This window comes from Ictidomys tridecemlineatus, chromosome 5 (genome assembly GCF_052094955.1).
Source record: "Ictidomys tridecemlineatus isolate mIctTri1 chromosome 5, mIctTri1.hap1, whole genome shotgun sequence".
Classification (NCBI taxonomy): domain Eukaryota; kingdom Metazoa; phylum Chordata; class Mammalia; order Rodentia; family Sciuridae; genus Ictidomys; species Ictidomys tridecemlineatus.
This window is the reverse complement of record NC_135481.1, coordinates 28,342,466-28,414,554: the sequence shown is the minus strand read 5'-3', so window position 1 is coordinate 28,414,554 and position 72,089 is coordinate 28,342,466. Positions and strand designations below refer to the sequence as shown.

The 72,089-nt window shown below is 38.4% G+C and overlaps 1 long non-coding RNA gene across 2 annotated transcripts; it reads right to left on the bottom strand.

The window, feature by feature from the left end:
• Positions 1-31,025: 31,025 nt before the first annotated feature.
• LOC120886235 (uncharacterized) lies at positions 31,026-61,623 on the bottom strand. 2 transcript variants are annotated; one of them, XR_013438772.1, is made up of 6 exons: positions 61,440-61,623; positions 56,995-57,184; positions 53,860-53,972; positions 42,280-43,495; positions 36,282-36,432; positions 31,026-33,109 (listed from the first exon to the last, which is right to left on the bottom strand). It is a non-coding gene; the product is annotated as an uncharacterized LOC120886235 (long non-coding RNA). The 2 variants fall into 2 exon arrangements; XR_005729048.2 differs by lacking the exon at positions 56,995-57,184 and having other exon boundaries at positions 61,440-61,621.
• Positions 61,624-72,089: the final 10,466 nt, after the last annotated feature.

Sequence of the window (72,089 nt, the reverse complement as noted above, 5' to 3'; positions counted from 1 at the left end):
CTTCCTCCTTTTCACAAAGGGGTTAGAGAAATGGAGTCCCTCGTTTTGCCTTAAATCAGCAGTCTCACCCATGACTAAAAAGTAGATCCCTGTCCCTCTTGTTGCCTTCATTCTTTCCTCTTATCAAGCCTCTCTTGAAAGTGAAGTTGCTTAAATGAAGAAAGGGGGAAATCCAGAGGTGAGTAGCGGAGAATGAATCAATGAAGATGGTAACGCAGAGATTAATTGAGAGGAATACCATCTCAGGAGGAGAAGGGAAATGTATATGGAAGTTGTAAAGAAGCAGGAATGTTGAATGAGTGGGAAAGTTCATCCAGTGGTTTATGATAAGGCCTCCTAATATCCTGAGACTTTAACTTGTTTTTCTGTAAAATGGGAGTGCTGATCCTTCTCAGCAAAATACCCTTTGAAATCTGTGTATTATAGTCTTTACCAGCGAACAATTAAGCTTCCTTGAAAACAGAAACAGACAGATTTCTAGTGAATGCCAATATCAGTTACTTACTCTCTATTAGCTGAAGTGTATATTGGAAAATATTGATTATTCAAAAACCACCTTGGGCCTTTCTGGGCAATTCTAGATAATACACCCCCCACACACAAACACACACACCTTAACATCTAAGGTTATAAGTTGAGAAGTAGACAGATATTAACAATGTGCCTCTTTCCCCTTTGCCATCAAACTTTAGGGTGTATGGTAAAGCATTTTAGGATCATTTGATTTTTAGAAAATCATTAAAATATTGTTAAAAGTCAGTCATTTTATTTTCCTTTATAAGTTAACTTGAAAGTAGAGGTTTGGATCATCTACCTGGAGGTCAGTTTTATGAACTTATAAACCAATTTTTTAAATTTTGTCTTTCCAGTGTGGTCCAATCCTGTCTCACTAATTTGCTAAGAAGATAATTTGTAAAAGCTCTATAAAGGACCCAATTTGTAGTCCAGCTCTAGAGTACTGCTTCTCCTTCTTATTGTCTTATATTATGTGAAGAAAGATTCTAGAAAGGGGATGAGTTATTCATGTACAGCTGCTTTTCTCTTAATATATTCCATATTCAACCTCTTGGCCTATACATTACTGCATTTTATATTACTTCATTACTGTACATTTTGTTATTGATTTTGATTAAATCCACTTGGAAGTCAATATTCACAACAGTAAAAACAGAGGCTATGTTAGACTATTATATACAGTACATTTATCCTCCTTATCATACCCCTGAATGTGCATTAAAGATCTGGGAGTCTCGGAGCCTCTTCAGTAAATCTCACTGTGGGGTGCTTCTGAAGCCAGAAATCACATCCAGAGTGTTAATTATTGGTACATTCCATGTATATAAAGCTGGAAGGCCTTCAGTGCTTATAAAGTATTCAAACAGCCTCAGCCCCAAACTGTTCTCCCCACCCCCACACCTCAATCATGTCACCAGCTGGGTGAGGGTTTGAGTTTATTATTGACCCTGTGTTGGAAGTGCTCTGCTTATGAGAAACCTCCTTTGCTGGCCCTGCTGTTCCTTAGGCAGAGGGAGGCTTCGGGAGTCATGGGGAAAGTGTCACCTTTGCTGTGAGCTTGGGAGAGGTAGAGGGCCAGAGAATACAGCCTTTCTCCAGCTGGCTGAGATCAGTCAGCTGTGATGAAGACAGAGTAGCTCACCAATAGTGAAAATAGCCAATCAGCTGGAAACAGGCTTCGGAAGGCTTTCAAAACACGGTCACCTGCCAGCTGAGCAGCAGCGCTCCCCAGCTCCCCATCTATTGTTGTGGGAGAGAACAAAGATCAAGTGTTAGTGTGTGCTCTTAAAAAGCTGCCAATAATGACTCCTCCCCACCCCCACATTTGGGGTTCCAACTTGGATTATTCTATTATTCATTGGTGAGTAGAATCCCTTTAAAAATAAAATCCTGTTTTTGATGTTTGGGTCATCATGAAATGTTTGTGCCAACTTTGATTTTTAAAAACATTATATAACATATGACAGTAGGATCTTGATTACTGAGTGTTTTGACACCTCAGATTTTGTGCGTGAGGTGAGCGCTTCTGTCCCTCAGCCTAGCATACTGAAGGCCACATCTGCACACTGCATCATCTTGAGACAAACATTGTAGCCATTTTATAGATGATAACTGAGGCTGATGAAAGCTAAATGTCATGTCTGAGGATACTCAGAAAGACGGAAGAAAGGAATCTAGAACTCTGGTTTTCTGAATCCTATTCTGGTATTCATTTAATTTTGGAAATCCCATGTCATTCCACTTGGCACAAAAAAGTAAACGAATCATCAATCACAAAAACAACCATGTGTCATTTTACTATAAAGCTCATTCTTGCACTGACTCCTTAAGACAAGATAATATACAGATAGCAGAGCATTCCCTCATATAAAATAAGAATTCAAGGGCTATGGAAATTAAATAACTTGACCAGAGCCACACAGAAAAGAAATGACAGAATATGAACATAAACCCAGGTTTTCTGAATCTGAATTTTATACCATTTTAGATCTCAGGCAGGGAAAGAGTTTGTTTAACAAAACAGGAAAGGTGTTGACTATAATATAAATTTGCTCATATTAACATTAACATCTTAGTGAACTTTAAAAGTCAAGTTACAAATAAGGGAGAAATTCCAATATATATAAATTACAAGAGACTAGTAGAAAGAATATGTAAGGAAATTTATAAGTGAATAAATAAAATGAATAGAAAAATAGACAAAGTTCTGGATACAAATGAAAGGACTTTCAACACTGTAAGTTATTGGGGAAATGGAAATTAAATCCATAATGAGAAACTATTTTATATTGGCTTAGTCAACAAAGTGTTAACCCGTCTTGCCCTCTGTACATTGTTGGGGAGGAAATGGATCAATTAGAATTCTTATACCATGCTGGTGGGTACATTTGCTTTGGAAAACAGTCTGCAATTATCTTCTGAAGCTGATCTGTACACACCCTATGAACTCAGAAATTTCGCTTTTAGATATAGTCTCAAAATAAACTCCTGTACTTCCATAACAGGAGTCACATATACACACTATACACACACATAACTACATGTACTCATTTGTACATATGTAGGAGCATAGCTTTGGAGAATCATTCACTGTTTTATTCAAAAGTTTTAATTGAGCATCTATTATATAAAAAATCATGTCTGTTAACCCTTTTTAAATTATAAAAATGAACAAAATGCAGAATTTGCCTTGAGGAATATTCAATATGGTCAGAAAGATACATATAAATAATACCTGCAGTCTAATGTGGTATTTTTACAGAATTATAAGTAAAGTGCTTTGAAAGCCCAGAAGAGGAAGGAAGGAATTCTGGAGACAAAACTGTTGGACAGGAAATTCGAAATAAGGAAAGAAATAGCTGAGGCAATGAGGTTGCCTAAAGCTCCATACCAAAGCTAAAATGTGAACTTGGCCTAGAAGCCTGGCTAGGACTGGAGTGGTGAGCAGGATGGGCAACTGGGAGGGAAGCAGGAGGCATAGAAAAGAGTGAGGTCATGGAGCACATGCCTGGATGGAGAAGAATGAGAAATAGGTGAGTCATGATTGGGTGGGTTATCTTTAAAGAGACCACAGACCTCTAATGAGGACTCCCGACTTAATGGGACCCAGAGGGGGCAGCATTTTGGATATTGAAGGGCGTAACATAAAGGTTTGTTTTTAGGTCCTTGCCAGTGAGTGGCTTCCTGTCTATGAGGGTAGCCAAGCTGTGTCCATGGGAGTCAACCAGCCAGGGTTATTTTTCAGGGAGGAAGGATGATGATCACATCTCCGATTACAGCCAAGTCTAGTTCTTTCCCCACAATGCACATTGGATGTGGAGGAGGGTTAGCACAAGGAAGATCTGAGTAGATCAAAGAACACGAGAGGCTCCAAACTCTCATAAATGGCAGACCCCAGACTAGAGCAGGTGAAGGAGAAATAGATGAGAATGGAGGCCATTCCTGTGGGCAGTAGCGGGATAATAATAATTCCGATGCTCAGTTAATACCTTGGACTTGCTGGGCACTTTTGGCACTGTATCATTAAAAATGATTCCACTGGAGGGTCAGTTTCACAGATCTTGAACCTGATCTTGATCTGAGATCTCAACTGAAAAGAGGAAAAAGAAGTTCAACAGACAATTGATGGAGGGCTTCCTTTAAGAAGACAAAAGAAACTTGATGATTAATTGTGAAAGCAAACAGATGAGTTGCCCCAAATTATTAAGAATTAAACTGGGGTCATGTACTTTGATGGTATGCTCTTTTATTACACTAAGAAATTATCTGGGGGAGTTTGGGGGCCCAAATCCTAGCACCAAGGAGTTTCAGAATCTAAAAGAACTTTTGATATTCTCTTCTAAGCCTCCTATGGGCCTGTAGTACATTAAATCTTCTACACTTATATTTCAGTGCCTATTCACAGCAAATATAAAGCAACACATTTGCCTTTTAATCCTTGGAGTATTTTATAAACCTGGGTAATGCAGTCCTGCTTAAAATCGACAGTTATAGATGGTTTCATCTGTAGCCCACGTCTTCATGACCTCAATTACCACATTAAAATATTGTTAGCAAATTAAGATTCAAATAGCATTTATTATACAAGATCAAGTTCAATTTACAAGTAATTTACATATTGTCACTGACTCTGTGCCAATTGCTTACAATTTTGACATTGTTTGTGGGAGAGCAGCCAGCACTAATGCACAGGATTGAGACATAATTCATTATGAGGCTCTTTCTCCCTATTGTAGAATATTTAGGGAAATAGTGTAGCATAGTGTAAGTCAATGCAGAGAGTCAGCATGGCTCTTTAGATTATCCTAATTTTTGAAATGGTAATGCAGTACTGGCTCTATATGCTCAGCTTCTGGAGCAGAGTCCAGTACCAACATGAGCTCAGGGATATAGGAAGGAAGGTGGTTTTATAGTTGATAATTTGAACCATTCACGTACTCACCTTTGACCTCCATCTGTGTTTCTCAATCTTATCCCTCTGTGCTCCAGACAGCATGATGGTTAAAAACAAAGGCGTTGAACAAGTCTGGGTTCAAATTCTGGCTCTGCTCCATTTTAGCTGTGTGACTTTGGGTTCATTTAACCTTTCTGTGCCTCAGTTTTCTTTTCTTTTGGTACTGGGGATTGAACTCAGGAGCACTTAACCATTGAGCCACATTCCCAGCACTCTCCTTAGTACATTCCATAGTACATCTCCTTAAAAATGGTGTCTTTTTTTTTTTTTTGTATTTTAGAGACAGGGTCTCTCTGAGTTGCTTAGGGCCTCACCAAGTTGCTGGCTTTGAATTCTCCATCCTCCTGCCTCAGCCTCTTGAGTTGCTGGGATTACAGGCATGTGCCACTGGGCCCAGGTCTTCAATTTTCTTCTATAAAATGAAAAGAGTCATAATGTTTATCTCATATGTTGTTTTTGAGGATTAAATGAGCAGGGCCACACTTACAGTAAGTACCACCAAAGCTTTAGTTAGCAGGGAATGGTGGTGGACCCCTATAATCCAAGCAGTTTGGGAGGCTGAGGCAGGAGGTTGCAAATTCCAAGCCAGCCTCAACAAAAGCAAGGCACTAAGCAACTCATTGGGACCCTGTCTCTAAATAGAATACAAAATAGGGCTGGGGATATGACTCAGTGATTAGGTACCCCTGAGTTCACGCCACAGTAACCCCTCCACTCTTGCCAAAATAAAAAATAAAAAAAAAAGCTTTGGCTATTATTCTTAGTCTTTCTGGCATATGTTTTTGTATTCCCTTCATATTTTTCTTTCTAGTATAGCATTAATGTTAGGTCTTTTCTTTCTAAACATGCTAGTCATTTTTAAGAATGAGTATGTAATTTCCAAAGTGGTTCTTTTTTTAATATAGCATCTGCAAAAGAAAATTTTTGAATTCTGGCAGAATTCAGGTGGTTGGAGACCTTGAGAATTCCTGTCTTCTGCGCTCTGTCCCATCATTGCCTTTCAGCTCAGCTCATGGTTGCTCTGGGTTTCTCCAGTGAGAATGAGGATTTCAGAAGACATAACTTCAGTCTTCCCCTGTGTAGGGACAGCAGGTGAGAGTAGTTCATTTCTGTACATCCAGTCCCCAAGAAGTCCTCAGAGATAGCCACGCTCAAGAACACATAGACGACTTTTTTCCTGCTGTAATTCTGATTATTGCAAGGATAATTACTCAAAAGTAGCGTAGTTTCAGACCTGAAGTAGTATTTACAGAAATGCAAATTCTTGGCCTCCCCCAGACCTAATGAATCAGAAGCTCTGGTGGTGGAGTGCAGCGACCTCTTGTTTTTACAGGACTTCCCAGGGATTGTGCTGCTTGTCGAAGTTTGAGAAACACAGCTGAGCTCAAAGGGTCGTAGTTCTCTAGCTGCAGATCATTAATAGCATTGACTACTCCAGATGTGGAACAGAGGTGTAGCTGCCATTGCGGCCAATTGAGAGCTATGACACAAACTATTGTGGAGTGAGGGGTCTGAGCAAGCACGATGGTAGATGATTTGGCTTTTATTTGATTTTAACCAACGTCTCCTTAAAAATGGTGTCTTTCTTCTATGTGCTTTTCTTAAATAATACTTATTTCAGATAAATACTTTTTGTTGTTTTTCAGAACGCTGTGTAGTTCTGTGTATCTGTTTGTGAGTATTGTAGCTAAATTCTGCATTTCAGTAATGTGAGTTAGCTCTTTCACAATTTCATTTCAGCCCCAATATTTGTTGAGAACCTTTTGTGTGCCTAGTATTGTAAAGACATATACAAAAGTGCTCACACTGGCATTGTTAACCTCAAGGTGACTGTCACATAGCTGCCTGGGATCCTAAACTCTATAGAGAAAACCCAAATATTTTAAAAAAAATACACACACACATATAAAATATATAGATAATAATTTATATTTATTTATATTTCCATGAATAATTTATATATATATATTTATGTGTGTGTATATATATATATATACACACATATACACACATAATACATTACATTAGGGTTAGATACTGAGATAATGAGATGCTTCTTCATAGGTAATCATAGCAGTTAATGTTGAGATTAACATTGCTGACTAATGTTTATATTAACTAGCTCAAAGCATGGCTGAGACAGGGGGAAGTGAGCTGTAAGTTTAGAATATAGAGTTCCACACACATGTTTATAAAAATGTTCATTTCTCCACAAACATTTGTTGAAGGTTTCTGTGTGTCCTGCACTTTTCAAGGTGCCATATGTGATAAGAAAGAACCAGAAAAGAAAGTCCTTGCTCTCAAGAAGTCAGCAAAGGGACTTTGTCCTTTGGCTTGCCCTTCTGTTATCAAGATCAATCACTTGTTTTAAAATGAAATGTTCTATGCCACTCAAGGCTATTAGTGATCATCCTCATATAAAAATAATTTGGTTTCAAACCAACATCTTTGAATTTTATTTAATATCTCGGAGTCTCAGCTCAGCCAACTTCCCTTTATTTTTTTTTTTGAACATCAAATCTGCAATAAAAGCACACAGACTTATCTGAGGTAACAAATGCTTGACTTTTAATTCATTGTATAAATTGATGAGGACTATGAAATGCAAAAATGAAAGAGAGTTCTTTTTCTAAGTGAAGTCACAGATAGGCTTGCAAACAAATTATTATCATGAAAAAGATACATAGTACTATGAGTATGTTCAACTAATGGTCATCAAGAAAAAAAAACAATAGATCTGCATGAAAAATTGCTTCATGTATTAGATAATCAAGAAGAGTTTTAAAGAGTGATTTCCTTACATCTGTGTCAATGTAAGGAAAGGAATTTTAAGCATAGGAAACACAAAGGCATAGGTTCATGAACTGCATGATATTAAGAAAACTATGGTTAGAGTTTAGGTAATTTAAAAAGAAATTAAGAGAAGAGAAAAATTTTGAATATCATCTTCAAGAATTTAAAGCTCATTTGGTGGGCAATGACAACTCCTGCAAGATGTAAAACAAGGTCAGACAATCTTTAAGTAAGAAAACAAAAATTCCTATCTGCATCGAGAAGTTCTGCAGCTCTGCACTGTGAAGAGTGACTTGAATTAGTTTAGAGCAGATAATAAGGAATGAAGAAAGGGTGAATTCTTGACAGTACTTAATAATTCAATGTGTGAGTTAAAGAGTATTTGGCCACCAAATATAAAAAGTACGCTTCATTTGTGTGTGTGTGTGTGTGTGTGTGTGTGCTGATCTGTATTTAGTCTTTATTAGAAATGAATACTATTTGTACTAATTGTGAGCGCGACTGTGATTGCAAAGACCAATGTGTGGCCTATTAGCCTTTTCAAAGGAAGAAATGGCAAAGGCTATCCCTTGCTTTGGAGGGCCACTTTTCACAGGAGTTTTCAAGAGCCTGTTTCGAGGCTGAGCCTGTGTTGCCTGAAGCCACCACTTGCATACTGATCATGAAGCCATTAACCCAAACAGCAAATGATTCATCTAACTCTTCATGCTTGTTGCCCATGCATCCTGACTGTTCAGCTACTCTGGGTGGAGGCAGAAACAACTCATGTACATTCTAATCAGGTTAGTTTCGGATGGCATCTAGATGTGGCCTTGGACTCCTAGCCATCCTCACTCTGTTGTAAATCTTGTCCTCTTTCCCCTTTAGATTCTTTGCTACTCATTCTCCTGTCACTTCTACCACATTTATACATGTGCCTGATTATAAATTCTAGGACAGCCAGATTTTTGTCATGCTCATTTTTCTGTTAACTTCACAATGAAGCCAGATTAATGTAATCAATAGAAATAAGAAAAAAAAAGGGGGGGGGACAACTTTTCTTGAAATGGAAAAACCACACCAGAGGTAGATCTTACACCTCTAAGTCATGTGTTTAGCAAATATGCATAATTCTTTTTCAAAATATTAGTAATGGCTCCATGAGACACAAAGTAAGACATTTTCAATACAGTAAAGATATGGTTTATATCTTCAGGAAGAGCATTAATTGACATGTCATCAGAGATAAATTGGGTGGGGGTTGCTATAAATTCCCTACAGTGGATCTCTAGCTTCACATGACTGAACTATCAAGTCTGCCTGGAACACATTAGGCTTTACATAAAGAGTTTTCTATATCAGAGATATAGGTTACATTTAAAATACTTCTATGTTATCAATGAAAAAGACACAATGGAACAGGAGTTTGGAAATCTTTGTCATCCCAGCCTCACACTAGCTGGCTGGGTGTCCTTGTGCAAATCATTTCCTTTTGTTAGACCTTGGTTTCTTTCTTGAGTTGGACCAGGTGATCCTGACGTTTTTCAGCTCTAACTTTGTAACTCTATGATGCTGTGAGGGGCTCCAGATCCCCTAATGGAACTCTTAGCTGGATAATTTACAGAGTCTTGAAATAACACACTGCAATGATTTCTTTAAATTTATTTTATTTTTTAAAATTTAAATGAGTGATAAGTCTATAAATTTAACTAACAAAATCAACTAACCAAAGTGAACATAAAATTAGATGACTTTACAAGACCTTACTAATGTTCTGAGATAATCTTTGCATTTGATCTAGTCTTACCACACTAGGGCTGTTTGTAATTAAAAATAAATAAATAAATAAATAGTATGATACCTAGCGGCTCCAGAGTCTGAGGCAGGAAGATGGTGAGCTCAAAGCCAGCCTCAGCCTCAGCAACTTAGTGAGGCCCTGTCTCAAAATAAAAAACTATAAAAGTCTGGGGATGTGGCTCAGTTATTAAGAGCCCCAGGGTATCTGAGTGAAACCCCACTGGAAGTTGAATGTTGGAAAATAACATGATAAAACAAAAACAAACCATGGCCCAGGCAATCAGATCACTCATTATCTAGACAAGTGAAAATACTCTGGGAAGAAATTAAAATTAGTAAACATAAAAAAATTGCAAATTATTCCAGGTTTAGATTTTAAATCATCATCATAAAATAATAGCATACTGTAAAGCCAGGAAAAGAGCAACCGCTAACAACAAACTGTCTCTCTTTCCTTACTCAAATGATTGTTTCATTGGGGATTTTGAATTTCACCTTCTGAATGGAAGATTAAAAAGTGCACATGATCAATTAATGAAGTAAAGTGAGAGAAGCCCAGGTTCAGAAAATAAGAGACTAGGATGCTCATTCTGGCCGTAGCACTAATTGAGTGGCCCAGAGAGAGTCTGGTACTTTTCTTTAGACCTCAGTTTCCTTATCTGTAAAGTGAGGAAATTGGATTTGGCCAGTGTTTCTTCATTTTAAGATTTTATGACTTCTGTGAACATTTCCACAGAGCTCAGGGGTCCATGGATCCTCATGTGGGAAATATTGCTTCAAATGATTAATTACTTGGCATGCCATGTTTAGCCAAATACGTGCAAAATCAGGCCAAATACTGCTGTGAAATCCTGAGATTGCTCTGTTATGCAGTGGTCATCTAACTGACTTAAAATTTGCTCAGCTTAATGAGTGCATTCAATAAAGAAGGGTGCTCTTGTGAGCATGTAAGATACAACCAAGAGCTTAATAGACAAGATCATTGCTCTCATAGAGCTGGGAGAAACAGACCATAGACAATAGACATAAGAAATAAATTAGTTTTGGACCAAAATATCAAAACATTTTCCCAGGGATTTAAAAGTCCCCTATAAATGCATCTGTGGGTCACAGTTTGAGAAACATCGGACTAGAAGATTCCTCGAGTTTAGTTCAGTGCCTCCCAAGCACCCTGTTCAGGGTGAGCAGAGAAGTGAGCCGAGAGCTTCCCCATCCTGCAGCCTAACTGAACAGAGACCACCTAAATAGAAAATTCACCAGATTCCAGAAGTGATGAGGGATTTTACTTGCTATCAGTTTGGCTTGTGCCTCACGGGGTTTTGAAACATCATGGAGGCATTTCTAGGCACAGTGCCAAAACTTCATTGAGGGTTCCAAGAGAGCACAACTCTGGAGAAAAATCATTAAATTAGGCAAAGATCCAATAGACTTAAATTTTCTGTTTTTGATTGCTTGCTGTGAGGAACACTATGACATGATTTAAAACGATGATTTAATGTAGCAAGAGGAGAGGGACTCTAAAAACCAAATAGTGCAGTCACATAGTTCTAATAAAATTAGTCTATTATGTGCAAATTGATTGCTGGTGCCTAGATTTACATGATGTTTATGATATCAGAGTATCTGACAAAAATTGATGTCAATATTTATGCCTCTATAAATTACTCACACAGCACTATTATGATAGCTTCTAATTAAAGTGCTACCAAACTAATTGACCTTTAAATTCAAAGGACTTTGTAACCCAAACACTCCTCCACACTGGGATGGCAGGCTGCTCTCCTGTGGGAAGAAAGAGGACTTTGGGGCATTGTGATGCTCTGCTATGAAAAAATAATTACACATTCTGCAAAAGCTGGTTCCATTAAAGAAAGAATTTTAGAGTTTATTCAACCTCTGTGGAGTTTCATGGCAACCATGGCTGTGGCCACTCCTAGTGCATTTGAGTCATTCCTTCCTTCCTTCCTTCCTTCCTTCCTTCCTTCCTTCCTTCCTTCCTTCCTTCCTTCCTTCCTTCCTTCCTTCCTTCCTCCTTCCTTCCTCTCTTCCCTCCCTCCCCTTTCCTCCCTCCTCTACCCACGCCTTCCCCTCCCTCCCTCCCTTCTTTCCTTCCTTCCTTCCTTTCATTCTTTCTTTTTGCCAGCCAATAATACCTGCTCTTTTGCTTTTAGCAGATCAAATTAGATAACTGATCAAACTTAAGGACCTCCTTTTTATTAAGATTTTTTATTTTGAAATAATTTTATATTTATCAAAAAATATAGACTAGATTTTGTGCTCCTTGAGGGTAAGAATTACTTGTAATTAATTTTTCAAATAATCTCACTTAATACCTAGCACAGGGCCTGATATAAAGCAGCAGTACATAGGATTAGATTTTTTTTTTCCCCTAGGAACAAGATCAAAGAGTAGAAGTGAACAGAGGCCCTGGTGTTTCATGACCTGTCATGTTTCATTGTTATTCCTGATGAAGCTCGACCTTGGCTTTCTCTGTCCTTCTGTTGCTAACAACCCAATTATGTTTTGACTAATTTATTTAAAGTCTAGTAAATTCATATGTTATACTTTGAATACATATTATTAGAAACACTAATAAAAGTGATTAATCTGGGAAATTTGAGTAACCTTAGGGGAAGAATACTGGTGATTTGTTGGGGTCAGAATATCATGATTCTTGTCTTGTTTCTGGCTCAAACTTGCCATGTACTTGAGCAAACTAGCTCTGGCTGAAGCTCTTGCTTCCTCAACTGTAAAATAAGGAAGGTGAACTCTCTAAGGTCCTTCCAGCTTGAAAACGCTATTGCTTCCTGTACACATCTGGAGGTGCATATGATCCCACTGAGTTGTGCCTTCCTTTTCTCTCTGCTCTCATTGTTTAACTCTGGAATTATAAAAAGGGAAGGAGATGAGATGCAGTTATTACACACATTACTGTATATTGTGATTAATGCATTTAACTAAGGATTGCTTGATATTCAAAGTTCATCAATCCTGGTTTTCATATCCATGCACATTTTCACCATTCAATTCCAAATTCTTCTTGTCTTTGTACTGAAAAGATTTCTATCTGCATTTCAGAGATGACTGCTCAGTTTTGTTATAAAACCTCATTACTTTTTTATTACAGACTTAGTGGAGCCTTCTCTGTTGAATTGAATCATAGGATTCACTATTAGCTGGACATTTAATACTATACCATCTTTATATTGTTCGGTATTCTTCTCGCTTCTTTTATTTGCACTCTGGAAATGTCTCAGGAGAAGATATTGAAAGATGATATTTCTTTCAAATAATTCTCCTCTGTCTCAGGAATGCAGCATTTTAAAGATAATTATTTAAGCAAAATATACTACCTTTTTCTAATTCTTATAAAGCTCCCTACAATAGTCAATAGGGAAGACAAATAAATAAACCAGAAAAAAATGATTTTTAAAAACTGAACACAAATTTTTTTAAAAAATCCTTCAAGATCATCTTCACATATTTGCAAAGTTTCCCCAAATTGCCCAATAACCTCTCTTATTCAACTTACTTAAGTCTTTTGTACTGCTCCTTATGAATACAAAATTCTGTCAGCTGATAGACGATAATGTTTGTTGAATGAAATAAAAGACCCTCGAGACATTTATACAATTATCTAACCAAAACTGCCTATGACATGGTTAAATATTACCTTTGTGTGAAATTTGCTTTTAGAAATGTATGCCTTATCTACATGAAAGTTTCTGTGACCTTAGTAGCTAATTCAAAATTAGATGTTATGGTACCCTACTTCTGGGTAACAAACTATCCCTAAGTTTAGTGACTGAGAACAACGATCAACAATCACTTTGTTTTACTCACAATTTTCTGGGTGAAGAACTTGGAAAGGCTCACCTGGGTGGTTCATCTCTGACCCACTAGCACTAGCCACAACCACAGAGGGAAGATTCACTTTTAATATGGCTTCATATTTCACATATGTCTTCTCCCTGGCCTCTCTCTCTTCCAACTCTGAGGTCTGTTCCTTCAAGGTCTTTCCATGTGGCTTGGGCTTCTTAGAGCCTGACAATTTAAAAATAATCATACTTCTTAAATGATAGCTTGCTTCCTCTGAGTGGACATTCCAGGAGGCCCAGTGTAAAGCTGCTAGGCTTCTTCTGACCTCAAAAGTCCCAGAAAGCTACTTCCATTCCATTCTCTTGCTCAAGAAAGTCACTCAGGCTGACCCAGGTGAAAAACTTATTAATTCTTCTGGAATAGATTCTGTCTATCAATGGGAGAATGGAATGGGAAGATAGGGAATGAATTGATGATGATTGTTATGTTGAAGAAAACAGTAGGAAAAAAGTCATAGAGACAACATAATTCAAAATTCAACTACCTTTTAATGGTCATTCCATTGTCATCAAATATTTATTGTTCATTTAGACTCCTCCATCTACCTACTGAAAACCTTTGGCTGAGTATGACCTTCTATAATGACAATAATAAAGGGATCCACCCTTCAGAATAGCATGCTGTTATCTTTGTTAAGAACTTACACTCCTACACCTAAACTATCAGAAGGCTGAGCTGGAAGGGCTCTTAATTCTGAAATTTTCTCTCTTGCAATAAAATCTATGAGGCTGAAAATGTGGATAATGTTTTGAAGTCATTCCATTTCTTTATGCATTATTTTAATGATGTTAGTACAAGAATCAAAAAGTACTTCATTCAAGGTTTAGAAAATCTCATTCATTTATATTCTAAGCCCATCTTCTTGAGATCTCATTCTTTGAACATTGCACAAAAGTCTCCTAAGCTCCTCCTCATACTACAGTTACTTAGGTCAATTATGGTTTACTTATTCTCATGATGTTTTTCTCATTATAATATAATTTATGTGAAAAACACCCCAGACCAAATGAAACTTGGAATGTATCCTTGGTACTTTTAGTCTTGGATCAAACTTCTGATCCATTGAATTTTCAAGTTATTATCTTGGTTTTATATTATAAGAATTAAAATAATCTGTCATCTTCTCATTATACCCATTTATTCCTACCTCAGGGATTTGGTTCTTACTGAACTCATAAGGCTAAAGCCTTCTCTTGTCATGTGCCCCTGTTCCAGTGTCAGCTCATTGGAGAATCCTTTCCAGGCCATCCCTTCCAAGTCGTCTCTATAATAAACTTTTTTTTTTCCCTTCAGAAACACTTATCCCTATCTGAGATTACCTTTTGCATTTTCCCCCTTGTTTATTGTCTCTGATTTTCACTGTTGTACTTCCAGTTGCAAGTATGTGGTGCCAAGTATATGGGTACGTGTATGGTATCTATCTACTGAATAAATAAAACAACTACACAGATAACTGAAAAAAATTGCCATTATATAATTGCCCTATAGTGATAAAGTCAAAGTGCATTTGATATGGAAAAACAACACACAGAAAACATTAAAGTAAAGCTGTTTACTTCAGGGGGAAGATAGTTTTCTATGGAGAAATAAAATAATTAAACTGAATGTTTATAGCCTACTGTACAGGCAAGATTACTGGAGAATACAAGAAAGAACTGAAACATTTCATAACACTTTAAAATGATACTATTTCATGTTAAATAAGTATTCTCTTATACTATTGGTATGAGTATAAATTAATGAAAACACTTTGTTAACATGTAGCAAGAACAGTAAAAAAAAGAGTACTTTATTTTACTCAATTATTTTTCCCTGAGTCTTGATTTTTAGGAAAAGTCTGAAACAGAAAAATTGGTATGTATAATGGTGTACATCACAATATGTACTAACAATTAATATAATACTCTATATGCCTAACAATTGTAGAGTGATTTAGTAAGATGTGACAAACCCACATAATAGGAATTATTTTCTCTATGAAAATTACATTTGCCAAGAGTGAATTAACATTGTAAACTGCTTGTGGTATAATTTCTGAATGTAAAAAGGCAGAATACAAAATTGAATCTATGATTGCATTTCAACTATGCTGAAAAATACATGTAGGAAGAGTTTGAAATGAAATAGACCAGGAATTTTGACATTAACTATTACTGAATGAAGTGATAGAAATTATAAGATCTTTTGTCTTACTTATATATTTTGTAATTTTTCAAATCTGTTAAAAAAGAGCATGTATTTTTTATAAACAAAACAAGAAAAGCTTTATAACAGATCTGTGCAAATATCATTGATCAAGACTCAGTAATTGTGACTTGTTAGGCAATTTCATATCAAAAGGATCTAAAGTCTAGTCTAGACAGTAGGTTGAGTGACAGGAAAATGTAAAATGTTATTAGCAGCTGATTTCAGTCCATGAGGATCATTTTTTTCATTATGTATGTGTGTATTTCCAAGAAAGTTAATAATTCTTTATTTCAACTTATTTATGTTGTGCAGAATTGAAGTCTTTTTGTTTTTATTTCAATAGGTACTAGTGAGCTATACAAGTGTGCCACTATTTTGCCTTTTTTGATCTACAAAAACAGTATTTTCATGTGTTGGGCTTAAAACTATCAACCACTGAGGTAACAGCAAGGCCCAGTGATTTCTGTAATATTGTGTGCAGGCACATTTTTTTTCTTTGCAAGTAATGTTGACATATGTCTTCAAATAAATGACTGTTCACATCTAGACTCATTTGGCAGAAACAATAAGTTTCCATGCCAATCCAGAGAGGGAGAGCGGTTCAGGAAGATAAAAGGGGTGAGAAAGACACCTTACAATATATCAAATATGAATAATGATATCTCAGTGTGTACTTTAAAAAACATTGGTAATATTTAATCTTTCAATAACACTTTATTGCTTACAAAGCTTGCTTATATTCATTATTTGATTTAATCCTCAAAATCTAAGAGAGCGATAATTTGATCCTCATTTTACTCTTTCTGAGTGATTACAATTTACAAAGTCTGGTAGCTAGAAAGTGGAGAAACTAGGACATGAATCTGGATTAACAGTCTATATGATAGAAAAAATATGCTGGTTAATTTATACATAAAAGGAAATCCTAATTTTGTAGAATTGAATTACAGCTAATAGTTGATGTTTGGACACCTAATAATTTCTAAAGATAACTTTTGTCAAAACCTCACCTTGTGTTTCTTTTAAATTATGCTTATATATATAAAACATCATCTAAATTTTTTGTTTTAAATATTCTGTAATTATAAGTTGTGCATACACACACAAACACACACACACACACACCTTTGAATTAACAAAAAAAGAAGAGAGTTCATTTTTAGGACCAGTGTTTCTGGCAAATGTAGAAATTGATTTGAAATTGAAATGCAATTGAAAATCTATACAGTAGTCTGTGGAGTATGGATTTTCAAAATGACTATTTTCCAAAATGCATATTAGTATTTGAGGGAAGAAAGAACCTTCTATTCTTAGAAATCCTTAGAAGAAACCTGCAGTTGAGAATTATTTCTTCTCTTTGAACCCAGCAACAATGTCATTTTAAATAAAATAACAACTCCAGGTAACACAGAATGTACTGTGTAGCTTTTGCAGGCAGAGCAATACAGGGAGTTAGACTGAACAATTTGCTTCTTGCCTAGAGAAAGAGGCATTTGTAAACAGAGTATGAAGAACAGGGACTAATTCGGATGGGGCTTTTCTGTTTGTCCTGTCAGTGGAGTCCTTCTTCAACTGATAAATAAAGCACTGCATTCCTCCTGCATTGAAATTTGCAGGTTTGGGACTTAAGAAAAACCTCACCAGAACTCTGCACATTTATGGAATTACGTCTGCTAGTTTTCTACTTGTTTTGGGTCATGCAAATAGCAAATAAATTGCAGCACTCATTTTTATAAATGCAACGAATTGCACCACCAGTAAGTATTAATAAAATTGCACTAGATTTTTCTGTGTAAAATTTCAATAGGATCATATGCCCTTAAGAAAATCACACCCCTTCACATACCTTATCTCTTGATCTCAAATGTGTTTTGGGGAAGGAAAATTTTATATTGAAAAATAATTTCCTCCTCTCTCTTTAAAATACCCTGTTATTTTCTGTGTAGAGAATGGATAGTGTATTTTAAAATGATCTGCATGTGTCACTCAGTGTTTCCCTTACAATTGTTTGAGAAAATTCCTTTTATAAATCAACTTTTAAAGGAAATGTGTGAGAATGTTCCTGGGTCAACAGTAAATACATTCATCATCCATTACAACTGTAATTTTAAATGATCTGCCTAACCTTTGAAATTTTGAAAGGTCTTAATTCCTTATTCTATATGTTAGTTTTAATGATGCATATTCTTCACCTGTAGAAAATCTCCTCCATTATGAATATTTCTTTTTTTCTTTCTTTTTTTAAAATACTTAACAGTGTCCTGGTTTCATGTGTGGCTAAAGCAAACTAAATCTGGAAGCTGGAATGCATTGGACATTGTTTCTAGCAGGTCAATAAAATGACGGATGGATTCCAGCCAAGTTGTAGCAGAGGACACACATCCTCTGTTGAAATAGCTGAAAAGACAAATTAATATTGAAGTGTGGAATACTGAATTGGACTGTCTTTCAGTGCACAGAAATAGACTAAAGTAGATTACCAAAATGAGGCATGTGCACTTCAGGCAACTAAAGCAGACTTGCTATGCAAACATGAGGTGTAGATGAAGACTTGAATGTGATATTCAGAAAAAAAAAAAAAGGCCTCTATAGTAAGCAGTAGGGAATCACAGAAACACTGCAAATTGTAGTACCTGTGAAAAGACCAGTTTGTACAGATTTACACTCTCAGATCAGCAGCATTTCTCTGTGGTTCAATCTCCATGTTCCAACTCCCTGCTAAAATCATCTTGGTCAGTTATGGAAAAAAATATGCATTTTTACAATATATTTTCTAAAATATTTATGGTAAAGAGGGAGCATCTATTTCATCTAGTTATTTGTTAATGCAATAGAGAGGGAAAAAAAAGAAACACAAAACTTTAAATGTCTAGCCCAAACCTGCATAATTTCTATTGTCTACAGACAAGTTCAAATTCCTTTAATGTAACACCTATACTACTTTACCTTCATGTTTATGTTTTATTTTTTATAACATCTGGATTAAATACTTGGAGAAAACTGTATCTTCCTTTTAACTAAACTTCAGCTGGGGTTTAGAGTTTTCTTTCGTTATAAATGCAGGAAATCAAGCTTAGTAGTATTTGTAGTACCATGATTTTACCACCAACAAAATTGCAGATATTTTCATATAATGCTACAGTTATCTCTTTAAACATATTGTGCAGAGATTATTGTGACTTTGATATTATATTTGTTATTATGCCCACTTGCATATTATTTGAACACAACACAAATTATATTTTTAAATATTATGATAACTCTATTTCATGCTATTTGGTTTCTTTTGGAATCCCAAGTTGAACTTAATGTATTGTAAACAAATACAGAAAGTGGTCCACAGGCTTCACTAGACTGCCAATGTTCATTGAACAAGAAAGATTTAATAATTTGTACTTTAGAAAGCCTGAATTTGTGATAAAACCCACTGCTGGGATTAGATTTTAATCCAGTTTCCTGTGCTCCTTCATCCTCACCTTTGGGCTGTTTGGGCAGGCAGTTCAGATGTTCAGATGGTACCACCTCCATGACTCTTCCCCAGGTCCCTCCAGTCAGAATCAGTTGGTTTTTTTCTATATTCTCTCAAAATGCTTTTTTTTTTTTTTTTTTTTTGCATTTTTTGTTGGTATTTACCCTGCCTTTCTTTCTCATTAGTTCTTTCTATCTATGTCTCTAGTATATAAACTTTTGGGGGGCAGGGATACTGTTTTATGGTGCAGTCCGGCTATAGCAAAATAGTGGGGGGGGGGATGACGAGCAACTTGTGTACATTGATACAACTGGAGTGGGAGCCTTTTATTGTAGGACCGGTGGGGCATATATACATTCCACACAGCTTATCTTAATTAACATAAACTAGATACAGCAGTCAACCAATAAGGAATCTCCACACTTAAATGCTCGCTGGCGTTACTTCACAAACCACTCCCTCTGCAAAATGCCAGGCGCCATCTTGACTTGTTTATAGACTCTAACAGTCTTATTTAGTTATTGTTTGATTATTGAACCCAACTTAATCTCATTGTGGTTGGACAACGTGTCCCTATACTGATACTTTGGAATGTATTGAAGCTTGCTTTGTGATTTAGTGCATGACTAGTTTTTGTAAATGTTCTATTTATTCTTAGAAATATGTTGTGATGTGAATAAGTAGATGAAGACTTGTTAATTGTTTGGCTCAAATCTATATATCTCTTCTGTTCTTTCTTCACTTCTTGATTTATTATTTACAGAGATGTGTTAAAGTCTCTTACAATATTAGTAGGTGTGTTAATTTCTTCTTTTAGTTCTGAAATTTAACTTCATATATTTTAAATCAATATTATTAAGAATATAGAAATTTAGAACTAGTTTATCTTCCTAATATTAATATTAATGGGCCATTAATACACACTGATCATTTTATCTCTAGTAATTTTTTTCTTATATTTTCTCTGATCAATTTTTCTGTGCCATAATGTTTTTAAATGTGTCTGTTGAAAGTAAAAGTGCAGAATTTTATATTTAAAAATATCTGATGGGATATAATATCTCATTTTTTCTGTGTATACAGGTTTCAGAATCACATTGGTCATCATTGTATGGTCATGTGTAACTAATTAAAAAAATTTAAAAAATAAAAATAAAAATATCTTAAAATTATTGTCTTTTACCTGTATAGTCATTTTACTATATTTGGATTACTGATATATTTTTATTAACTTCTAATATCTTCTTTTATACTTTACTTTTGCCTTGCCCTTTGTAGATGTCTGTTCCTTCTTTTAAAAAAATTAGGAATAGAGTGAGATTATTTTCTTCCTTACTGTATTATTTCCTCTATTTTTATGAAAGTTTTAAGTCTATTTATATTACCATAGTCATTCCTTAGAAGTTTTGCATTCATATTTTGAAGTCTAAAGTTTATCAATGTTTTCCCCTTCCTTCCAAAGGAAATAAATGTAATATAATAAAATGGAATATAAAAGGGTTTAAGCCACTCTTCTCTTGCCTACTTATTTACTATTATTTTCTTTATAACCACAAATTTCCACATATTTGTAAATATATTTTTTTACTCTCCTAAGACTTTTGTGTCATCTTAATTTTGCCTCTAGAATGTTCTTTACTCACATTTTTTTGGTAAAAGTTCAGATTTTATTTATGTTATTTAAAAATTATCCCTTTTCTCTTTTAAATAATTATCTGGATATAGAATTATAAGTTGAAAGCAATTTTCCTTTAAGTACTCTGAGAATTTGGGCTGCTATTTTATTAAATCATTTGTCATTCTGTCTTGTTTTTTGACTCTCCGTTGCTGTACTCCTTTCTCCAAACTGCTTTTTAGCTCTGGTGTCTATAGTTTCAAAGAGTGGGTCTAGATGTGGATTACTTTTTTTATTTTGGTTTGGATATGTTGATATTCCTAAGTTGAGAATTTGATATCTTGCATCACATCTGAAAAATTCTCAGTCATTATTATTTTGAAAATTTCATTGCCCCTTTCTAATTAAATTTCTAATTTCAGTAATATTGAAATTAGAAATTTCACATATAGAAATTAAAATATGGATCCTTTTCAAATCTGCCTAATATATTTATGATTTCATTTCTTTGTTGTACTTATGTATTTCTTAAAATATATCAATTTTATTTTATGTTGTGCTTTCATTAAGTCCAATATCTGTTTTATTTGCAATATGACATCATAGTGTATTATTTCTGTAGATTCTTTCTAATGACAGTTTCCCCTTATATAATAATATATAAAATATTCTGAGCTATATTTTTTGGACTTTTATTCCTTAGAGTTTCTTTTTGCTGCTACAACAAATTATCATAAGCATGGTGGTTTAAAATAACAAATATTTATTCTCCTACTGTTCTAAATATTAGAAGTCAAAAAGGAGGTTTCATTAGAATAAAACCAAGTGCTGACAAGGCAGTACCTCCTCTGAAGGTTGCAGAGGATGATCAGTTACCTTAACTTTTTCTGCTTTTAGAGCAATAATCTTGCTGTTTTGTTTTGTTTTGTTTTTCAGTATTGGAGGTTGAACCCAGGGCCACTTAACCATTGAGCCACATTCCCAGTCCTTTTTCTTTTTAAATATTTTTAGTTATAGATGAACACAATACCCTTGTTTTATTTTTATTTATTTTTTAATGTGGTGCCGAGACTCTAACCCAGTGCTTCACATGTCCTAGGCAGGCACTCTACTACTGAGCCACAACCCCAATCCTCCCCAGCCCTTTTTATTTTTTATTTTGAGACAGGTTCTCATTAAGTTGCTGAGGACCTCGCTGAGTTACTGAGTCTGGCTTTGAACTTGTGATCCTTCTGTCTCAGCCTCCTGAACCATTGGGATTACAAGTGTATGCTAAGGGCATCGGCATATTTCTTGACTCCTGGTCTTGTCTTCCATCTTTAGGTCTGGAAGTGTGGCATCCTCAAGTCACTCCCTGCAACATCTTCACATCATCTTCTCCTCTGTGTCAAATCTTCTCTGTTTCTCTCTTATCGGGACAACTGTAATTACCATTAAGGCCCACTCAGATCATCTAGGATAATCTCTGCTCATCACGATCCCTAATTTAATCACATCTGCAAAGTCTGGTTTGCTATTTAAGGTGACATTCACAGGTTCTAGAGATTAGAACATGGACATCTTATGGGGCCATTATTCAGCCTACCACAAACTATCCATGGAGATTATTTGAGACCTGGTTTCAAAGTATACTCCATTAAATACCTGTGATTCTACCACTTTTGCTGGTACTAACAAACCAGGACTAAATTTAAAAATGTTATTGGGGCGGGGGAGTGACACATAGCATACATTTCAGCCTAGACCTTCTAGAATGCAACTTACAGGAAAATTCCTCACTCCTCCATCCTCCTCAGTTATCTAGTACCAAAGCCAAATCAAACATGTACCCTAAACTATTTTCTTCTAATGGGAGATTTTTTTTTCTATTTTTCCCATGGAGGATGCTACTCCTAAAAATCCTAGCTGTAGGTGGCTCTTCAATCTACCTTCTTATTTTACTGAGGCTATGAGCTATGCGTCCTGTTTTCTGTAGAGGTCTATCAAACTTCTGATTATAACCAGAACTGACATATAGCTCCAGTCCAAATGCTGGTTCCAACCCTCATTCCTATGCATGAACAGTCTATATTTTCTTTCTGATCTACAAGACATTCTCTTATTTTTCTGTCAGCACAGTCAATGCTTTAATTTTTTAAAAAATATTTTATTCAGAAGTTTTAATTGTGCTGCGTTTGCAGAGTATTCTCTGAACTTAGGTTGTAGTTGCAATATTATCAGAAACAGAAATCATATATTGAAAGAGTGTCTAATTTATCCCTCTCTGCAGCATTTAAAACACTGGCTTCCAAACTGTGAACAATAAAAAGTTAAATTAAATAGAAACATAGCAGACAGGAGCTTGAAGGAACATTAAAGTTGAATAGTTGTGACAGAGGCTGTATGGCCTGCAAAACCCACAGTATTTATTATCTGGCTGTTATAGAGTTTGTTGAGCCCTTTTCTAGAGTCATTTTTGACCCCTTCACAAAGTCAATAGGCATAGCAACAAGATCATCTTCAGAATCTCTCTGTCCTGGAAGGGTGTGCTTTGTCTTGGTTATAAAGAACCACTGGGTCTCAGAAGAGCTTATTGAACCTCATGAAGCCCAGGGCTTCCCTGCTATGTCTTTCTTTTGTACAATCACTGATATAGAAAATGTCCAAAGAGCCAGCATGCAGACTACCTTTCAGTGAGGATTCTTTCCTTTGGGTCAACCTGATTCATGAGTTGTTGAAGTGATAACTTATGGTGTCATGTTGACTTGCAGAGTTAGAACATTTAAAAAAGAAAGAACAGACGTTTGAGGTGTCACCTTGTCATTGCTGCTAATTATCCATGGGGATCTGGAGAAGACTCATTATGTTACGTTCCTCATCTAATGAGAGAAAGATAAATTCAGTGACCTGCAAGTTCCCTCCTATGCCAATGTTCCCTGATTCTAACGTCAGAACAAACATTTTTATCTCCTTTTTCTAAGGTGTATACCTTTCATCCTTCACAAAGATTAGGTAGGTGTGCACATCCTTATAAAGTCCTGAAAATTGGACTTGTCCTAAAATACATGCTTAATGAATATTAGTATTATATTGTTGTTACGATATTACCCAAAGTTTGTGATCTTTAATCCTTTCTTTGTGAATAGTATTTCCTCATGTTCATGGTGAGGATTTGGGTATTAGAGTTTCAGAACTCTGAAAACAAATTCTAATCTGCATAAAAGAGCATCTCAATGTTGTATTTGCTTTCAGAGGGATTGATTAACCTCACCACTAATGCTGACTAAATCACCAGCAGGTGAACCACAAGCCACAGAGCATTGACCAAAATCTGCATCTGCAGAAGAGAGAAAAAAGTCTCAACTCTGCAACCACAGGCTGGGCCTGGTACTCCGGATGCCTACACCCTGAATCAGAGGAAGGTAACGTGATTGTGATGGATATGGTAGGAGTGTAGCTTGTTTATTGCAGAGGTAAAGATGATTCCCAGCCTCTTACTTTAGTTAGAAATCTGATGTCCCATATGAATTCTGTATCAGCCAGGGTTCAAGAAGGAAATAATGCAGATAGCTCAAATGAAGGGATAATAATATGAGAAAGCAAGGGTAAGGTAAGTTTGAAAGAACCATGAAAGTATATTGAAGCAGCCAGAAACTAGAAATGGTGGAATGAGTTGTCACTGCTTATACTGAAGGGACAAGGGGAGAACAGAGGGTGACTATGTCCCAGAGATAGCAGGAGCCAAGGAGGAAGGACGGCCTGGCAAGGGGCAATGATGGGGATGTAACTATTACCAGAGAATCAGGAAAGCAACAAGGAGGTGACACTCTAGCTCCTGTTCCTCCTACTCTCTGATTTCTTGTGGTGCCTCCTGTTGGCTTAATTTAGTTGAAAACCAGGCAGGAAGGGATCCTAGGAAATTCTCCTGTGTAAGTTGAGTGAGCAGAGAGAATGGTGGAAGTGTGGAGGGGTGCAGACTGAGACCCTTTTCCTCCTGAGTTGTGCTCTACTGGCTCTCAGCTGGACATTTACCTAGTGTGTTTGACATGTGGTCTTCTATTGGGTTTGTGGATGAGTAGGTGTTACCGTTGCCTACTGTGTGTGGTATCATGAAGGACACACCCAATTTGAACCAGTGTACCAAAATTTTGATTTGTTAAACACCTCATTAAAGTGATAAAGCACACTTAATTCAGGACTACTGCAATAGATATATAGACCACTCTAATGTCTTCTTCTTTTTTTTTTTTTTTTTTTTTTTTTAGAACTAGTGCTCAACTCTGAATAAAAGGGAGAAAGTGAGCATTTATAGCCAGGGTTGAGGGGGGATGTTGGAGTTGGTGGATAGAAAATTCCTAAGAAGCAGCCTCACATCTAGGGGAATTCTGAATAAACCAGCCTAAGAAGATTTTTATTAAAAGCAGTCCAATAGACATCTTCTGGGGTTTGGGGTGAAGAATTTGGCCAGATAGCAAAGATAGGGGATTCCAATTAAATGAGTCTGGGGGGTTCTTGTTAAAATGGACTCTTGTGGACATGTCCAAGGACAGTGCTCTCAGAAGAAACTGTCAAGAGTTTAATCCAGGACATTCTTTGTCACGTTTCAGTTATACCAAAAACTTGGGTAAAATTAAGCAAATCCCTTAAACTCTCAAGGTCTTATTTTTTTTTTCTGTAAAATTGCAGCAGTAACATGTGTCCAGTATTTCTCAATGAAATTTAAGGATCAAGTAGAAAAATGGTTAGATATAAGCTTCCAGGGTAGTTCCTGAGGTGAGGGTGGAACCCAAATGCTCTGCCTTTCTGGGGACTTTGAGGTTCTCATGCACATGTAGTGTGGCTTCGAGATCTGGGTGGCAGCACATAGAATACTGTGCCAGAGCTTGCTGGCTACATATCAAAACCATTCTCCCCTCTACTGCAGCCTTTGAATAATAATTTGGCATGTCTCCCTTGCCGGGTGTAGCCGCGTAAGCACATTCTCTCCAGTGGAATTTGAGCAGAAGTGATGCATGCCACTTCCATTCCTGTCCTTCTCGAATTCTCTCCTCTATGCCCCTATATTGTTCAGGGAAGGAGACAACAGAGAGATCTAGAAGCCATGTATTGATGGCAGAACTACCATTATCTAGCGGAATTTAAAGACTGTGAAGAACCGAGACTTCTATCCTCAAATCTTTCCCATTACACTCACTTTTGACATCATATATGAGAAAAATAAACTTCTATATTCTTTTAAGCCTCTGAATGGTGGAGCCTCTTTGTTGCAATAGCTTAGCCTTTTCCACTACAGAGAACAGAATATTTCTCAAAGTTCAGCTCAGAACACAACTTGGTTCTGTCAGGATGATGATGGCAATGAACAGTAAGGCTACTGGGGGTGTGGCTTTTGAGATAGAAAAGTGATGTCTTCACATTGGCAGGTACTTCCATCTAGCAATGGCAGGATCTCCTGATATCAGGCTTACAGGTTGGAGCAGAAAAATGTGGGCTTACATGCTTTTAGTATAGGTGAGATGTTCTGAGATAATTTCAGAAATAAATGAGAGAAATGCAAGGTTTTGGGGAGAGCAGTTAGTTCCTCTCCTTCTCGTATTCTCTCCTCTATGCTCCTATATTGTTCGGGGAGGGAGACAGCAGAGAGATCTAGAAGCCATGTATTGATGGCAGAACTAAATAAGTAGAACACAGCTATTAGCTAGAAAATTTAATGTTTTAATATTTATTAATGAAACCTGATTTGCACATTATATCAGAGTGCTTTGTTCTGCAAGAAACCATCTCCTTGAGCTGTTAGTCTAAACAATATTTGCATGTATTGCTTTATCTAATAGAAAGTACCAAAGTAGAGGGGCTGGGGCTATGGCTCAATGGTAGAGCACTTGTCCCAGATGTGTGAGACCCTGGGTTCAATCTCCAGCACCACATAAATAAAATAAAAAGATATTGTGTCCACCTACAACTAAGCAAGTAAAAAAGAGAGAGAGAGAGAGAGAAAGTACCAAAGTGGAATGGATTTCAGGCAATATACAGAGTTTTCTTCTGTTTTCCTATGATTTTCTCAGCTCTATTCTCTTCTGTGTGAATGCTTTGTTCTCAGGCCACCTTTTAATCACCAAAAAATGGCCATCAACAGCAGTTATTTCCATGTGCTCACTCATTCATCTCCAGTGAAAGAGGGAAGAGAAAGGGAGGAAGAGGAAGAGAATAAAAGGAAAAAACAAGAGGGAGAATCTCTTTCCCAATCACAGGATAAGGGTATTCACTTTGGTCGTACTGGATAAACTCAAGTCCTGTGCTAGCTCTTGACTAGTAACTGTTCTTAGGGAAATGCCATGGTTTGATTAGCTTGAGCAGGGACACTTAAACATTGATGACAAAGAGTGTGGCAGTGTCATGACAGCCTAGACCAACAGTCTGTAAACTATGGCCTGTGAGCCCAATCCAGCTTTCCACTTTCTATTATGGACCCAGAGCTAAGAAGATGGACTTTTATTTTTTTTAAATGGTTACACTTTAAATGATTATATAAATATTTAGATAATACCGTCAACATTGTCTGTTGGCCTGTGGAACCCAATATAGTTCCTATCGAGCCCTAGAAGACAAAGTTTGCCACCTCCTCATCACGACCAATCAGAATCTGTCTGTGGAGATGCGGATGATGGCTATCTTTGCTTGACACACCTGCTCTGTATTGGGGAGAGTCACCAAATGCTAGGGAAGCTGTCTTGAGAATGTGAAAATACAAACACCTAATGTGACAATGTTAAATATCATAAACTCGAGTTAACTGTGCCACTATTCCTGCTTTAGTGCATGTTTCCAGTCACTGTTGTGTGTCTATTATCTGCCAAGTTTTGTTCTAGGCACCAAGATAATGATCAGACCTTGCCTGTGATAGATTTCTCATCCCCATCTTCTTGGAACACATACTGATTTTTCTTCCCCCCTTTTGTTTTGTGTAGTGTGGAGGATGGGGGAAGGTAGGGTCTCAGGTAATACATCTGTAAAGTGGACTGTCAAGTTCTTAGGGCACCACACAAAATGATGGAAGGCACTAGAAGCAGCAAGGTCTCTCTCAGTGCAGACTGAGGTCACCCATAAATGCTCTTCACTTAAGCTAGCCAATACGCTTAAACAATAATGTAAAATGTGATTCTGTGTTTTGAATGTAGTTAGAGAAGTGTGCAATTTAGATTTTAAAAATCAATGTAAATTAGTCTTAACCTGAATTCACTTCAAGAGAAAAGCAGTAGTGCAGGAGATAGTATAATGAGGAAGAATCAATTTTACTGGTTTTATTTTTTCAGGGCCTCATGAGTTTGGTATCTAAAACCAGCTCTACCACAAAGTTAAAAAAAAAAAAAGGTAAAACACAGGGAAAACATGGTGGGTGAATTGGCCTTTCTCTATTCACTTAAGAGGCAGTCCAATTATGGTTTAGTTTAGGATTTATGGGGAAAGCTAATATTTGGAATGGAAATTCAATTGTGGAAACTATAATCATTGCTCAAATACATAGGGACACAAAGATATTAACCAAGAAACAAGAAGAAAACATTTTAGGAAATTAGTTGTCATCTACAGTGAGGTCTGCTGGTCCAGGAATGGTCTTGTCTGGGGTACTGATTTTGATCACCACTTAAAATATGTCCTGGGGCACTTTTGGTGAAAGAATCTTGTGAACCTCAGAGCTGTGTGTAAGCTGTAATATGCAGTTTCATCAATAGGCATTATGGTTATTCTTCTGTTTTACCCTTCCATTTTAATTCCTCCATCTCTCCATCTCTTATTCTGCTTTTTTGTCACTATTGCCACAATACCTGACAAGAGCTACTTAAAGGTGGAAGAGTTTATTTTGGGCCCACCATTTCAGAGGTTCAGACCATGGCAAGCTGACTCCATTGCTCTGGGCCTAGGGTGAGGCTGAACATCATGGTGGAAGAGCATGGCAGAGGAAAGCTTCTCAGCTCATGGTAGCCAGGAAACAGAGCAAGAAGCCAGGGACAAAATGTAATCCCTGACGCTATGTCCCCAGTGACCTACCACCTCCAGCCATGCCCACCTGCCTATAATTACCATCCAGTAATCCATGCAAATTATTATCCCATCAAATGGATTAATCCACTGATCAGGTTGCAATCCCATAATCTAATTATTTCACTTGTGGAACAGTCCTGCATCAGCAACAGATGAGTTTTGGGGGGAATAGCTTGCATCCAAACCATAATACCCTCAATACTCTTCAAATTAGTAGCTGGACCCAATTACTTCCAAGAGAAGAAAGCCACACCCAAAGGCATGACTGTCTAAACCTGAGAACAACTAAGTATGTTTGTGTTTACACAAACACTTCTGTCATGAGTCACAAGGATTAGCTATTGATCAGATGGAATAATAAGAACCAAAATACTAGTTTCAATTTATTGAGAGCCTGTCATGAGGCAGTCGACATACATGTTATCTCTTTCTCTCATAGCTGCATTTGGGCTTATGCATTGTGCCTGGGCCTAAAGAAGGACAGGAGGCCTGGAGAGGTATAGGTTGCCTAAGTTCACAGGTGGTGAGCAGCAGGGCCTGGACACAGGGCTGGGCACAGCTGACCAGGCTCCTTCCATAGGTCACAGAGCTCCACTGTGGGGCAACTGATGGCCTGACATGCCTGTCTTCTATCAGGAAGGGAGGCATCTAAATTTCTCCTATCTATGTTTTCTGGAGATGCAAGATGTGAGATGTGACTCCAGTTGGGAAACATGGGAGTCAGCTGGAACTCCTTCTGCAGTAAAATAACAGTAGTAGTAGTTCACACTTTTAAGAGATGACAATGGATTACCCTGTGGGGCAAGTACTATTATTATCCTCATTCTAATTCTCCTTTGAACGGAATTTCAGAAAAGAAACTTGCCCAAGGTCACATAGACACTAGAGGCAGATCCGGGATTCACACTCAGATCATCTAAAATCACCACGCAGCTCTGAAATGCTGGAGTGGCAGATTTCCTGGGAAAATTTCCCCAGGAAAACCCAGCTCAGCGCGCAACTATCCACATTAGCGTGGCTCCATGGGAAGCTCCTTGAGTGGAGTCCCATTTGTAAAACAGGGATGAATATGGTCCTTGGGGCCCTCTCCTGATTCCCCTTAGAAATAGAAAAATGCAGTGATTTGTAAAATAGAAGGCAGATCCTGCTCTCCACACAATCTTTTCTTTTCGGGTACTCTTTGCCCTGGGAATGCCTCGGTGTATGTAGCCCAGAAGAGAGGAGACAGGGAGTTCTACATTTCGGGTCCATGTTAGTTTGAAGAAAGAGAAGATCAAAAGAAGGATCCTTTTGTTTGCATCCATATTTTAATGAGCCACACATCATATTTCCCACACAGTGTTTCAAATCAGATCAGACACTGGTTTCAGGGATGGGGTGAGGCATTTTCCCAGAGCATATGCCAATCTTGTATTAGGAAGTCAGTTGTCCCCAGCAGCTCTCTTACTGGGAAGGCCAAGTCAAAACTGTCAATGACAAGACCCAGTACAGACTGGGGGTTGAAAGCACCAAGATGTCCCTGAGTGCGCCCAGCTCATCGCACCCAGGTGTACCCAGGCAGCCGGTGCTCCATGAATCCATCAGCTTCAACATTGTTTTAGGCTCTGCAGCTGTGCCAGCTTATCACATCCCACAGGAAGGAAGCTCCCATGGCCAGTAGGCAGGGATGTTCAGGTGACTAAGGATCTGGTGTTCCACATTGCTGACCACTAGGCCCTGGTAAAAGTTGGTGAACGTCCCTAACTCACTCTATTATTATGAATACTTCATCTCTCTCAAAGACATTTTTTCCTGTTGTCAGGGAATGACCATTTCAAGTATAACGTGACACACTGCTTTTAAATAAAGTTTGTAAACATCAAAGCATTATATAGACACAAAAGAAATAGGCAAACTCTTTCCTGCCCATTGCTTAAATACCATCTTGCCACAGGCCCAAAGGTGGTAGGTTAAAGTGATCATGGACTGAAACATCTAAAACTATGAGCAAAAATAAATGTTTCCCCTTTTAAAGTCATTTATATCAGTAATTTTAACAGTCCCTTAAATGCAAGCCACTCTTCCCTGCTCAGCTTTGTACCCTGTGTGGACTATATATTCCAGGCACCTTCATGATTTTTTCAACATTGAACTCAGATGTTAGAATGAGTTGTTCCCTCTTAGATTCAGATGAAATTAACCAACCCCAGTTCATATGTTGTTTTAATGTCCTGAATGAGCTGTCATTATTTCATATTTTCCCCCATGTATGTAGGTTTTCCATTCCATTTATCTATGCCCACTCCACAAACACACAATCATAAAGAGACTTTGATTTATGTGTAATAGACTTTACTGAATGAATGTTTGGAGAATGAGGCACAGTTTATATCACAGAAGGGCAAACAATTTAGAACTGGATTCCAGATACTTGTGTTCTTGATTATTGTCCTTTATTTCTTTCCACCAAATCAGGCTTTAGTCTTTCATGAACTTGTTCACCCTCTTCTTTCCTTGGCCCCTCTTTCCAAACCTAGCACTGACCTCCTTTTGTGAACCTAAGCTTCTTTAAAGCTCTTCTATATAGTGAGCTGTATTGGCTAGTTCTACTTCTTCCTCCTTCTGCAGTGAGAAGGGAGCTACAGAGAAATAGTCCACATGTCATGGATTGTGTCACCTCAACCCATGTCCTCCTCTGCTTCCACACTCAGCCCAAGTCAGCCTTAAAATACAAAACCAGGCAAAGAAGTTTGGGGATTAAATACCTATTCTCCATATTCATCCTCCAAATTCCTGTTTGTATTGCTTTTCTTTCTTTCTTTCTTTCTTTCCCCAGAGGTATGGAAAGGTCTTAAAGATGCTGACCAAAAGAAAGGGGCCCAGGAGGCCTGGCTGTGGTAAAGACCGTGGGCCACCAGGGGCAAGCATAGTTGCTGACCACAAAGGGGTACCCACTGGGGTTTGGAAACAAAGACAATTTAATACTAAATTGCTATCAACGGCTGTTCCTGTTCTCTGTGTAGAGATACCTATGGGTTTAACAGGAGTGTTCACTGTTTGGGAATTCTGGATCCTGGCCATCTGTTTCTTTGTACCACAAAATTTAAGTGATCAAAACAGACCACTACTGATTTCTGGAAAATCAATGCAAAACATATACCACACCCGTTGTAGTAGAACCACTTCATTTCTTCAATCCTTCCCATGAATGTTTTATTTTAGATCCTCAGATCTCTTGACTGGACCAAGGCTATCTCGTTAGGTGTGCAGGTCTTTTCCTCTCTAGATAAAACAGAGTCAACCCCTTTTATTTAAAAATCATTACCTTTGCGGGGTTTATCATTAATAGTAGAAGTAATACGTGTTCATTAAAAAATACAGGCAATAAATATTGACAAGAAAAGATGAAAATTCTTCTAACCTTACTCTGTCCTCTCACTGAAAGTAGCCATAGTTCATGATTTATTTTGTATCCTTCCATACATTTTCCTGTGTACATACAACCACATACACAGATGTGAACACATGCACACATTCATATAAATACACATACACTTTGGTACATAATATTTGGCAACTTGATCTTCTCAACAATACATGGAGAGATCTTTCCATGTCAACGCACATCAGCCTACCTTTTAGTTTCAAAAGCTGTGAAATAGTCCATTTATTTTATGTATTTACTGATATTTATTTAACTAATCTTATTGATGAACATTTAATTTTTCACTGTTACTGACTTGGGCTTCAATGAATAGGCTTTTATGTGTATGTATGTACACTATTTCGGGGGCTTTTAAATGCCCGCTGACCATTATTGTCCAATCCATAATATTTAAAAGAATTTAAAAATATTTTCTAAATAACAAATGTACAGTTAGAAGAAAAAACAAAACCATAACTTTAGGTTTTTAATGAAAAAGAGCAGCCCTGCTTCTCCACCCAGTACATTACTGGTTTTAGTTTCTCAGATACAACTTCTTTCAACTCTGTTATCTGAACTGTGATCTCATGTGTTGTACAATCATTGCTTTCTCTAGAATTATTGTTTTGTTTGTTTGTTTTCTTGATTTTCCATGTATCACGTATTCACTCCAAACTTACCAATAGAACTAAAAGATGTTCTTTTTAAATTTTCAGACTCTTTGATCAACCCAATATTTATTTTTATTTTTTATGAAAATCACTTCTATAGAGTTTTTTTTTTTCCTAGTCAAGAATCTTTACTTTTCCCCTAGTTTGGCTGCACAAATCTCGGTGGTCCTGTTGAAACGTTCATTCATATCAACCTCAGGAATCCTCTTGCTTCTTGTCAGTATTGCATTTCTCCTTCTTCAATTTTGTATTTTTTTCCTCTTGATTATCATCATATTCATAGCATCTTAATACCTTCACAGAGTAGCATTCACATATTTGTCAACTGAGAGAACAAATAAAAATGTAATTGAATTAACATCTTACTTCAAGGCTAGACATTAGTTGAGTTTCAAAAAAAAAAAAATACACATCCACTAGGAATTCCATGAACCCCCCAGAGAAAACCTTGAGATACTGGTAACAAGAAAGCACACATGTGAGCGGCACAGTCTGGCTTAACAGTAGACTACATAGCAGTAGAAGTGTAACTGCTACTAACTGGTCTTTGCAGGAATTCGGCCTCCTGCCCTTGGCCTCATTAACTCCCTATTCTGTCCAACTGAGCCAACTAGCCATAGGCATGCAGCTCATGAAATAGCCTGGAAAAGCTGGCCCCATATCATAGCCTCTGGCTTTAGGCCCTAATGAGGATTGCTATTGTCCTTGAATTTAGTCCAATTCCTCCCAGCAGGCTGCCCTTTAAGGATGTGTCTTATCAGCAGTCACTGACCCAACAAGGTAAGGGGGGGTCCTGCTATCATAAGGACTCTCTATGTGTTTTGTCCAGACCAATTTACTATTGCAACCCACCTTCACTCAGTAGAGGTTTGCTCTAAGCTCCCAGAGGTTAAGGTCAAGCTTTCTTCAAAAGTCTTTCTTCCAAAACCTTAAATCATTTATTTGTTTGCCTTCCACTGCACTTTTTCAAGCTCAGTCAGCATTAGCCTTCCCTTGCCCACAGTTCAGAACTGCAGGGACCTTGCTGAGCACAGGCTGTGGAAGCCTTCCATTCCTTCTTTGACTCAGATTTTCAACAGCTAGCAGCTCCCAAGTAAAAGCTGTTCTCTCTGGCTGCCACTGTGTATTTCACAATTTCTGGCTGTTGGGGTTGGCTGCTTTGGGTTACACAGACATGGAAACCACACAGAGGATAGGTGGAGGCGAGAGGCATCTTTAACAAGGGCTGTAAGGGCAACTGTGAAGAGGTAGGAAGCAGCCTAGCGTGGGGACTGCTTGGAGTAGATTTGTTACCAGTTTCAAAGGTGGGAGATTTTCCATTAAAAATATGTTGACTTTCCCTTCTTGAGGACCTACTCTGTGCCAATCCTATGTATATATGATCTCATTGAACTTTTAATATAAACCCATAAGATGGGAAAACGAGGCATCAGAGGTTGACTTGCCCAAGGTCACATGACTAATAAGTGGCCTAGCTGGGATTTAAACTCAGATCTGACTCTCTCCAAGGGCTATGTTTATTCTCAAATACGGCAGGTTGACCAGAGACAGGAAAAAAATTAGTCCCTTCAGAAGTGGGATCTAATTTCCTTCTTCCAGTGGTTAAATAAGGTACCTCACTGGGCCTCTCTTTTAGCAAGGGCTTGCTCCACAGTTACTGCTTCTCCAAGGTCTGCCTTGGTGTCAAAACCTGAACTCCAGAGAGATGTGAAACCCACGGGTGGGACAGGTATTAGGAATAGGTCCTGGTTTTCCAAGAAGCTCCCAGAATGTGGGACCTGACTGCTAAAACAAGGAAAATCCTGGGAAAACCAGGGCAAGGTGATCACCCTGTGGCACAATGAATGGGGTATACCACTCCCGATGTTCCCAGTGGGTTGGTCAGATCTTCCTTTGACCTCTGATCTGCATCATAGTCCCATTTCTCCCTCTGTCCAATCCTGATTTACTCCCTCCTTTTCATAGGTGGTGATAACCAATAAGAACCCTGCACACCAGATTCTACCTAACCTCTTCTTCTAGGGCCCTTCCTGCCAGCACCCCTCATCATAGCACTTTAGTGCCCTGGAGGGATACAGAAGAATCTCAACAACAAAGAGCCCTGGGTTGAAAGGAGAATGGTATGTGGGAGAGGACTGGGGCGGGGGATTTGACATTTTCACTCTCAGACCCAGAGATTATCCAACTTTCCGAGGGCACAGGAACAGGCGGATGATATTCTGACTCGCTAACCTCTCATTGGTTAAGAGAGAGGTAACCAGAGACTTCTGGAAGAGTGCCAGGAGATAGGCATCACCAATTTTGCAGTCATTTCTACAAAAATCTCTCTCTCTCCTTTGTGGGTATGTTCTTGTTACCCTCTAGCTTCAGGTGCTTGGCTGTGCTTTTCTTTTCTAATCCTTCCTGGGCTTTTCATTGTGGCTACATTTCAGTGAGGATATTTTATAACTGATTGAAAGGCTCTCTATATTCAGCTTCCTTAATTAAAAATGGATTTTGGTGAGGATGCACTTTTTTTAGTTGAAAAGAAATCCTACTCCTAGATATGATCTTTATTTTTAACTATAAAGAAAAGATGGTCCCTTTCCGCTAGGAAAAATCCACCTTCAAGTTCCAGAGTGATCCTTATATATCCAACCTGTTCAGGTGTACATCGAGGGGGCACATGTCTTTTTACCACTTCTTGAAGTTGCCAAGGCAAGATGGTTTAGGATGGGTATTGGGACAGGAAGACAGATGGTAGCTGAGGAGTCATCTCTGATGGTCACAGTCCTCTATATGTGACAGCTCTGCCACATTCACATCACATACTTCTTTACACTTCATCACACCTGTTCACACCTAGCAGCATTGATGAATCTATTAACAGCCTCCTTTTGGTGCTCACACATCACTTTGCATCAAACTGGCCATTCTTTTGACAGGAGCTGACGTTTACCATCCCTGTTGGATACTTTCCAAAGAATGAATCAAACTACAATCAAACTTGACTGCAAAATCATTGAGAAGATGAGTAGGGGCCACAAACATTTCACATGGCAAGTAGAAGTGAAATCTCCGTTGTTTATTTGAATGTGACAGGACAGTGCACTGTGAGGGGTGCTGACTGCCACTGGCTAGGCATTGGGCCTTGGGAAAAGGAGACTCCCTCTAAATTTTGAGTCATCATTAGAAGAATGCAGACAATAACACACGTTAGGATCTTCACCTCACAGGATTATTGAAGATCAAATGATACGCTGTGTGTGAAAGCACATTGCCAAATGACACCCAGCTATTTCAATGCACAGTATTTTAACACACAGAATCATCATCACTATCACCACCATCACCACCACCATAAAACAGAGCAGAATCGACAATAATCAGTTGATGAAGAAACTCATCAGAAAGACTTACAAAAATTTTTAAAAACAGTAGTAAGGGCCATTATGTGTAACACAGTCAAATAGAAATGAGTTTTATGGAGAGATTATTCTATAAAGGGAACTTCTTACCTACTTTTGGACAATCCAGACCCCAAGAGCTTGGTTGAAATACTGGTGCAGGAACCTGTTCTTAAAAACTGGTCCACAGGCTAATGGCATTCTGGCACTTCTTCAAAGTCTTTGGAGGAGTTATGGTCTTCAAACACCTAATTATGAAAAACTTAAAACATACAAAAAAGATGAAAGAGTTGCACAGTAGGCAGTCATAAGTTTGCCATCCAGATTTCCATTAATATTTTACCATACTTTGCATCAACTCATCTTAATTTTTTGATACATTACACAGTCAGTTGTCAGCATCAGTATTTTTGTCTCCAGAATAGAGAACACAGAAATAGACCTATGAACTTTTGGACTAATATGTGTGTGACAAAGGTATAAAGGCAGATTGGTGGATAAAGCACAATTTTTAACATTGGTGCTAGAACAATTGGATCTCTATATGATTAAAAAAAAAAAAAGAACATGTCAATCCTTACTTTGCACCACACAGAAATTAAGGTGGAATGAGTTATAAACCTAGGTGTAAAATATAAAAAAAAAATCTTTTAGAGGAAAAAGTAAGTGAAGATTTTTATGACTTGGATTAACAATGATTCCTTCCATATGGCACCAAAAGCATTGTCTGTAACATTAAACATTGATAAATAGGACTTCATGGAAAATTAAAACTCTTGCTCTTTGAAAAATCCTGTCAGAAAATAAAACAAGAGGCCATAGGGGGAAAATTTCAAATCATAAATTTCATAAAGTATCTTTATTCAGGAAACATGGAGCTCTTAAAAATCAACAATAAGAAAACAACCTAAATCAAACACAGCAAAGGAAATGGAAAATAAAACAAAAATGAGCGAATACTGCAGACCTAGGCGGGGACTAAAACTGAAAGAGTAACAATCTCAAAGGCTGGTGAGGATGTAGAGCAACAGGGGCTGCCATTCATTGCTGGTGGGAATGCAAAATGGTAGAGCCACTCTGGAGAATAATTTGGTAGTTATTTTTTTATGTAAACATAGGCTTACTTAATATGTAATCCCAAACTGTACTCCCAGGTATTTATTCAATTGATTTGAAACACACACACACACACACACACACACACACACACACACACAACAGAAAAACCCTATATATGAGTGCTTTTAGTATGTTTATCCATACTTGCTCAAAAATGAAAGCAACTAAGATATACTTCAACAGGTAAAAAGATAAGCAAATAATAATAATGAACTGTTATTCAGTAATAAGAAGAACTGAACTATCACACAACCTGAATGAATCATAAAAACATTTTACTATGGTGAAAGAAGCAGCTTCCAAAGATTCTGTACTAGCCAAGGTTCTCCAAAGAAACAGAACCATATTGATAAGACACACAAACACACACACACACACACACACACACACATTGGAGGGATGTATAATGGTGTGATGGTTTGGATCTGAAATGTCCACCAAAGGCTCATGTGTTGAAGGCTTGATTCCCCAATGCAACAGTGCTTAGAGGTGGGCTCTTGGGAACTGATTGGATCATGATGGCTCTGACCTTGGGAATGCATTAATCCACTGATGTGTTTGTAGCTGATGGCATTATTGGGAAGTGGTGGATACTTAGGAGGAAGGGCCTAGTTGGAAGAAATAGGTCATGGAGGTGTGCTCTGAAAGGGTATTTCTTGTCCCTGACTCCTTCCTCACACTCTTGCTCTCTTTCTCTCTTTTTTTCCTGGCCACCCTAACGTGAGCCACTTTGCTCTTCCATGCTTTCTGCCATGATGCTCTGTCTCCCGGCAGGTCTGGAAACAATGGATTTAACTGACTATAGACTGAAACCGTGCAACTGTGAACCAAAATAAATCTCTCCTTCTCCAAGTTTATTTTCTCAGGTAGTTTGTCACAATGATGAAAAACTAACATATATGAGAACCAACTCATGTAAGACTGGAGGCAAAGAAATACCGTGATATGCCATCTGTATGCTGGAGAACCAGAAAACTGGTGGTGTAATCTCGTTCAAGTCCCAAAATCTGAGTACTAGGAGGAGTTGATGACATAACTTTCAGTCTGAGCTGGAGGCCTGAGAACAGTGGGCAGGAGGACCATGGGTGTATGACCCCCCAAAGTCCAAAGGGAAAATAGATGTCTTGCTGAAAAAGAATGATTTCACCATTCTGCCTTGTTATCCTGTCTGTACTCTCAATAGATTGGATATTGCCTGCCCAAATTGGTGAGGGTGATCTTTTATACTTAGTCTACTGATTCCAATGCTAATTTCTGCTAGAAAAACCCTCACAGACACACTCAGAAATAAGGTTTTACTAGTAATCTGAGCATTCCTTTGCCCAGTTAAATTGAATAAAAAATTAACCATCCATCTATATAGTATATGATACCCTTCATTTGACATTCTGGAAAAGACTAAGAGAAGTAGCTTTTTTTAATATGTATTTTTTAGTTGTAGATGGACACAATACCTTTGTTTCATTTTTATGTGGGGCTGAGGATCAAACCCAGGGCCTTATATGTGCCAGGTGAGTGCTCTACCACTGAGCCCCAGTCCCAGCCTGAGAAGTAGCTTATTTGAGGTCACACAGCTAGCAAGTGTTGGAGCTGGGATTCAGAGCAGGCAGTTTATCCCATTTAGACAGATACAATTTACTATGCTGCATCTAAGAGAAAGAAGGAGAGAAAATGAAAGAAAGTTGAGTGATTGACAGGCTAGAGCCTATGGAGCAAGAAAAAGAAAGTGTTGAGCAAAGAATGTGTTGTGATATGCAGCTCTGAGCATGGCAGGAAGCTGTGGGAAGGAGAGATGAGGGCATGGAGCATCCCAATTTGGCAGGCAGTAGAGTGGAGAGGTGCAGCTTATTTTTAGCAAGAGTAGCTCAGCAGCAGCACAGACAGCAAAAGAAGAAATGCAAAAGTTGATACTGACAGACAAGACCTAGATGTGGCTGATGGAGTGCAGACTATGATCGCAGGTGTCTGAAAGCAAGAAGGCCACCACATATACTTCAGATTTTTTTAAATGCAGCTTCATAGATTACTTAAGAACAGCAATACCACAGAAGTTTTGTCAAATGGGAGATACAAACTTGCACTACTATTTCTGTGCAAAATTCTAACACTTGCTCTGAGACAGCCATGAGTACCACCAAGGCAAGTTTGTGTTGCATAAACCACTGATAAGAGCCACTAAGGTGCAAAATCCAAATCACCTTTTGTCAGTAAAATGTCTTCCTTAGTACCTGTGCAAGAAGAGGGCCTCCTCTGTATTCAACCATGTTTGTTTGAATCTAATGCTTTGTTTAAATTTAAGAGAAACATACAAATGGATTCTTCACTCTGCTATCTGCTCTAACTTTCCTTTGCTGCCTCCTCCCTCCCTTAGGAATTGGCATGAAAGTTTGTTTAGATGAAATTTTGTCATTCTATCTCAAGAATGAATTTCTGGGATAGGAAGGATTAGGAAGGATTTTGCATCCATCATCTTCTAAATTAGGGCTCCCTCTAGGCCTGTGGGGTAGGCATTTGGCCAGCTTTGCAACATCCTGTAATCCAGACCAGAGAGGGGGTCCCCTGTTGCACCTGGCGGGTAAAATTTTGAAGACTGGAATGAACTAACATGTTTCTTTTCCCTTTCACTTGTCATCCTTCTCATTATTTAATCCTTATTCTTCACATCTAGGCAGTCACAGAAAGAGATCTCTTTCGGGTCACTATTGATTTGCCAAATCCATCTACCTCCTCTTGGTCCTCAAGCTCTGTAATATCTAGGCTGTGCTTCCCACCAGCTTTCTTTCTCTTTCATTCCTTTCCTCCTTCCTTTCTCTCTCTTTCTATTTTTGAAATTTCAAAACAATTATATTTATTTTTAACTGAGAAATAAAAATTATGCATATTTATGGGATGTCACATGATATTTTAATACATATATCAATTGTGTAACATTTAAATCAAATTACATCTAGTTAAACACTTTTCTTTTATTTATTTATTTATTTATTTATTTTTGCATTACAATTCTTAATACACCTTTATATCACAATTTATCATATCTGATTGTATATAAGGTATGTTGACACCAAATTCACATCTTCATACATGTATTTTGTATAATGATGAGGGTCTCCTTTCACCATCCACACTATTTCCCTTCTCCCTCCCTTTCCCTCCCACCCCTATTCCCTATCTAGAGGTAATCTTTCTTCCTTGCTCTCCCTCCCAACCCCATTTTGAATCACCCCCCTCCCCACTTTATATCAGAGAAGACATTCGGCATTTGTTTTTATGGGATTGGCTAACACTTTTCTCAGAGTGCAGTTATCTGGTGTACTGATTTCATTTTCTTTTGTTCTATACATTATATGGAAGAGCTGGATCATATGGTAGCTCTATTTTTAATATTTTGAGGAATATTATGTACTGTTTTCCATAGTGGCCCTATAATCTGCATTCCTACCAACAGTGTCTAAGGGTTCCCTTTTCTGTACATCTTGCCTAGACCTGTTATCTTTGATCTTTTTCATTATAGGTATTGGAGTGAGGTGATAGTGCATTGGGGTTTTGTTCTGCATTTCCCTAATGATTAGTGATGATGATGTACCTCTTGACCATTTGTCTGTCTTCTCTTGAGAAATGTCTATTTAGGTCTTATGTCCATTTTAATATCAGGTCATTTGGGCTGGGGTTGTGGCTCAGTGGTGGAGCACTTGCCTAGCACATGTGAGTCACTAGGTTTGATTCTCAGTACCACATATAAATAAATGAATAAAATAAAGGTTCATCAACAACTAAAAAAATATCTAAAAAAAATCAGGTCATTTGTTTTTTTCTTTTGAGTGTTTTGAGCCTTTTTTTTTTTTAACATGTTCTGGATACTAATCCTTTGTCAGCTGTATAGTTTACATGTATTTTCTCCCATTTTGTAGGTTGCCTCTGCATTTTCTTGTTTCTTTTGCCAAGCAGAAACTTTTTAGTTTGACGTAATTAATTCATCTATTTTTACTTTTGTTTTCTATGCTTTGGGGATCTTGTCCAAAAAAATCTTTGCTCATTCCAAGATCCTGAAGCATTTCCTCTAATGTTTTTTTCTGATAGTTTCATGATTCCAGGACTTGTCTTGAAAACTTTAATCCATTTGGAGTTATTTTTGTAACTAGTGAGAGACTGTGTCTTGTTTCATTCTTCTGCAAAGGAGTATCCAATTTCCCCAACAACATTTATTTTAAAAAACTGTACGATCTCCAATGGGTGTTTTTAGAAAAGTTGTCAAAAATTAGTTGGGTATAGACGTATATGTTTACTTCTGAGCTCTCTATTCTGTTGCATTGGTCTATGTGTCTGATTTCATGTCAATATCATGCTGTATTGATTGCTACAGCTTTGTAGTATGTTTTGAAGGCAGGTAATGTAATGTCTCTTGCTTTGTCTTGTTATTCAAGGTGTGTGTGTGTGTGTGTGTGTGTGTGTGTGTGGTTTTATATACATTTTAGGATTGTTTTTTCAAGTTCCATGAAGGATGTCCTTGGTTTTTTAATAGGGGTTGCACTGAATTTGTACCTCACTTTCAGTAGTATGGACACATTAACAATATTGATTCTTCCAAACCATAACATGGACGTCTTTCATTTGTTGGTGTTCTCTTCAACTTAAAGGAAAATTAATACCAATTCTTCTTAAATTATTCCAAAAAATTGAAGAGAATTCTGCCAAACTCATTCTATCAGGCCAGCATTATGCTGATACTGAAACCAGACAACCACACACACACACACACACACACACACACACACAAGCCTCTTCAGGACAATATCCTTGATGAGCACAGATACCAAAATCTTCAATAAAATACTAGCAAACTGAATATAATGGCACATTAAAAAGATTATTCAATCATGATCACCAGAAATATAAAGGCTTTCCACAATGAAAACTTCCAGCTCTTTCTTTTAAAACCATATTCTCCTGTGGCTTTCTTGATCCCACCTGGCCTGGGCTCTTCTCTTACCTCTTGGTCATGGTTGCTTTATCTCCTCTGCAGTCCTGCTGTCCATCACTGGGTCCCATGCACAAGGCTTAGCTCTCAGCTGAGTGAAGAGCTCAGCTGAGCAAATCAGCTGCTTCAGAGTAGGTTCCTGAGTGTCTGAGGCTGTTTTGAAAACTGAAGTAAGGGTCTTCTAATCAGAAATATAGGGCCATGAAGATAAATTTTGGTTTCCGGCACAATTTTACCTTTACTTGAAGGATCAGGCTCATTGCAAAGCAGTTTTATTTTTGCTTGATTTGCAGAAGAGAAACTGCATGTTGTGACATGGAATATTTCAATATTGTGGATGAAATCACAGGTTTCATAAGAATAGATTGTCATAAGAATAGATCTAGCAGCTAAAGTCCCATGATGCTTATAGCCACACCTCTTCAACACATGAGTGTGGAGGAACAGAAGACTTCATCTCTCTTGGGTGATCAGTTGATGTGGAATCATATTGTAAGAGACTTGGCACTTGCCTATAGTCATTCTGAATCAACATAACAAGGGTAAGTTCTAACACTGTTCCACAGGACAGTGAAATCTGGTATGAGGTTTCCCACTGTTGCATCAAGAATGAAAGCAAATGAAATTTGGGTTAAGACTCAATAACCTTTTAATACACTGAATTAAGAATTTCCCAATTAGAGGTAAAAGGCAGATCCAGGAAGAGAAGTGTGTGAGTATTTACTTTCTGTTTAAAGACTTTTTGGATTAAAAGATATCGGAACGGATAACACCACAAAATTAGTTTTTGCTGTGATGGCAAGGTTAAGACTTCTGCTGTTGCTAGGATATACGGCCCTATCACAGCTGATCTTGACGGTGAAAATTGGTGCCTTAATTTCCCAGTGGCCCGTGCTACTTCTGACTTAGGCCTCATTCTGGTTAATCACACTGTCATTCTCACTGCAGATTGCCTTTTGACATCTTCATCTGCAAAAGGATCCTGCCGCCAGGACTCCGTCTGTGGAGTCAATTCAACGTCTCTTCTGTCCTCAAGACCCCTTCACTGGTCTCTGGGACCTGGCGCTGCTGGGGGCAGAGAGCAGCTCAGGAAGAATGTGCTCCACAGCTGGAAGCAAGGTTAGGAGAAAAATGGTCTTTCTCTTTGTGTACGTGAGACTGTGATAGGGAGCCAGGTGCCGATAAAATGGTGGAGACGGTCGTAATTTGCAAAGTTAAAGTCTGCAACCTGTGAATTTTAGAGAAAAACAAATCTATCATATTTTAGAATCCAAAAAAAGATGGGAAACAGACTTTCCTATGAATATACCTGAACACAGCACAGTGAATCTCACCATTATGTATATCTGCGAGATCTTAATTAGAATTAAATAAATTCCACACTTGTAGAAAAATATCAAAATAGATTCCACTGTCATATAAAACGAAAAACAACCAATTAAAAAAAACCACAAAGAAGATAGGAAAATTAGTCCTATTGTGTTTGAAAAATCTGGCTTTTATCAACCCTCTATTTTATGTCTTTAACCAATGACAAAGGTTCTTTGCTTAGGTAAATTTTAGGCAGGCTCCTCCACCTTCTCCTAGGTCTATCTTCCTTTCAAAATCTAGTTTTAACAAGAACATTGCTAAGTCAATTTAGCAAGAGCACTTCACCCTCAATATCCTCCTTCTCTGCCATCTCTCATGTGATGTTTGATCTCCCTGGACTGTTTCAGCAAGAATTTCATTAGTTCAGTTGAGTCTGTGTCCCCCTTATCCCTGATGTTTCATCTTGATAATTTTCCATGCACTAACACCCCCAAATGATAAGTTCACACTTTTTCCATTTGTATTTGGAGTTCAGTCTACCTTTCCCCCACTGCAAAATCCCATTGCAGTGGTCCCTAAACCCACCACAGTGGCCCTGAATCAGGTCTTCCTTACTATGCTTTAATAAGTATCCCATTTAGTAATTTTTTTTCTTGTATACCAGTGAGTCCATTAATTTAAAATATTTGAGCCAGTACCTTATGTCCTAAGTCTGCAATGGCTCTTTCAAATATTTTCACATTCCCAGGTATGTGTTATAATATTTAAAAATGTCAAAGATAGATATATTTCATCAGAGTGTTTTATCAATAGAAATCCCTGACTCAAATTATCATCAGCATTGATTCCGCATCCAGTTTTAGGTCTAGTGTATAACAGATGTCCCTAAAACACACAATCTCATAAGGCAGGTGTGATTCACAGCTGGAAGAACTGAGTCTTGTAGATGTTAAGTCACTTGCCCAGAAACACAGAACTGGTAAGTGGCAGAACTAACTTAAACTCTCATCTCTTCGACCCTAAAGACCATGTTCTTTTTATTATAATATGCTGTTCTACCTGCTTACCACACTGGAAGTTGTACCTTGTAGTTCTGAAAGCAATGACTTACACATTATATTAGAAGTAGTAATGATGGTAAAAATAGACTCAGGATATAGTCATGTCATTTTACCATAATTTTTCCTTACAATTATATTATATTTAGAATTCTGGGCTAAAGTCACCTAAAGAAACTATAGCCTGGGAGTAAGAGGCACCAAGTAGGGAGCAGAAGTGGGAGGTCATTTTTTGTAAATTTGTCATCCCAAGAATAGGGTGGCCAATACCATCTTTCCTAGAGACGCATAACTCTTACCTGGACATGATGTGCAGGGTACTTTTTAATGCAGGGATGTGTTGCTGTGCTAGGAAAATGAAACTCAATGTTCAGAGTTAATCAGCATTTCTGTGGGTAATCCAGAGGGCAGCTACAGGCAGCCTGGGGCACATGGCAGAGTCCATCACCCTGTTGAATCCCACAGCATTTTCACTGGATGCAAAGACAAGGATCAGCGTGGGAATACTGAGGCATTCCAGGTCTGCACCTGACCAAAGGCGAAATTCCCAGACTTGAGGAAAGAGTTTTCTAATGGGTTCTTGGTCCTACCTCTCAAACAAGGAACCAAAATTTTTATATGCTTTTTTCCTAGGATATTTGAATATTTCCATAGTTGATTGACATACTATTCAATCCTTTCTTATTGGTATACTCTCTTTAAAGAGTCCTGGGAAATTACCTAGATGGAACAACAACAAAAAAATGTGGTTCAACCTACTAACTCTACATGCAACCCTGGACAAGTCACCCAACCTCTTCTAGGGTTTCCACAAATGAGTAGATGGGACTTTCTGTGTTCTAGGGTTCTGATCTCGTCAAAACTTACATGATTGGAACACTGGAGGCCTGGCATAGTGGTGAGGCTGAGGCAGGAGGATCACCAGTTCAAAGGTCAGCCTTAGCAACTTAGCAAGAGCCTGAGCAACTCAGCGAGACCCTGTCTCAAAATGAAAAATAAAAAGGCTGAGGATGAAGCTTGGTGGTAAAGCGCCTCTGGGTTCAATCCCTGGTACCAAAAATCAAACAAACCAAAAACGCTAGAGATTTGCGATGGTGACATTTAGAAACTCCACATATTGGCCTGTCATGTCCATCTAATTCAAATTAGACTTCCTTTCCTTCTAACTAGCATAGCCTCACCATTAAGGGAGCAGCTTCTTTGCAAAGAAACTATAGATTTATTTATGTAACAGGACAACTGCAAAGGGCGTTATAGGTTCTCCTGAAGTTGTTTCTTTCCTTTCCCCAAACTGTGAGCACCTCCAGTGTTCATGCAATACTAAGAAGAACTCATGTTTTTGAGCTTTTGATATATACATTCTGTAAAATACTTAAACACAAATTTTCTCATGTCATCGTAATCTTTATGGTAGATACTGTTACCATTCCAGTGTATAAATAAGGAAAGTGGGGTTCAGAAAATCAAAGTGATTGTACACAATGACAGTCAATAAGTGGCAGAGTCTGGATTTGAACTCCAGTCTCCCTGACACCCAGCCTGGGACTTTTCCTTCAGAGCATTGCCTTCTAATTGATGACGAATGTACAACTGGCTTGATGACAATGACTCTAGGTTGAATTGATGTGTACATTTACTTGACAGATGCCAACAACTAAAGTATTCACCATAACCATCTTGATCTGCTTAATAGAGAACGAATTCTAAGAAGAAGAAAAAATCCTCTGCTATTTCTCTCAGGGATGCTAATGAGTCCTGCCTTTGGGACAGAGTGTGCATGGGGCCCTCGCCATGAATAGACCTCACCGCTTACCACGAAGTGGGTCCCTCCCAGCTGCTTGTCCTCCTTCCTTATTGCCCTATCGATTGGCCTCTTTCCTTTACAAAGAATGCGGCACTTGAAGAAGAAGATAAATGGCTGTGAGTGTTGGCCCTGATCCTCTCTCTTCCTTCCTGCTAATGATTGAAGAAACCTGAAATACTGGGTTTGGACCATCAGATAGATACACCTTCCGGTGCACAAAACCTAGGAGTCAAAATCAACACAGAAGAAGGGACAAAAGCCCATCTGAGGGAGTCGCCACCTTTTCTTTTGCCTGCAGTTGAAGAAGCACCTCCTTCTGGCTTTATCATTTTTAAAGTCCAAATGGAGCTTCACAGGTATAAATAAAGGTAGACAGCTCAAATGTTCTGTTAAAATTAGCAGATTGGGAACTCAAAAAAGTGTTGTAAGGCATATTTCTTTTTAAATAAAAGAAAAATATTCTCTCAAACACATCATTCCTCGTTCTTTATAAATCTTCTGTTTCTGAAAATATCTGTTAGGGACTCAGAACGTATCAAATCTGACCCCCTTTCTTCTGCAGGGCCCAGTGGAGCATTTAACATGTGCAGTTCAGAGGAAATTGTTAACTCATCTGTAATAACCCCCAAAATAGCATGCACCAGTCGTGCACTGATGAAGTTTGCATACAGCAAAGAGGAAACCATTTTAAAAGATGGTAAGAATGGGTGTCTTAACAAACAGCAGAAGAGGCAGAAAGAGCTGGGATCCTTAAAGAAATTTCAGAAGAGGATGCACACTGGTCCTCGCCCAGGTGTTCGGTACACTGTTCTTTGTGAGTGGAGTTTGTCTGCTTTGGCACCATGATGAAGTACCCCACCCTAAATAAGCCTGTTTTTCACTGACACACATTTTGTAAACTAGATTCAGTCTTTTGGGCCCTGGCAAATTTCAAGGATTGCTTCCAGCTAGCCATGTGTTTCCACGGTCATTGCCAGTCAGGTGGACAGAATCCGTTTTTCCGGTACATCCCACCCGTGTGCTCTTCAGCCTTTCATCCATGGATGCCCACGGAACCAGCTCCGTTAACTGTTTACAAACCACACACTCTGAATAGATGTAAGAGTTGGCATTGATCTCATTTTAAGCTCAGAGAGGGGTCCCTTGCTTTGTCTGTAGTGAATGCTGCCCAGGATCACAATTGTGGCAGAGCCATGCCCAGTGTTCTGGATGGCACAAGGCATCTGAAATAGCCAGAATCATCTAGGATGGACATGAGTAGTTTATTTCTCTTTCACTCTTACTACAGGTTTCAACATTTTCGATCACTTTGTTATAGTTCCATAGCAATCTATATAACAGATATTTTCTTCTGCATCTGTCCTTTCAAAGATATTTCAATATAGTATCAATAACACTGATATCTTGATAACTTTTTTTTCAGAAAATAAAATACATTTACAAATATATTTTTCCAAAAATAAAATATTTCAGGATATAAAATGTATTTAATGCAGAATACATCAGACACTAGAATGGCAATATGTAAATCAATGGAAGTGTAACTGATGTGATACAGCAATCTGTATACGGGGTAAAATTGGGAGTTCATAACCCACTTGAATCAAACTGTAAAATATGATAATATTAAGAACTATGTAATGTTTTGAACGACCAACAATAGAAAAAAATGTAAAAAACATAAAAAAATAAAATGTATTTAAAATCTGTTTGTAGACTCTTTGAATCTCAAAGTATGCTTATATATGTATGTGTGCATACTTTGATATTTAAAAAAAATCTAATAGAACTTTTAACAAGCTTGTGGGGTAGAGAATTACATCCTCTAGCGGCAGAAGAGAAAACTGAGGCTCAGAGAAGTTGAGTGATTTATGCAAGGTCACACAGCTAATAAAGGGCAGACGTGAGACAAAAATCAGGTCACTTAATTTCAGACTCAGGGCTGGTTCCATTATTCTGTTCTGCCTTCTAATAATGCCTTCAAGGAACAAATGTTTGCCTCTAAAACCCCATAATAGCTTTTCCAACATGCTGAAGTCCAAGTCAGAGGATCCTGGGTACATACCACCCAGGCCACATTCACAAAGAGCAGACGGCCACAGAGGAAGGCAGAGTATACAAACGGCTGCTGTAAAGCCCGGCCATCAATATAGATTACTGCACAGCTGATGGCGTCCAAGGAGAGCCGCATCAATTTAGCAACAGGCAGTGATGGACGGTGTGAGCTCTGCTGTGGTCCATTTTGCACACACCCAGAGGTGGGTAAACATTCGGCTTGAAAAATGCCAGGGTACATAGCCCAGGCAGCTCCCCCGTAGCACAAGGAATCCTCCTATCCAGTTTTTCCCACCGTTGCAGAGCGTTCAGGAAGCTTGGCATGGCGCCACAGGATTTGAGTCGTCGGGAAAGGGTCGTGGCCCTGCAGAACAGCTGGGTGTGGGCCAGCCCTCACCATCCCCGCATCTCCCTTCCCCATCCCCTCAGCCCTCCCTTCCCCATCCCCCACACCTGCCATGGAGCTAACAATAAAAAATGATGCCCTAGGCGGTCCTGTTTTTATTATTAGTTATATGGCATCATAAATGTACATAGAGATGTTCAGTAAATGAAATTGTGCCAAACACCAAACAGGGCCACTGCCCCAAAGATCTTTTGGCCTCAGGGCAACGGCAGAACAATATAAGAGAAACAAAAGGAGCCCAGAGCCAGACGAGGTGAGGTTTTTAGTACCACTTGGCCTTTCAGAGGGGGGTGGAACAGGCAGCCCCGCAGGCTGAGGGAAGAGGTGCAGCATATGAAATGCAGTCACAAAGGGACTTGGAGGCCCACACTCTGCGGCTCCCAGGAACGGGCTGGGATGATGACAAGAAGTCCAGGGAATCGGGCCGTCCTGTTATTTCATGAAATAATACAGGTGATGGAGGGGGGCCACGAGGGGGACAGGCGAGACTGTTTGCTTTTGCTCATGAGCAATCTGACTTTGTTAGGAGAGGCATCCACGGCCCACTCACCCTCTTTGTGAGTGTCCCTTCGGATTTCACCCAGGATTAAATTGCACCGACTTCTCCGGCAGATACAATGTGTAAATATAGGACAATAACTGGAAATTTATGAGGTTAAATACTGAGGAATTGCTGAGTAGTAAAATGAAGAGACATAAATTACAGGAAATGCTGCACTTCGATGAATACATTATGCATAATAATGAAACTTTTAAAAGGCAACAGTAACCAAATATCACCAGAGGCTCTGAAAGGAGAAAAACCAAAGGAAGAACTGGGGCTAGGGCAGCCTAGAGTCGGAGGTGGTTTGTCACCTTCACGGGTCCCATTGGTCCCCTTGGAGTACTGTGGCACTTCTGGGAGGATGAGGTCGAATAAGCAATTAAAAGAAGTGGCCTGGTACAATCAGAAGAGTGCAGGGAGCACGGCCTGCAGAGTCATGGTGCCTCACTGCCCATTTGGCCTTGGCCAAGTTATTTAATCTACAGGAGCCTCAGTTCTTCTATCTGTAAAGTGATTTTGAAAAAAAAAAAACCAATCTATTGCATAGAATTGTGAGAATTTAGGAGACATGCATAAACCACTTATTCCAGTATAGAGAAACATTTTTAAAAAACAAGTTCCATCTAAGACCTATACCAAATGATAACTGTTACCAAAATATGGAGGAGGAAGATACGTTCTGCTCAGAGAGAGACTGGAAAGCCTTAAGTGGGGTTTTGATGAAGAGGTGGGAAGGATATGAATCAAGGCAAGGGGGAAAGAAAAAATACAATGAGCGCTCTGGCACTGGAAAGCAAGGAAATTGAAGGGAACAGTGAGACAGACATTGGACTCACATCCTGCAGTGTCATAAGCTGTCTGAGGGTTGCATGTGGGTCACTGTGCATGGAAGCATCATGGATAGAGAATGGCCAATGGACATTTCCTCTGGTCAACTGCCTAGGGACAATGTAAATCTCTTTCCTGCTCTGCCATGGCCCACACAGCACCTGAAATGGGTGTGACCTGCCCAGATGTCACTCTGCTGACTGGCGACATCACAAAACAAGACTCTGCCCTTGAAATCTTATCCTCGCCTTTGATGTACCCCCTTAAATAAACCACTTTTTATTTAAGAGCCATTTTCCCTTTGTCTAGTTCCAGAACCCATGTGGACCAGATCTATCAGGGGTTAGCATTATGTAACTAGAGTATTTGTGTTTTGTGACTTATTAATTATCTGAGATTATAACTTTTAGGGTGGCTTGGATTCCCCTGGGCAGAAAGAACCCCGCAAGAGATGCTGACCATCGTTTTCCCCAAAACTGGAGGGTCTTGACTGACAGGCTCAGTCACCTGGCATTCTACAGGCACTGAACAGACATCAGGGGTGTAGGAACTGGAGTCAGATGAGCAGAGAAGTATTTCAGGAAGATGTTTCTGGAACAGTGCAAAAAATACACTGAAGCTGGGAAAGACTAGAGGCAGGAAGACCAAACGGTGTAGGGAGGAGGGGTTGTGACAGTAGTTGAGGCAAGCACTAAGGAGGGCCCGAGATAGGACAAAGGCAGTGGGGATGGAAACAGGGGGACAAATGCAAGACACTGAGGAGGCCACTGTAGAAGTCTTGGCTACTGACCAATTATGAAGAGAGGCACAGCAAAGAGTAAAAGGCTAGGAAGTCCCGAGCCCAGGGAACTAACGATCTGGTAATACCTTAACAAAATCAAAAAAGATGGGGTAAGGAGGGAAAAGCAATTTATTATTTAAAAGCAATTGCATTTATTGATCTGGGTTTCATAGCTTTTGAAGAGGTCCCTGGAAATGCAGGTTTGTGTCTTGAGTCTGAACCAACACCTAGATGTGGGAGTCACTGACACTGAAGTCCAAGTTAACACCACAGTAGTGATTGAGTCAACCAAAGGAAGAGACCAGGAGAGGGCAAGGAAGAACATAGAAAACACAGGGAGAAAACAAGGTGAAAAGCCTGAAAATACAGCCCTTTGGGGGAGGAAAAATGAGAATGCAAAGGAGGTGGAGATGGAGGAACAGAGACATAGCCAAGGAGGAGGTTTGGGGCTGACAGAGCACCAGAAATCAGAATTGAGCTGAGAAGAATAACAGCTAAGAAGCCTTACAACTCAGTGACTTCGGCACAGAATATTTATTTCTTGCTTTCTTCCAAAAGGTACTGAAAAGACTTAAAAGATTACAACAGACAACAGGGTTCAGTTTTATAAGGAGTAAGAAACACACATACTAACATGCAAAGGGATCTGAGGAGAAGGGGTAAGAAAAAAATAGGAAATAACAAGTACTGGCAACCTCTAAGACTGGCTCTGTGGTGCAGAGAAGGAGCAAGGAGGACAATGTTGACATCTAGGTAGGACGTAGGTTATGGTGACAAAGATAAAAAAGGTTAAACAGGTATACTGTGCCAGGCACACATGATAGACGCATATTCTTTCTACAGAAATATGCTCATTAAGAGATAGAGAAATCAGAAAGAAACCTGTGTGAAAACTTCACACAGAAAACAGACTCCCACTTAGACACAGTAGAGATATGTAACAAGGGCATTCCACTGGGAATGGAGGCTGGCGTGTGCAGAGCCAAGGAGCTGAGGTGGGTAAAGCATGGTGCTCATAAGTGCTCGAAAGTGGCAGAGTCTGTTTCTCACATCCCATTTGATGTTCTTCCTCTTGGGTTCCACTCCCCACAAAGGTGTTCTAATTCCATGGGTGACAAAAAGTTGAGCGGAGACATTTCCCTGGTGCATCCCTGGGAAAATCTGTTCAATGTCCTGAAGTTGGAGGATCCCAGCAGCTATGACATGGAAAGATGTGGGGCAGCTGAGAGGACCCAGGGAAGGAACAGTCCTAGGGTTTCCCTACTAATGAAGGGGTGCAACCCCCCAGAAAGACATCTTTTCACCCAACCTTTCCTGCCAGGAGGCACAAGGTGTGGGGAAATGTGGGTGGGTACAAAACACCTTTTCCCTGAGCCTCCAGCTCCATCTTCCACTCTGTAAGACCTTGGCTGCTGGTTTCCAACCAATTAATAACAAAGGATGCTTTCAGCTTTTATTGAGACTTCTTATAAATCCCAGGAAAATGACCTAAAATTTATTATTATCCTTATTGTTAGCTTTTAATTTGAAAATAAGGTTAAGCCATAAAAAATTAGCAAAGTGATTCATATAGGAAGGATGATCAATGCCACCGATTGGAATGTTTTAACATTATTTCGTGTTATTTTATTAAATGTTTTTCTACAAATGTTTGATAATTTTGGGGAAAGTATTTTGGCATGGAAACCGGAATAGGTACTGTTACCTCTTTCTTTCTAATGGAGCCCTTGAGTATTTTACCAAAGAAAAGAAGGTTATAGGAAACTGAGGGATAAGAGAACTGACAGCTCTATGAATGTCTTCTATATGAAGGGAATGTGAAATAATTTTTAATGGAGATGGAAGAATCTAAAAAGTGTTCATAAAAACAAAAATACAAATCATATGTTTTGAATCTGTTAATATTATTCAATTTTCTAACAACTTTCTAAAGTAGCTTATTTAAGTACAGACTCAAAGGGACTTGCCCCACATCCAACACTGGAATCAGAAGTTGAGTCCAGGAAAAGGTAACTTGAACATTTTCCTTCTCCCTACTACATCACACTGACTGATGTCTACAGCAGAGGACAAATAGTTAGAGATGGAGCCATGAACTGGGATGCTTCTTCTTTGAATTCCCCAAATGGTTCTTATGTGACTAAGCACCTGTGGAATCCCTATGCCTCAAATGAGTGCATATGAGCATCCTCAATGAGAATTTTTGTTACTAAAAAAGTGTTATGCAGAATGTTAGACTCATTCTACACGCTGAACAGGTAGATCCTGGACTAATGGGACAGATTTTAGTTCAACATAAACAATAACTTGCTGACAGACTAGCCTATTGTGAAAGAAAAATCACAAATAGGGCTGGGATATATGGTGTATACACCAAAGAGGTAAGTAATAACAAGGACTCTCATACCCCGTTAGGCACATGGGGATACTGAGCTATGTGCAGTCAGGCAACTTGCCCAAGAAGGAGCAGGGATTTTCTCAGTTTGGTTGGTTAATGGCTCCTTTTAGACAAAGAATAGGGTCAATGAGGTGGGGCCTAGCAACTCCTACATATCAGTCTATCTTCTCCCATCCCATATCCAAATTCTAATACGCAAACAAGACACTAGACTGGGACAAAAGGACACATGGGCAAAGGCAACTTTTCTCCTCTCACCATCGTCCCTGCATCCAGGTGTTGCATGGAGGATCTCGGAACCATGACCCAGCTCAAAATCTGGTGGTTTCTTCATGACCATTCTCATGTCTCATTATTCATCACACAAACATTTATTGCATATCCGTCATTCTAAATATGATACTGACCTCTGGAGACAGTGTTGACTAAGACATGGTTCCTTCCCTCAAAGGGCCCTCGGTTCCCACAGGAGGAAGTCAGATAAGACCGCAAGTAGTTATTACAGGTGGCTGATGAAATCCTATAAGGGAAGCAGACACAAACAAAACCCTGCAGGATTTGAAGAAGGGAATGTGAAATAATTTTTAATGGAGATGGGAGAATCTAAAAAGAGTTCATAAAAACAAAAACACAAATCCTATGTTTTGAAGAATTTGTCCATTTTCAGTAGACACAGGAAGGGATGATCTGCTTCAAGTTCTTGGTAAATAAGCAAAAGGGTGTGCTGAGACCTAAAATGTGAAGGATATGCGAGCAGGGATGGTGTTTGCCGGACAGAGATATGAGCCAGCTGGAAGACTGTGGACTTTTAGCTTGATCTGGACAATGACAGGTGGTAATTACAAAAGAGATCCCAGAAGCTGAGAAATTTATATACTGATAAATTGCAAACAGGTGAAAGGCATGGAAAGAAGGGCAGTCAGGAGGCTGCAGTGGTCACTCTAGAGCCAGACCCACCCTGAGCCCCAGCTCCTCCATGATAGTTCTGCAGTTATGAGAAACTTATTTCCTCTCCCTAGGCCTCAGTTTCCTCATCAGTATAAGTGGCAAAAATAACACTGTGTAAGTGGGTTGGGAGGACTTGATGAAATATTGTGTATAAGCTCTTACCAGATAATGAGCACTCAATGAATAATAGCAAAGTGAAAATTAGGAAACAACTTGCTGAATCAATGAGTCACACCTGCTCAACCAGCTTCTCTGGAAAAAACTGTTAATTGCTTTGTGCTTGGATTTTTATTGTCTTTCCCCATGTTTGGGGTACTCTGAAGAAAATACCATCCCATAGCAGATTTGCTCCAGTTTCACACAGATAAGCATCAGGATATTGGCAGAGTTCGCCTGTGATGGGCTTTTTCTGTGGGCTCCCTTCGAACATCTCCCAAGCAGCAACCTTGCACACAGCCATAAGGATTTCATAGAACCAACCTCAAGACCTTATCAGGGGCCCAAGAGAAATTCTAGAAGGTTGAGAAAGCAATTAACTGAATTGTGTTTAAGACAAAAAAAAAAATGTGAAGAAAGCCAACTTTAGCAAGTATTCATGAGTTGGCCTTAGGCATACTGACCAAGGCATCATGCCTTCAAGGAAGACAGTGATGCCTCTGTGATGTTTGTGCCTTTTTCAGATTTGGTGTGACTCATCAGTGCAGAGCAAAGCCTGTTACCTGTGCTTTCCTTCATATCCTGTGATTATGTGTTCAGTAAATTGCATCAAGACGGCGAAGACTTTGTTGTGAAATCAAGCAACATTAACTCATTAAGTCAATAATTCATGGACTGTTTTATCTAAAGTGGCAACATCACACCATCAATTCACAAAACAGCCACTTCTCTGAAGTGTATGTGATGATAATAATGGATTTTCTAACAATACCCTCTCAAAGCAAGGTCACTGCGCCTAGATGCTGAGGACATGCCCATTTGACCTAGGTCAGCAAAACAAGCTTTATTATTGAACCTAATTATGAACTATCAAGATAATGGTCTAGACTGAACTGTTTCCTCAGGGATTATTTAGAAACAAGCAAGCCATGCTTGGCAGTACCTGGGATCGTGCAGGAAATGTTTTTTCTGTATAAAATGGACCATGATTGACACAAATATTTTGGAATCTTAAGGCAGTGGTGATATTCTACAATGTTATGCTCTACTTGTGAATAATTTTCCAGTTACAATTTTACTCATAAATAACCATATAGCTCAGGCAATCATATACCAAAATAAAAATTGCAATTCAGTATTTCTTATCATTTCTGCAGTGTGACACACAGTGGTACATGGTTAGCTACAAGAAGTTTTAGTGTCTTAACTGAGGAACTGGTTTTGAAGATGTTTATTGAAAGGTTTTCTCCTACTGTGAAATCAGTGGTTAATTTGTCTCTCCTTTTCCAATTTACAGAATACACTTCATGCTTGCCTGACATTGGGTAATGTCACCATGCCTACCTTGTCAGAAGAATTAACATTGAGAATGTGATTCTGGGAAGGGGAGGAGCCAAAGAGCACAGTATTCCCTGCTTTCAAACTGTACCACCAGGTTGATAACAGTTTCAGGAAAAACCCCAACTTAAAGTAGGCAGTGATGATAAGATAAATGACCATATCTGAAATATGAAGTTGAGGGAAAATACAAATTAGAATCTAGGAAATAAGATACATTTTATTTCACTGGTAAATTCGTGATAAAATTTTTCATCACTTATGGACAAGGAAATGCATTTTCAGATATGATGATAATATAATGACCAATGAAACCAGTGCTTGGAGATTTCAGCCCAACATCTTCATCTCTTTGCCATTGAGTGAAATATTTTGAGGTCATTACAAGCTGTCTTTGGTGATATCTTTTGGTGAAATCAGGTATAGGACATATATATCCTTTTTTGCTTTCCTGGCATTTTAAATGCAAGCTTTAAAGGTTATCTGAGAAAATGGGGTTCAACTGTTATTGCAATTAATCGGCATACTACAGTGATGCAGCTACATCAATGTTTAGAGCAGCTCAATTCATAATAATTAAGCTATGGAGCCAACTTAGGTGCCCTTTAACAGATGAATGGATAAAGAAAATGTGGTATATATACACAATGGAGTATTACTCAGTCATTAAGAAGAATGGCTTTATGATATTTGCCAGTAAATGGATAGATCTGGAAAATATTATGCTAAGTGAAATAAGTCAGTCCCCAAAAGCCAAGGGTCACATTTTTTTTCTGATATGTGGAAGCTAACCCACAATAAGGGGGGAAGGGGAAGAAGAAATTTAGTAGATGAGACAAAGAGAAATGAAGGGAAGGGAGGGAGGATAGGGAAAGGAAAAACAGGGGAATAAATATGATATAATATTCCTATGTACATATATGAATACACTACAGTGAATCTCACCATCATGTTCATCCACAAGAATGGGGTCCTAATTAGAATAATATATATTCCATGCTTGTATAATTATATAAAAATATTCTAATGTCATGTATAAATAAAAAAAATAAACACTATTTAAAAGCAGTATCAACCTATAGAATTTTCTGCCTTCTGACCTTTGGATGGAGTGTTGCAGTCATTTGCAAGCACGTTTGAATCCCTAAGACTGGAATACAGGTGAGCAATATGGTAGTTGATAAAGTGGTCTCTGGAAAGCCATAGTGCTTTGTGTCCTGCCTTGGTCCTGTATAGAAGTAGACAGGTTGCTTTACCTCTATGTAATCTTCAGCACTCTCAACTTGGAAACTGCAAGAAAATAGAGCCCTATGTCAGATGTGATCATCTACAGGATTATTTCTTTGTGTAGTCTTAAAAGTTTTTCTCTTTACGTAGAACAAAGAGAAAGTTTCCTACTGTAGTTCTTTTTCTTTCAATCTGCCAGTTTAAACTATGAATCTGGACTTTAGTTTTTCTTGTTTTCTGCCTTGCATCTCTTTATTTCCAATGTTAAAAAAAATGTTACTAAATTACACACATACACACACAGAGACAAGTTCACAATTTACACCCATTTAAATGACAGCGATTCTGGAGAATTTTGGGTCCTCCCCCAAAAGACTAAAACCTGATGACACTCTACATAGCAATGGATTTTGTTAAAATATTGCTTACAGAGCATATTACTTTTTCCTATCTCATTCCACTTGTTTCCTCATTTCTTATGATTTTTAGGTTTGACAGCACTAAATTTGGTACAGGAAAGAAATGTTAATGGCACTTTCACAATAACTCAAATAATGACCCCAGCTAAAGTCTTAACCCCCATTCAAGTCATAATGAAAGGGTTTTACATAATTAGTACATTTACAATAGATGTTACCAGCCACACAGGTAGTTAAATTACATTAAATGTATTGAAAGATGGAAAAAAGATCAAATTTAAGTAAAATCATCTCATTTACATTCTATTCTAATTTTGAAAGAAATAAAATTGACTAATGCCTAAAACTAGGTCAGTGGAAATATGCCACTCTTTGTATTTATAATGTAAAATATTTTTGACGTACTTTTAATCCCTGCATTTTGATTTTCTACAATAATAAATAATAAAAATAATGATTACTATTGAAAAATGACACTTTGCTTAATTGTTTGGAATTCTTCATTTCGCATCAAGTAATCTTCTTGACACCCAATAAATAGAAAAAGGCTTGGGATCAGGGAAGAATTCTTATTATATGGGTTTACCCCAAATAAATAGATCTTTCTATATTAAGAACTAATCAACCCCTCTGGAGTTAATCAGCAAATTTCCAAATAGTTTCCAGGGCATAATTAGCCACTGGCTTGTCTGACAGGCACTGGTCGTGGGGAGGGTGCAGGGTTCAATTAGTGCCACTTTGCTCAGCAGGCAGCTTCCAGGATGCACTTAAACAGCTAATCTGCAACATCGCTCTTGGCTTTGGTGGTGGCTGCCCACATGTAAGGGCTCCAGGACGGAGAAGATTAATTACTCAGACACATAGTTCACTAGAGCCCAGGCCCTCGGAAGCCTTGGTAACAAGGCGGCCAAAGATGGATTAGTGGCAGCTCTGGCAGAAGGGTTTGGACTTCTGTAATGCCAATGTCAAAAGGGCATAAAGGAACGGAGCAAAAAAAGGGCTCCAGAACCATGCAGGTGCAGAAGACCCTGGGCCACGGTGCAGGTTCCTTCTAAGTTCCTTCACTGAGATTTTCCCAGTTCTCACCTCAATTCTCCAGCTTCTGGTTGAAGTTCTGATTTTATTTTATTTTTTAATCTATGATTTGTGCACTTCAGGAAAAAGATCACATTTCTCTCCAAAGTAAATGAGACTAGTTAGAACATAATGGTCCCTAATTAGTAAGACAATGGACGAATCTAATTAGTGCTTAAAAGCACCAAGGAAGAACCAATGAATGAACAAATGAATGAACAAATGAATGGATTAAATGTACAAACTGTTTTGCAATTTACTTACTTATTTTACTCAGGCCTTTAAACCAGTGGCTTTGGTATTAGAATCTTCACTTTGCAGGTGAGGACACAGGCTTTACTTAAAATGGCTTGCTCAGATACTTGTAGACTCATGTAGCAAAGCCAAGGACAGGATTCAGAAATCCTAGTACTAATTTGGTGCTCTTTCTGCTCTATTGGACCAAAGAGGCTAGGCAGAGAAAGGAAATGTAATCAGCAAAGATGACTAAGATCACAAAAAAAGAAAAGCGGAGGAAAATGAGATAAAATAAAAATGGGAGCAGTAATTGGCTCTTTGCCCTATTTGGCTCTGTACCATAATATGTGCATTGATGATATAACGAGACTTAATATTAAACCAGGACATTCACCCGTAAATGCATGGGGTCTCTTCAGGGTGGTCTCTTTGGGAAGAGGGACGATCGTAGTTAAACTTGTATTTCAGAGAAAGAAGAAAATTAAATCCAACAAGGGTGAGATTACAAGTGTGATTAATTCAGAGGAAAATTCCTTTCTAGCTATGAACCTTTGAAACCACTCAGTTACTTGCTTCCAAAACCCAGTGATAGCATAAGCATAGAATAGACACTGTAACTCCAAAAGAGAGAAATAGGAAAGAAGGAAGGGATGATAGGTCCCATGTAAGCCCCAAACCTAGCAAGACAAATTCCATTAGCTCCTACACCTTGGAAGAGACTCTCAACCACATAGCCCTGGCACTAGTGGGGGTGATCCTGGCCACTGAAGCTAAAGAGAAAACAGGAGGAGAAACCAGAATTTGCAGCCCCAATGATCTTGGAATCTCCTTTGGGTCCTTCTTCCCTTTTCTTAGAGCGTAAAGAATGTTCACAGCCCAATAAATCTATTTGTCCTGTAGAATCTCAGAAGACTGACAGTCTTCCTTCATGCCTTTCCATCTCTACCTCATTCTGTTAAAATCGCTATATTTTTGTCACCATCTTTTTTATTAAATCATATCCAGCCATGCTCTTGTGTTCTCTTTTGAATACATTTTCTAAATTTTGGCACTATGGAGAAGGTTTTCAAAACTTTAAGTTCTGCTTCTGCTTTTGCTTAATAATTTCTTCATTAAATTACTCTCCTTTCACAATTTAACATTTTGTTTAAAAGTTTCCTTGGCTAAATATTCAATTTCATGTGTGACAATCATCTTCCAAAAATACTGGAACACAATTCTGCTAAGCTCTATGCCACTTTCTAAGAAGCATTACCATTCCTCCAACTTTTAATAACCGGCTCCTCATTTCCATCTGAGACCTCACCAGAATGGCTATTGACATCCATGTTTCTACCAGCACTCTGTTCATGGTGATCTATGATTTTTGTAACATGCTTCCAGAAATCTTGTGACTTCTACCGAAACTCAGTTTCAAAGCTGCTTCCACCTTTTTAGGTATTGTTACAGTGGCACTCCACTTTATGATACCAAAGTTTGTATTAGTCTTTTCAACCAGTCATAACAAAATAGCACAGATTGGGTGAATTAAACAACAGAAGTTTATTTTCTCACAGTTCTAGAGGTTGAAAGTCTGAGATCATGGTGCTAGCATGGTTGGTTTATGGTGAAGTCTGTCTTTCTGGTTTTTAGATGGCCGACTTCTCACTACGTCGCACATGACTTCTTGGTGTGCATGGGGTAGAGGAAGAGCTATCTCTCTTCCTATTATTGTAAGGTCTCCTATCAAACTAAGGTCTCGTCCTTTATGACCTCTTTAATTACCATGTTATGGGCCCTATAATGTGACAAAGAGAGTCACACTACAAGTTAGATCTTCAACATATATATTTGGAGGCAGGGGATGCAATTTAGTTCTGAGCAATAGTTCACATTATTCACGGAGCCTGGCTGTGCAGACACTGACTTCGGCTCTGCCATACCTTCTGAGCATGGCAGTAGATGAATTGCTATTTCTCTTTCTATTTTCATGGTTCAATGAAGTATATATATTATTTTTATTCTCATTTTATATATCAAAACATAGAGATTCAGAGAAGTTAAGTAACTTACCTAAGATTACTCAGCTAACATGGGACAGGGTGTTAACATATTTAAAAATAACACATTTTATCCATTCAATATATAGTATCTTCTATACTCCTGGCTGTATTTGGAGGTAAAGTCAGAAACAAGACTAACAGAGCCCATGCCCTCAGGAAGCTTTATGTTTCAAGCTTTTGATTATAAAACTTTTTTGAGCCACAACTGTCTGAATTCTAAGCCTTCGTCCCAGGGAATAATTTACCTTTATAATGTGTCTTTCTCCAGGCATCTTCTCTTTGCCTCTTACTCCTAAAAGGCAGATTTTTTTTTTCCACTTGCCTTCATGGGTTATGAGGACTGGAGGACTAGTCCCATACCTCCAGCAGGGGCCCCTGACCAAGGACTTAGGGATCATAAGGAGAGGAGCATCTTCCTGTGAAAGGTGCATCTCCCTCCCAGGCCCAGGTGTGACCTTGCCTGACAACCACAACCTCACTGCCACTTCTCAAGTATTTGCAGCAGCCCAGCTCTGTGCTAAACAGATCAATTCATCGAATACTCACCATAACCTTCTGAGGCAGGCACTGCATTGTCCACTTGAGAGATCTGAGTTACCAAACATCCAGCCCAAGTCACGGAGTAGGGTAGACAACCAGTTCTTTGTGACTTCCAAGTTGGGCTCCAACAATAATGTACTGTGACGTGGAGTTACACACTTCTCTGCAGCCCAACCAGCCTTGCTAAGTGGCTTTCCTACTGCCAATTTACCTATTGAATTAGACAAAGGGATGCAGTGCTCTATAAATTGTTGAAGATGAAGTTTTTAAAAGTAATTTTGTAACACACAAGCATTCTTTTAAAGCCATACATGTAATTATTTTAAATTACTTTTCTTTGGAAATTTTAAGAGAAAGCAAATGATACAACTCCAGCTCAGCAGAGAATTTACATCCTTATATGTGGTCCATGTCTTCTTTTTATTTGTTAATTTATTTTTATTTTTCCATGTCTTCTTGACATGTGGGATTATGGGTTCCCTGAGAACATGGTTTCCTAGGCATGGAAGGAAGAACTAAGCACAGGGCAACACAGGCTCAAAACAAATTTGTGGGGAATTTTATTGTAATGATGCCTCATTTGATGGACAAGAAAAATAAACGAGTCATTTTGGGGTCAGCGAATAATCTTTCAGTGATACAGTGTATTGAAGTACTCTAGCAATTCAGTGACAATATTTATTAAATTCCTTTTTAAAAAATTTTAATTTTAGGACAGAACAATATGCTTATAAAAATCAGAGCTTTTATGAATATATTTCCTTGAAGAGAATATTTGTTGTTCTTTTTTTTTTTATTGTTGGTCGTTCAAAACATTACACAGTTCTTAATACATCATCTTTCACAGTTTGATTCAAGTGGGTTATGAACTCCCAACTTTACCCCGTATATATTTGTTGTTCTTACGTAATTCAGTTCTCCAAGGAATTTTGTGTAACTTTACACAATATGGACCATTTCCTGGCCAAAGCATAATGCCCTCCGGTCTTTCTTAGGTTCATATGAATGCTATCTACATAACCTGTGTATATTTTACTTGGTTTTGTGTCTACATGGGAAGGGGACTAATGGCACCAAAGGTAATTTAACGCTCACTTGGTATGAACTCATCGATTTATTTAAACTAATCCTAGTAATTGTATCTCTGACTTAGCTTACCTAGAATGGTCTGCCCCTGCTGGCCCACCATCTTGGTTTCTTTTCTAGAAAAAGAAAAAAGAGGAAAATCTAAAATCAAAATTCAGAGCCTCTTCTACAGGTAAGACAATTATAACAATTATTTCCTGATCGCAAAGAAAAGTGAAAGATATTTTTCAGTTGGTAAGAAACACTATCTTTTAAACTTTTCTGTATTTAACCCCTCAGTATTTTGATGACCACATCTAAGTGCTTAAATGAAAAAGTCCCTAAAGACATGGAATCTGTAGAAGGGCTAGACAGGCACGAAAGCATCAGTCAAAGGAAACCAGATATCAAAGGCCAATTCAGAGAATTTGAGAATGAGGTGGTCGCCTTCCAAATATGGTTGGACGGGTAAGGCTTGAGGGGGTTCCCCGTGTTGTGTGTGCTTCTAGAACTTCAGGAATATTACTTCTCTTTCCTGGTACCTATCCAATGTAGAGATTGAACAGTTGATTCAAATCTAGGTATTTTCACGAGGATAAAAATTGTAATGCTTGGTGAACACTTGCCAGTTCCTCTACACTTATCACGTCATTGGATTGCCACAACGGCCCTTCGAGGTAGACGATGCTGTCATGGTAATTATTACATGTGTTTCTTTGAAGCACATAAAAGTTTGTTGCTCACTCACTATCCTCAAAAAGTTCGTCATCAGGCCAGGATTCAAGCCCAGACATTGTCATGGTTCAACTGGGACTTACATCACTATCACCACAAGACAGACTGGAGCAGAACTAATCTGAATGGGATTTTAACGTGTGATCTGAGAGTCAAAGATGTTATTTGGAAGAAATTCAGAGCCTCCAAGGATAGGTGTTAAAGAGATTTTCTTAGATTCCTATAGTGATCACTTCTGTTATTTGCAGCTCTTCAGGTTTCATTCTGCACTGTGCGATTTTTGCACTGCACTCAGCATTTACTGTTCCCTTCTCAGGAGGAAGCTATAGCATCGTGTTCCAATCACGTGTGTAGCTCTATTTCTGTTCCTTAGCACATAAATGTGCTCTTCTCTTCTTCACTCTCATATATCGTTATAAGGGATTTACAGATTCTGCCTGCCTTTTCTCAGCCCCCTTCGTTATATTTCAGAGTCTTTACTACCCTGGCTGCAAATACCCTGAGATCTGTTCCACTGCAGCTCCTTGACTGTTTTTCTTCTCTATTCGTATTTGTTCTTTGAATTCCACCTCTCTGTGCTTCATGCACACTGTCAGGTGGTCATTCTTATGAGATCCTCTCTGAGCCTGAGTTACTGCTTACCGGCTCTCAAGGTTTTGCTGTTTTAAAAACCTGTTTATTGCTATTTCTATATTTTTATTCAGTATATCATCATAATTATTAACACACTAATTGTGCAAATTTTTGTGATTGACTGTGCTATTTCTATATATGCGTGTAGTTTGGATTAATTGTAACCCTCCTCCTGACCTCTACTCTCTGCTCCCTTCCCGGGTCTTTGTAGTTCCTCTTCTATTTTCAAATTACCTTTTTGTTTTCTTTCTTTAATTTTTTTTTTCACACAAGAGAGAAAACATATGATACATGTCTTTCTGTGTATAGCTTATTTCATTAAATGTGATGTTCTTCAGTTCCATCCATTTTCCTATAAATGACAGGATTTCATTCTTCATTATGGCTGAGTAATACTCCGCTGTGTATCTATTCATGAGTTGCTGAGCACCTAGGCTGATTGAATATCTTGCCTATTACAAATAGTGCCACAGTAAATATAGGTATGCTGGTGTCTCTTTTGTATGCTGACTTTATTTTCTTTGGAAAATAAATGCCCAGGGGTAGGATAGCTGGACCATTGGGTAGTTTATTTTCAATTTTTTGAGAAACCTCTATTCTGTTTTCCACAGTGGCTCTCCCAATTCTGTCCACTTATCTTTTGCATTAGTAAGCTACAAGTGATAGAAAATTTAACCAACAAAAGCTTAAGAAGAGGGGAGAATGTTTTTACTGACATGCCATAAGTTCAGAGGTAACAGCTGTTAGTATTGGTCAAACAGGTCATTGATGTCAGGATAGATGATTCTGTTCCTCTCTTGACCCTTCTTCATGTGCACAGTTTATTAGTAGCAGCCCCAATCATCATATCTACATTCTGGGCAAGAAGAATTAGGAAGGGCAGCTCCAGCTTTATCTACCCCCTTTGATTATGGATTAAGGCTTTATCCAAAATCCCAGCAGCCTCCGTTTTTGTTCTTTTTGGCCAGAACTGCACCATGCCATGCAGCATCTCCTATCTGCAATAGAGACTGAAAAATAAGCAATCAGCTAGGCTCATTATTTCCTTAAACAATATCAGGCCTCTATTAACAAAAACAAGGGGTGGGGGAATAGAAAACCAGCAAACTGCCATGATAGATGGCAAATTGTTTCATAATGTTTGTTTTTGCTCTCTGCCATGGTAATAGAATATTAGGTGGGCAAATGATCACCTAACGAAAGACTCCATTTCCCTCTCTCCTTAGTTGCTTGATGTTGCTATCTATTGTGCTCAGGCTGGTGGTATTCAGATAGCTAGGATTGGTTGTCCACTTACCTAACTTTTTGACTCCTCCTATTAGCAGAGAAATAGCTGCCTGGTGTTAGTGCTGCAGATGGGAGAACTGACCAGTAGTTTTCAAGGGTTTTCCACCTTTGGACCTATTGTGTGATAGAGAACTGAGGCATTTCTGGTTTTGGTGGGTTACTGTGTTTTCAGTCCTAATTTCAGCAGCTTGTACCCTAACTCTCACAGCAAATGATAATATCTACCACCTCATCCACAACTCTAAGCCCATCACATGCTGTAAGAAACTCTACCTGGCCACTGGCCACCAGATAATGATTTCTCTGGTCATGCTGCTCACCAAAGCTATGGTGGCTGGGGGTTATGCTGGACCAGTAGGTGACCACATCTCACCATTTGACTCACATAGGAGCTTCCTAGGATCTGTTTGATTCAGCAGGGAAGATGTACTTTCTTGGTTTGGGGAAAGGAAATGTAGTCACTAGGAGTTATTTACCCCTCTCAACCCAAACCCAAGAAGCAAAGAACTGATCTTTCTCAGATTTTTCCTGTTTCAAAACTACCTGTTTCTGAGAACAAAGAAAATAGGAGAAAACATAGTGCTTTGAAAGCTACCAACACAAGTCAAAGGGTGGCCACCCTGATGGAAAAACTTGGGGCCACTTATTTATTTGAGGGAGGGTACTGGGGATTAAAGTCAGGTGCACTCCACCACTGAGCCACATCTCCAGCCCTATTTTGTATTTGATTTAGAGACAGGGACTCACTGAGTTGTTTAGTGCCTCGCTTTTGCTGAGGCTAGCTTTGAACTCACCATACTCCTGCCTCAGCAGCCTGAGCCACTGGGATTACAGGGCGCGCACCCCTGTGCAGGGCTTGGGGGTACGTATAACCTTCAAACTCTTTGCCTTTGATTATCTTAAGCCATTTTCATCTTTCTTGGACCTAAATTTTATTAGGATTTTATCTTTTAGTTTGATATTTGCTTTTTTCCCTTTTTCTTTTGAACTCTACCTAACACATTTTAGGGAAAAAAATAATACAATTTGATATATAAATGGTATAAATTTTTAAAATGTGATTTGCATCTATCTTTTCCATACATATATTCTCTAAAATTAGTTTATGGGCCGGGTCAATCTTGTAAAACTGAAGAGTCAATAAACTTTGTCTCCTGTCTTTTTATCTTCTTACATTTTTCTGCCCTTTCAAACTTTCTGTCATCTCTTTTTATTCCACAAGATTTCCAGTGTCATTATGCTTGCCTGATCTTTCTTGCTATTAAAAAGCACCTTCCTCAAAACTATCAAGGTCATCAAAAACAAGGACTTCTGAGAAACTGTCACAGGCTCAAGGAGGCCAAAAAGACATTGATGGTGAGATGTAAAATGGCATCCTGGATGCCTTACAGAAAAAGAGCATTAAGGAAAAAAACTCGAGGACTGAAAATCAAGAGATCTCTTTTTCTAATACCAAGGTTCCAAATTTACTAGGCCACATGAATTTTCTTCCCAAGTAACATATTACTTCCTATGGAAATAAAATTCTTCAGAGACACTTTGGGAAAGCTGCTGCAGAAAAAGTGCTCTTTTGCTTGGATGCTTCACTGGTAAAGTTTATGGGTGGCATCAGCCTCTGGGGGCAAAACCTTCACAGTACTGCTCACATACTGTTCCACCTAGCCACAAATGTGACTCCTCAGGGAATGCTCATCCTACAGGAAAATCACTAAGGTTTTATTATAGATACAAAGGATGCAAATTATACTTAGAAACACACAATGTCAGTCTCCTGACTCTGCTAATTGACTCCAACTTTAATGGTGCTAGGCTCATTATTCCCCTTTTAGCAGTGTCCAACATCAGCATTTGGGAGCCTTTGAAACCATATGCATCTTGAATAGGTTGCAGTTTGATCATTGAAAGCAGCAAAGATCAATTGTCCAGGCCCTAGCTATATGGGGCTGGCAAACCAGACTGCAGGATGGCTGATCCTCTTACCTCAGCGGCCTTCCAATTGATACTGATTGCTGCATCCACATCAATCGGTCAGTGATTCACATCAATTAAAACTGCTCAAAGGCACAGAGAGAAGTTGCTTTGTCCCACTTTGCTTTAGAAATATAAGAGCAGCTAAGGGGGGAAAGCCTTATGTGAGACATGTTTTTTTTTTAATTAGGAACATTTTTATGTATGTATTTATTATTCTAATTTGTTACGTATGACAGCAGAATGCATTACAATTCATACCACACTTATAGAGCACAATTTTTCATATCTCTGGCTGTATAAAATTATATTTACACCATTTGTGTCTTCATACATGTACTTAGGGTAATGATGTCCGTCTCATTCCACCATCTTTTCTACCCCCATGACCCCTCCATTCCCTTCCCACCCCTTTCTGATGGAACATGAAGTGTGCTGACCCATTGTCCATCCACAGGCTGACTAAGGGGAGGTTCTACTGAGCCACTCTCTGCCTTCCAGGAGAGGAGTAGATTTGTGTGGCTCTGTTCCTATGCCCCCACTCTTGTCCTCTTGTGCTGCACTGCAGTCCATTTGGGGGACCTTTGGAGGGATACTCCAATGGCTCCACCTAATTATACCTCATGAATTAGTTAATTAAGCAATATTTAATTTAAATAAATATTGATTAAGTACTAACTCTAGGTCAGGCACTATGCTAGAATATATCACTTAGCAAAATATAATCTTCACCCGTAGTAGAAGAACTTCAACTCTGCTAGGAAACACAGACAAGAAAACAGACTATCACAAAACCATATGATAGAAGCTGTTATAAAGGAAGGTTCCAGGTGCTTTGGCAACAGGAGTTTCTGAGGAGGGACTTGTGACCTGCCCTGGAGGAGGTTAGGGGTGGAGGGACTGTTAGGGAGGGACTAGAAGGGGGCTTTCATTTTAAGTGACTGACAGAGGCAGCATCTAATCTAGCAAAATAAATTGTTCTTTCATGTCATCTTGTTTATCATTAAAATATGGAGGTACATAGTCTACAAAAAGGACATTGACTAAATCATGGTGTTCTCGAGTGAAACCAAAGTGAGATATCATGAGGAAACTCTTGCATTTTTTTATTTATTTTTTTGAGTATCAAACACTTTATCTAGACTGAGCACCTCACATGTATAACAAGTGTGCCAAACAAGCACGACATCTGATGTAATTAAACTGTAACTTTGCTGCTGTATTCCCCATTGTTCTACTTAACCCTTAATTCACTATGACTAATCTGTCCCTTCCCCAAAAGAAACTTGGGCAGTGTCCTCACCTTACAGCTCACTCCAAGGTAATAGAGAGTCCTACTGTCACTTTAAATCACCAAGACATTCTCAAATCAGAAATTAGAATGCCTGAAACCATAAAACAATAAAATCTACAAATAAGAATAAATAAATAAAGTAAAACAATAAAATAAATCTACAACAAGAATCTGCATACTACAGTGATACAGCCATATCAATGTTTATAGCAGCTCAACTCTTATTAGCTAAACTGTGGAACCAACCTAGGTGTTCTTCAATAGATGAATCGGTAAAGAAAATATTGTATATATATTCAATAGAATATTATTCAGCTTTAAAGAAGAATGAAATATGGCACTTGCCTGTAATATCATGCAATATCATGGTATGTGAAATAAGCCAATCCTCAAAAAATCAAAGGTTGAATGTTTAATATGCGGGTGCTAATTCACAATAAGGGGGGACCACTAAAGAAGAATAGAGTTATCTTAGATTAGGTAGAGGGGAGTGAAGGGAGGGGATGTGGGGATAGGAAGGATAGTAGAATGAAACAGACACTATTACTTTATGTATATATATGACTGCATGACCACTGTGATTCTACAATATGTATAATCAGAAAAATGAGAAATTATACCCCATCTGTGTATGATATGTCAAAATGAATAAATGCATTCTACTGTCATGTTATAACTAATTTTTTAAAAAGAATAAATTTTTTAAAATTAATTTTGAATTAAAGTTGTGCATGTTTCAATTGTGTAAATACATGGGATACAGTGTGATACAATTTAATACATGTACATAGTATGCAATGATCATGCTAGTTAATATTTCTATCTTCTTAAACATTTAAAAAAATTTTGATATCCACAACATATTCTCTATCAAATTGGATGGTTAAAAAATAAGTTGAAATGTACCACAGTCGTTACTGGAGTTTGGGAATTTGGGAAACAGAGCCCCAAAATAGATAAAAAGAATAGTTCTTTTCTACAGAACAGTGGGGGAGGGGCTATATTTCACAGTAACCTAGTATATATTTTGTGAAAAAGTAGAAAGTCTGAAAGTTCCAAAGACACAGTACTGCTGTGGAGATGGAAGCATTAGTTACCTGAATTGATCAGCACATGTTGTGCACGTGGATTGTCCATATTGACTCTTTGGAAGGAGCAATGGCAGACTCTCTGAGGGTCCAGGTGAAACCCCTGTGTCCCATGGCTTAAGTCTGGTAGCTACAGCTCTATTTCAGCACATAGGCATCTGATGCTGTTTACTAGCCTTTCAGCATTGCCTAGGTGATTGCTTTCAGTGAGATCTGGATCCTCTGCTCCCAGGGAGATGCTCCCACAGCCCTCGGCCTTGCCTGGGGAGCCCTGGGAGAACAGCCCCTCCGAAGCCAGTGCCATCTGGCTCTGTGGCTCACAGTCTTTTCAAACTCTGGATCTCAGTGTCTGAGTCACCCTCTGTACCAAAGGCCCTTCATATTTCTCAATTGAGTTTTCCAAACTATTAGGATGATATTTCAAAAATTCTCTAAGTATCCTCTTCACTGGTCCAGAGGGTAAAAGATAGACAGCTCCATCCCCAACCTTGGGATGGCATAGGGAAGGTAGGACTTGCACTTCAGGTTTTCTGAAGATAATTCCCTCATCAAATGCTCAATCTTCCCTCCCCTCTTTCTACCTCCACACTGTGACTTAAACCAACAAAAACCAAACAATGATCTTCTGAGAAGGTCTACAGTACCAAAACTTATATTTCTAATTTTGTTGGAAAATATTCATTAGAGGTCTGGCTTCACACTTTAGTATCTGAGCTCTATTGTACTGATGTTGAGGTAGAAAAAGTCTGATTTTACCTTCTCATCCTGTTATGTGTGTCAAAAAACTATGAGTCCCTTTATCTCTGACATGCAGTGTATCTCAAAGAGGCTTTAGTGTTCGTTTCCAGACACACAACACTCAGAGGTTCATATTGTCACTAGTCTGAATAAAGCTTCCAGAATGAGACCCCAAAGTAATGGAGTTATTTATTTTTTTAATGTTTTTGCAGACAGCAGAAAAGTATTTAATTCACTTTTTAAAAATGGGTTAACCTGTTCTATTAGTTTATATTTGTTTAAATCCACATGGAAATCCACATGGCTTAAGTTGAGGATTTCATTAACAAAAAAAAAATATTTTTATTTATTTATTTATTGGTTGTTCAAAACATTACAAAGCTCTTGACATATCATATTTCACACATTAGATTCAAGTGGGTTAAAAGCATTAAGACTATGAGCAGAAATCTGACTCCCTTTGAATGATCGTCATCTTGTTCAAGTCTTCTTCAAAAACTTTGCATTTGTATAGCTTTTATTTATGTTTATTCACTAAATCCACATAGATGTGTTCAATGCCTGTGATATGAGAGATGCTCTGGTAGGTGCTGAAAATTTAATAATTAACAGCAGAAGCCTATGTTTCTGTGGAGGTTACTGGAGAGACGATGGAGGGGTGGAGACCAGTGATTGCTTTTCTGGGCACACCTATAGCAAGTTGCAACTCAGACAGGGGCTTAAATCCCAGGGGTAAGGTACCCTACAGTGGGGGTTGATAGTCTTCTTCCATAAAGGGCCAGTTAATAAAAATTTAAGATTTGAGGACCTTATTGTCTCTGTTGCAACTAGTCTGTTCTGCCATTGTGGCACAAAAGCATTCTTAGGCAGTAAGTAAGCCTGCAAACACAGCTGTGTCCCAGTACAATTTTACTTACAGAAATAGGCAATAGATAACCCAATTAAAGAGTGGACAAAAGATCTGAATAGAAGTTTATCAAAAGAAGACATATAAACCACTAATAATGGTATTTAACATCATTAATCATTAGTTAAATAAAAAACAAAAATCACAATAAGATATCATCTTAAACCCACTATAATAGGTATGACAATAATAAAAGAGAAGACAGACAAGCACGTCATGGAACCGGTCTAGGTGTCCTCAATGGATGAATGGATGAAGAAAATGAGTAGATACACAATGATATTTTACTTAGCCATAAAGAATGAAAATACGTCATTTGTAGGAGGATGAATGGAATTGAAGAATATCATGCTAAGTGCTGAGTTACCTAGAAAGTCAAGGATTGTATGTTTTCTCTCATATGCTAGAAAGAGCAAGAAAGAAAAGGGGACCTCATGAAAATGAAAATAGAAGGAAGAGCAGCAGAACAGAGAAAGAAGATGGAGAGTGGGAGGGAGGAAGGGTAGGAAAGGGAAGAGTCGGGGGAATAGAATAGATCAATTTATACCATGTGCATTATTCAAATATATCACAACCAATCCCACTATTATATATAATTATAATGCAGCAATAAAAAATTTAAAAACATTATGGTAAGTCAAAGAAGGAAGTCAGGAGAGACCATTTCTCATATTTATTTGTGTAAGTTGTTCAGAATAAGAAATTTTATAGAGGAACAAGATAGGTAGCTTTACCTGGGGTAGAAGAGTAGGAAATGAAGAGTTTTTCCTTTGGCCTTTACTTCTCCTTGTCCATTTGGCCTCAACTCACCATCTCCTTTTATACTCCAACAACCCAAGAGAAAGTAAAATACACCACGCAAATCACAGTTTCATAGCTCCACACAATCTCTACTGCCAACCACTCTTTCTTTTCAATCAGTTCTGCTATTCCATGACATG